The sequence below is a fragment of the Cynocephalus volans genome, chromosome 6 (assembly GCF_027409185.1).
Source record: "Cynocephalus volans isolate mCynVol1 chromosome 6, mCynVol1.pri, whole genome shotgun sequence".
In the NCBI taxonomy this organism is placed as follows: Eukaryota; Metazoa; Chordata; class Mammalia; order Dermoptera; family Cynocephalidae; genus Cynocephalus; species Cynocephalus volans.
The window spans coordinates 67,525,020-67,597,108 of NC_084465.1; positions in this window are offsets into that span (position 1 = coordinate 67,525,020).

Below are 72,089 nucleotides of genomic sequence, written 5' to 3' on the forward strand. Positions count from 1 at the left end.
TAAAACGTAATGTATTGTGTGAATCTGGGAAGGTAGTTTCCATCTGTAGGTGCGTCACTTCTGACAAACTCTCTGGAGTGCAAGTTAACTCTTTGGCCATAAGGGATGTATTGATGAATGAATTTAGAAGCACTGGAAAAAAGACACCTAAGGATCCCTCTTGCTCTATATTTATAGACAATTATACACTTTTGTCTCTACCTCTCATAACAGGGAAGGTCATTTCATGTTTGAAAGAGACACTGGTAACCTATACTTACATGCTCCTACTTAGGAAATAATAAGGCTTGGTAACGCCTTATCTATCCGCCTCATCTACCTGGTTCCTGTTTGAGATCTCTTTCACATGTGAGTATTCCAAGATATGAGAAAAGCTAGATAGCTTTCAACAATAACTTGGGATATGTATTATTCTTTAGTAGTTTTGTTCTGAAATAATTTTTATTTTATAGAATAATTGCAAAAATAGAACAGAGAATTCCCATACACTCCTCATCTAGTTTCCCCTAATTTTAACATTTCACATAATCACAGTACATTTATTAAAACTAAGAAATTAACATTGGCACAATACTATTAATTAAACTACAGACTTCATTTGGATTTCCCAGGTTATTTCATTAATCAAATTTTCTGTTTGGGGATCCAGTTGCATTCAGAGGCTATGCATTTTTACTTTTCCCTTTTTCTCTTCAAATAATAATGCAAATGGACATAACATTACTATTTTTAAGTGTTTTGATCTTTCAAGATTATCTTCTTTTAATAGCTCCATATTCTTTTTAAAATATAGTTTTAAAGTCTTGCATTAAGTTGGCTGACTGCTTTAGATCAATAAGAATTTTGCTGTATGAAATTTTAAGCTTGAGTATAACAGGAAGATGGGTTAAAAACTACAACCATTTCAAGGCAGCATATGATCTATTTATTCCCTTCTAGCAAAATCCTTTTCACCTAGGAAATTATTTACTGATAGGGTAGATTTGGTTTATTACAGAAAATCTCTGAATAATTTTTGTTAAAATATTTTCCAGCCCACTTACAACTCAAACTTGTACTCTCTTCTGGCACAGATAAATTTCAAGGTGCTTGGAGGCAAGGACTGTTCTTCCTCATTTTGGTATCCTAAACATTGCCTTAAACTTGATAAATATTTGTTGAATTAATGAACATATAAAATTTCCTAGAATCTTTAGGCTGGAATGAATTTGATAACTTGACATTTTCAGGTTAATTAGACTCCAGAGCCTTTACCTCTGACTGCCTTTGGGATGTTTTGGTGTAGATAATGTCAAAGAGGTTGAGAGGTGATGTGTTATAGATGCTTCATGGAAATGTCATGAACCCTTGTAGAATACTGCCAGAAAACTTGCCAAGTTTTAAGTGTCTAAGTTTTCTTTTCTGAGAGAAATAACAAGAGCCCTTATCTTCTCATGAATGTGTGATCAACATATTATAGATAAATGTGTCCATAGTACAAGGACAAATATCAAATGAAGTATTAGATGTATCCTGCTTAGATGTAAGCAATTTCCCAGTAATGAAGGTGTCATTCAAAAAGCAATCATTCTAGGGCTCTAGATACTGACATGTAAAGTGGAGTAGGGCAGAAATGTGCCCAGTGATCACCCTAATGGTCTCAGCATGCTACGGTCTTGCCACAATGTCAAAGTTAAGTCTCCATGGCCTGGGAATTTTGTCATCTTCCTGTCTGAGTTCTGGGACCCTTACTGATAAACTAGTCCATACATGTTTGTATGACCTCTTCATATTACATGCAGTTAATTGTTTACTCAGTCTCAGGAATTTCACTATAACAGCACAAAACAGACTAAGACAGCCTCATCTGTCCTAGATTTTCCGAAACACTGAGAAGAGAGCCATGGGGGAGGGACCATGATTAAACATTTGCTGTGTGAAAGATTGGAGTGTTGGTCATGATCTTGCAACTTTAGGCTGTGCAAATAGCCAGTGCCCTCTACCCTATTAGTGGATGTTCACAGGGAGATTCTGCCTGGGATTAATTAGTAAGAGGTGAGTGAACCAGTTTACCCATAATAGGATCCTAACAATCATTCTTGAATTGACTGTGTTTGTATGATAGAATTTGTAGAATTGGACATAGTTTAGAACAGGGTGAACAAACTTTTCTGTAAAGGGCTCAATAATAAGTATTTTCAGCATTGTAGATCTCAGTCTATATTACTCAACTCTATTCCTGTAGCTTGAAAGCAGACATAGATACTATATAAACAACTGGGTATGGCTGTGTTCCAATAAAACTTTATTTATAAAAACAGGTGGGGAGGGGGATTGCATTTGGCCCTTGGGCTGTAGTTTGCCAAATTGGTTTAAAGTCACAAAATTTTGTGGGTCCTTTCTAAGGCAAACCCACATTTGGAACAAACTTATAAAGATTTAGACTCCTTAAAATTACATCCATGCTACTCAGGACTTGTGGCATTGTTCTACATTAACTGCTTTCAGGATCTTAATGTCTCAGAATGAGACAAAGGTCAGATATTTGAAGATGGTCTGCTAACATACAACTAGCATATTGAATATGAGGGGAGGGGTCTATTGTGCCTCAGGACATAACTAACTCTATAGGAATTATTTCAATTATAGGCAGATGATTTATGATAATGATTAATTTAAATAATCATTGTATTTGATTCACACGGTGGTGTGAAAAGTCAAACCTCAATTTAGTGAGAAATATTTGAGTAATGAGTTTCTGTCTTACAAAATTTTTGATGAATATGGGGTTAGTTGGATACTCATTTATGTCACATTTCTCACCTTACTGGAAAAAATGTTTGTCCCCTGTCTTAGTGGTTTGCCTCAGGAGGCACACGCATGAATCTGTCACACTGTCTTTGCTTACTTGCATTCCATTCTTTCCTTGCTTCATCATTACATACTTATTCTGTGAGGAGGAGGAGGAGGAAAAGACTAAGATGCATATGTAAATCAGCCACCTTTAAGTGCAGTAATTAAAAATGGTAGTTATATATTTAATATGGTTGCATAACCTGTGCTTTCTTTTCAGATGCTGTGAAATGCTTGGGTTGGGTATAATTGGACTTCCTCATGAACATTCCAGTGCCTTTTAGGCAACTACTATTAGTAGGTAATTATTTGATGGTTTCTATTCATCAATCTGGTCAGGTTTAACTTGAAGTCACTTGCTCTTGTGCTCTGTCTCATAACAGTTGGCATTTGGTATCAATTGCTGAAATGTCTTTTTTTCCTCTGGCAGCAACTGAAATTAATTTGGTTTTCTTCCTGCTGCCTTACCCTTGTGGAACATTAATTCTTCTCAGTTCTTGACATGTTAGGTGCTTGATGCATGACTTGTGCTCAAAGTCTTCCTCCAGTGGGGCAGCCAACCTAATCTCCCATGAAGAAAATGACCCAGCAGGTAACCCAGGATGTTGCCGCAGCAGATACTGAACCCAAACCCAGGTTGGCTGGTCCTTTGCCCTTTTCTCACTACTCCATCTGCCCATTTGGGGTGAGACTCTCAAAGGGGCTTCTGTGTAAACTGCAACTTACATTAAGAGGTTATACACTGTGGTAAGAAAAGGAGAGGCTCTGGTAGACCCGATTTCACATTTGACTCCACCCATTATTTGTGTGACCTGAGAAAAGTCATTTAATCTCTCTGTACCTAAGTGAATTAATCTGTTAAACAAAAAACCTGGATCAACTGCACAGATAATCATGGACATTAAGAGACTATATTACACACACACATTCATGCATATATATCACCTGCCACGTGCTGGACACATAGTAAGTTAGCAGGTGCTTCATAAATTTCTGCTTTGAAGGGAATGTCTTACTTGCAGCCTCAAACCCAAATGAATGGCTTTGATTTTTGGAAGGATGTTCTTTTAAAGTTCTCCTCACTTAAATGAGCTGGCTAAGTGAAAGGACAACCTTCTCAGGGCCCTGTGGGCCTGTCACTAACCATGATTTACGGCTTGTGACAGCAAGTACTCCCATTTGAAACCACAGCTTGCTGAGGCTAGGTCGGTTTCTGAGGCTTTTGTGTAAAGGGCTTTGTGTAATGCTAATAAACACAAAAATGTCTTCTCTATAAACATGTTCCACAGGGACCCCTGAGGCTATAGTGCTGATGAGTTTATTTTTTTAATGAAAAATAAGATGAACTGCAAGCACCCAATTAGGCAGGCTTAGTCAGATGACCAGAAGCGTTCAGGTCTGGACACAATAGAAGAGGTTTTAAGGGGCTCAAGTATGAGAAACCATAATGAGGAAAACACTGAACTTGCTTTTATTCTTAGCAGCAGCTTTGTTTGCCTCTCTCTAGTCTCAGGGCTGTGCTGCTGGGACTGAACTCATTTCCCTAAAACTATTTTTGTTTCTCACTTGTAATGCTCTTCGAATGGATTCTGAAATGCAGGCATCTTAATCCCTGTGAGTCCAAAGGGTTTGACAACACAATGAACAGCAGTGAGTGATTTCCAACCACCACCCAGATGCCTGTTCCTATCGCAAAAGATACCCCAAACCCTAGGATGGTTCTGATCCAGGAGCTTCCTCCTTGAAATGTTAACAAAGAAGGTAAGACTTAGGATGAGATTCCTTTTTGGTACTGCTCTTGCCCATGGGTTATAGTTCCAAGACTACCATGTATGTATTTTTTAAGATCAGTTAGTGGGTGATGGAGTTGCAGGCAGCTGATGGAGCAAAACATCAGACTAAAACTTCTAAGCATAATGAGCTTCCCACCTGCAGAGCCACCCTGATGTGCAGAAATATTCCAAAGTTTCAGAAGCCAGGCTGTTCCAGTTTAATGCCATTAAGATTAGGACTGTATCTCTTCACCAACCCAGCCAGGTCTGAGACACCACAGCAGAGTTGTGATTACATGCGCCCCTTCCTTGTCTTCCTCTAATTGTTCTTCCCCTGCTGGTGTCCCCATCATTGGCATATCCCATTATGGTATATTTTTCTTTTGGTCATTATTAAAAATTAGACATAAAAATGTACTTGCTTACCTCTTCTAATGTGGGTCTCACAACAGATTTATCTTTTTCATTGACTCATCTTCCTTTCCTAGTAGTCTGTTCAGTGTAGATATATTTACTGAGTACTAACACTGGCCATACAGTGGTGTACAAAACAGACATAAACTCTTAGAGCCATAACTAAAAAATAAGATTAATAAGACACTGTACACTCTTGCTACAGATGAGGAATACAGGCTTCGACAAGAATTTGTAGCTGGGGAGATGACGAAGGTGAATGAGTCAGAGAAGCTTTCCGAAGGAAGTGTCTTTTGGACCAAGACCTGAATGACGAATAAGTGAAAGCAAGAGGAAGATCATTCTGGGCAACAGGAACAGCTTGTGCAAAGATCCTGAACAAAAGGAATTTGATATATTGGAAGAACTTGGTATACTGAAAGCAAGAATTTGGTATATTGAAAGCAAGAGAGTGTGGCCAGAGAGCCAGGGAAGAATAAGAGATGACACTGGCAGGGTGGGCCATGGCCACATCAAGTAGCACCAAAGATAGTGGGTTTTTGTCTTCAAACCAATGATATACCATTGAAAGCTTAATAAGAATAGAGATATGATCAGATTTGTTTGTAAAAGATTAATGTAACTGCAGTATATAGAACTGATTAAAGAAAGGGTGTGGGGACATTTTAAGTATGTCCACTAATTCTTTAATACTTTTTGCTTCAAGAGATGGGGCATAATTATTCTTCTCTTGAGTGTGGAATGGTCTCAGTGGCTCACTTCTAATGAAGAGCATATGATGAAGTGACAGTGTGTAACATGTGAGAACTGTGTCAAAACAGACAATATGGCCTCTACCACACTCACTTTAATAATTTGCTCTAGAGGAAGCCAGCTGCTCAGTCATGAGGAACTAAGACCTTCTGGCAAGAAACTGGGAACAGCCACGGAAGGGAGCCAGCTGTGGAGCAAATCCTGCAGCTGCTGTCAAGACTTCAGGTGATGGTAGCCCCATAACATCTTGACAGACTCCAAGTCAGAACCAGCCAACTGAATGGCTCCTGGCCTCTTGTCTCTCAGAAATTATGAGATAACAAATATTTGTTATTTTAAGAAACTAAATGTTGGTGTGATTTGTTATGCAGCAATAAATAATATGAGGAAAAACAGAAATATTAGAAGAAGGTTTCTACAGTCTTCCAAGTAGGTGATGATGTCTCAACTTAAAGCTGTTGCTATTCATGTATAACTTCACTTCCTCTTCCTAAGAATATACCATGGGGATTAAAACATCACCACTGGAGCTGAAGGCCTGCCTAGGGGCCCCACCCTACCACCCAGAAACAGCTAGACAGGCCACTTCACTGCAGGCCTGCCCAGTGGCTCCACCCACCACACAAGAAGTGGCTAGATGGGCCCCTTCAGTGAAGCCCTGCCCAGTGGCCTTCCCCACTTATTGAGAAACAGCTCAGCAGCTCTGCCCTTGGCAGTCCAGCTCCCAAATCACAGAAGAAAGCACAACTTCACAGCTGCCACCATCACTAGCACCAGGCCCCAGAGCACTGCCACTGCTGCTGCCCCTCTCCCCATACAGCAGTCCATCCCACTCCCCTCCTACACCCAGCTCAGGCACCACCAGCTCCACCTCGCCCAGATTCAGGTGTTCCTGACTTTTACCAGGCAGGAAGAAAGAGGGAGAAGCAAGGATCCAGGAGAAGTCTCTGCTTGCAGGAAAGAGGAAAGAGAAACCCTGCCCAGGGTCATCCATTCAAGCTGAGGAACTTCAGCACACACCAGTGCACTTATCAGTGTCACAGGATACTAGCTGGGTGCAAGCAAGGTTGCCCAGGGTCACCCACCTCAGCCAAGGAGCGACAGGGCACCCAGGTGCTTCTCTCAAGAGCTCAGGATCTTGCCCACAATCTCAATGACCTAATAGAATGTCATTAACTTCAGGAAGAAACCACTGAATGCCCCAGTGCCTAGGCCATGCAGGCATTCACATGCAACTTCAACATTGAATACAGCCGAAGTAACCATATGGAGACTATGCTACTGCATCTACCCAGAACCAAAACTAAAACATCATACCCCATGATCAAAACACAACACATCTGTGGGAGGGAGTATCTCTCCTCAAAAACTACTCCAGAGTAATAGAAGAAGAAACTGCTCTACCAGGTGACCAGACATGGACATAGGTATACTAGAAATATGAAAAAATAAGAAAATGTGAAAATGTGTCATTACCAAAGGAATACAATAATTTTCAAGGACCAGACCCCACATCAGGAAACCCTTGAAATGTCTGAAAAAGAATTCTGAGCAACAATGTTAAGGAAATTCAATGAGATACAAAAAAAAATACCACCACTGGAAAGTAGTAGGTGCGGCTTTGAACCCAGGCTTTCCTGCTTAGTTATAGGTGACCTTACCATGCCTTTCTATCCCAAGGATTTTTTTGTTCATATGATGGAGCTAATAATATTACTTCCCTTTTAGATTACATGAGGAAATGCATGTAAAGTCCACAGGGGTTGGAACATCATAACCGCCAGTTTTTGTTATTATAATTTAGTATCTACCATATAGATGGTAATCTCACCCCAAATCTTGTTCTTTGCCACGAGACTAATCTCCATTAAACACCAATATGTCACTGTCCTTATCAAATTGCATTCACAAATTCCCACTACTTTCGAAATAAACTTTCAATTCTTTGGCCATGCATTAAAAGTTCTCTACCTCGGGCCGGCCCGTGGCTCACTCGGGAGAGTGCGGTGCTGATAACACCAAGGCCCCGGGTTCGGATCCCATATACGGATGGCCGGTTCGCTCACTGGCTGAGTGTGGTGCTAACAACACCAAGTCAAGGGTTAAGATCCCCTTACCGGTCATCTTTTAAAAAATAAATAAATAAATAAATAAAAATAAAAGTTCTCTACCTTAAAGGACCATCTTTCTACCTGTGTGAACCTCTGCTTCCATGCAAATTCATCTTCTCCTCAATTAGTTTATTTTTGGTGGTTTGTGATGTTTGTTTAATTTCTATTACCCTCAGTTTGCTCATCTGTGTATTGTGCATAATAATAAATACCTACCCCTTCTCACTGTCCAGGGAAAGCATAATACAAGTTTAGTTGTTGCACGGTGAGAAACTCAGTCTACTTACAAGAGCACGAGCACTTCCTGCATGCACATACATAAGATGAAATAGCCACCAGAAGCATCTCTCTAGAGGTTTTACCAGCTGTAAGCAGCTATTTTGTGCCTCAAGTCTTGGCTGGTTTTAACTCACTTTCGGGATATCAAGCCCATCATCCTCACCTCTTGCTTCTCAGCAGAAGTGTGAGATGCGATTAATTAATTACATGCTCAGTCATGTTTTATTGCTTATTTGATCTCAGGCAGCCTCTTGCCATTAGAACAATCCAGAGCACTACTGTTATACCTTTCAACACAAAGACGATGAAGAAAAAAACGACTTCACACGTTGAGGTAATAGTGCCTCTACTGACATACAGAGATGACCTCAAATCTTCAAACTGGTTTGGATCTCACTAGCCAAAGAAGCCTGAGAAATGAGGATGTTTGACCTACACATAATACATCCTAGGTCTGTAATTTTAAACAGTGCATATGTATGGTTATTTCTCATTTACATAGCCCTCCCAGATTGGCTCAATAGTAGGAGTGCATGATTTTCCACTCTTTATGCTTCTAACTAAGGCTATTCCTCCTGGTAAAACACCTTTCGGAGGCCAGCAGCAGTACCTGAAACATTATATATGGGGGAGGGGGGTCTCTTCATCTCCTCTTCAAGCCTCCTTTAAGAGAGAGAGAAGCTGCCCAACAGAGAGGCTATTTAATTTCCCAAGATTCAGCCCAGAGTGTTTCAAACTCTTAATTTTTTCTTGTTTGAGTTAGCACCAACACACAATCATTTTAGTTCTGCTAAAGTATGGCTGTGATTTTGCGATACGGTATATAATAAAGATTTTGTAGAAATCTTTGCAACTTTTTTTATGTTCATGTTTCCAATAGCCACACCCCAATTTCTCAGCATAATTTTGCATATAAACATAATTACCAGTAGCAAGAGAGTAATTTAATAATTTCATTGCTCTATCTTATTATCTTCAGTCTTCTCATATCTATCCAAATATGATTGTCACAAGTTCCTTATATAATATTTTAGATATAGTTGATATTTCAATGGCCTCTGAACAAAAATCTTATGTATCAATGTAGTTGAGATGCAATCTCAGTTCCAGCAATTAAACAAAATTTTAAACTTTTTATTGAAATAGATAAACAGAAAAGTACACAAAACACACCTACATCCAGCTTTTATTTTCAATTGGTTATTTCTTTGTGAATCATCAGAAAGTTTAAAAAAACAAACAAACAATAATGCTAGCTTTCCCTTAAAAGGGTATGTAATTTGAAAAATGCTAATTGTGCTATTATGTATTGATTTTCTTCTTAATCAGATTTTAATTCCCTTAATGCATTCTAGTCTAGTCGTGATTATTACTGATAGAGATGTTACATTTTGCATGTTTTTATGGGTGTGTGCCTACATGTGCATGTTTGTGTTGAGATGGGGATGGGACTGACTTGATTTGGCCTGTAGGATCACCAAATCTACGAAATGAGATAATTTTAAATATTTATGCTGGAAAAACCCCCAAACTCCAGGCCTTTGTTCCTAGTTCTTGACATAGTATTTGAAAAAATGGATTCCCTTCAGAATTCATATATTGAATATAGAGATTCTAAGTTGAATGTGAGAAGTTACAGCCAGAAGTTAGCTCTGAGACCTCATTTTACACATAAAGAAACCAAGCCTATGTATTTGAGTGAGTGGCCTGAGGTCACGCACTAATTAGAGGCTCACCCAGAGCTTTCCCACTCCTCCATCATTTATTCTTTACATGAAACACAAATGTCCTGTTACGGCTGTTCGCTCTGCAGCAAACAGTGAGAACCAGAGCTCTTGCTGGCCATCACGGAAAGAGAAATTACATCCACCCACAGGAGAACATCTCAGAAACTTCCCTTCTGTCAGCAAGTCAACATTCACACTACTTACAGGGCCCTGGATGGGTCTACCCTTTAGAAAGATAAATGCTGTGGAGAAAATAACAGAAGAAATACTGCAAAACAGTTAGTTTGACTACATATTTTAAATAGCCTGTAAGCTATTTTGGTGTGACAATCAATGTGACAATTTTGAATTTAGGTTGGAACAAAATTGGTTTTCTATTTTGATTATTAATGAAATCAGAAAACTCTGATTACAGGCATTAATTATGCACTGGATATGCTAAGGTAACAAGTGAACACAGATTATTTATTTCCATTCCCAGTTTAGGTACCTCAAGCCTAGGACTCCACAAGAAAAATACAAGTATATATATTTAGGATCTTCTTCCCCACTCCATATGACATTCTGCCCACCTGGTTGTGCTGTTTACCACACACAGATATAAAAAGTCCCCCCCCCCCCAAAAAAAACAACAGAAAAGTAATGGGTTCTTTCAGATTAATTCTCATGTGCACAAAGCACATACTCAAGTGGGGAGGATTTTAAGTTAGGAAATATACAGCAACTGAAGTAGATGTTTCTTGAAACATCTAAACAAGTCTGAGTCATCATCACCATGATGGAAGTTCCACCTGTTACCATATTTCTGAGCAATTTCCTCATCTAAATGCTTCAACAGTAGAAGCCAGAGTCATTTGCTAAAATGTTTGCATTTTCTTACAAATATATTCTACCGGTGATGTTTCTAAACAGACGTTGCTCTTTTATTCTTATCTAAATGGTTCTCTTGCATTCATGCCTTTATTTCCAGATGCCTAAGATTGTTTGGGGAATTAGGTAAAATATAGAACAGAGGAGAGGGATTTCTCTATAAATTGCCAAGATACAGGGGATTATTACATTATGTATATTATAACAGGGGATAACCCCTTCTGTTACTGGATGAGTAAGAGGATACATGAGTTGGGCAGTGGGAGGATTCTCTCCTGTGACTGAATCTGGTTGGAGGTAGTGATCAGAAATGTTTAAGGGAAGTACTTAATTTCCAGTTGGCATACTAGACATTATTGTCTCAAAGAAATTATGGTGATATATTCTAAGTAAACTTTTGGTACGATAAACTTGCCAAGGTCAACATTGGCAAAGTCAACATTGTTTATATGGGACAATGGGTTCTGTATTTTTAAAAACTCAATTACATGGAAGCTTTTAGGAATAATGATCACCTAGGCTTATTTTGGTCTGTTAGTTTTTATTTTCTAACAATCATTCACTGTGATGATTGAAGTCGGTTGACTGTTCTCAAATAAGATTTTAATTAAATTGATAAATCCTCAGGAAAATCTATGAAATGCTTATAAAGTTGCCCCTGAGTTTTTTCTCTGTCAAAAGTCTAGCAGTAAGTGGTAATTTAAAAATAACTCTCAAGATTTTGCTTGTGTTGCTTGAAGACCACATGAGCAAATTTATGGTTTCAGCCATGATGAACAACTAGTATTGGACTTACCCTCCCACTTCAAATAACTATAAAACTTGCAGTAAACATATGAAATAACTATTTGCAGTCATGAGACTGGAACCACGGCAGAGCTACAATCTTTGGGACAGAGGCAGCACATAAGGTGAGCCCCACAATCACTATGTATTCACTGGAGACAATTTCTGGGCTGTGATGCAAGGAGATGAAGACAAGCAAGAAGTGGTATAAGAAATGACAAGCAGTTTTTGTAATTTTGAACATGTTTTATTAAGCAATATGCCCTTCATTTAAAAACAGCGTTCTACTTGGAAATTATGACCTGACAACTCATGAGCAAACCAAAATATTTGCTTTCCCTATGGTGGTATAATATCTTAACAAGTACTTCATAAACTAAGTCTTTCCTTCTTTCACTTTTCAACTTTGACTTGAAGAACTCTAGATCTAATTGTCAGGTGGAAGCATTGTAGTACACACCTTTTGTTATTGAATAAAACCGAATGTTTTCTTAATTCCAGTGTGCATGGAGAATTTATTGCCTTCAAATCAAGGATTAACTTAAGGGACAACATGTGAGTGTAATATGAGCAGTAGGAGGAGGAGACAAAGGACATCCAAAGATTAGTAAATGAATTGGCCAGTTGAAATGGATGCAGAGCCATGTCTACAAAGTGAAGATTTTATGGTCACGCAATTGAGGTGGTGTGAGTTTTCTCATTATCTATTAGCCCAAAGATTCAGCTCTGACTTGATACCACTTTTAGGTTGGGATAGTAAGATTAAATCAGGAGCACAGGAAGCAGGCTTCACCCTTGGGTTACACATGCCCTCCTAATCTTCTAGAGATACTAAAAACCCAGAGTGAAGCATGTTTCACCTTCTGGAGTGTCATCTTTCTTGAAGTTTTGAAGAACTAATCATTCCTTTTACCTTCAGTCCCACACAGATATATTTTAAAAATGCAAAATATATATGAACTTAAAGATAAAACAGAAGGCTTAAGAAAGGGAGTGTCTTTGGTGCATATCCCTGACATCTCACAGGGGTCTGTGTTTATTCTTTCCCTGCTATCAGAGACGAAATGTTTGAAAAGTAAGAGCACATGCTGTCACATCAGGCTGGGATTCAAACTCCTCTCAGCCTCTCACTAACAATTTCACTTTGGGAGAGTTCCCTGAACTCTAAGATTTACTCATATTTAAAAGGAGGACACTATGATAAGAGTTTGGACATGTTGTTCCTCCCATAACTCATATGGAAATCTGATCCCTAATGTGGCAGTGTTGGAAGCTGTTTGAGTCATGAGGCAGATCCCTCATGAATGAATTAAAACTCTCCTTGGAGGGTGGGGGTACTGAGTGAGTTCTCTCTCTATTAGTTCCCCCAAGAGCTGGTTGTTTAAAAGACCCTGGCACCTCCCTCTCTCTCTCTCTTGCTTCCTCTCACTATGTCATCTGCTTGTACCCGCCGGCTGCCTGCTATTTTCAGCCTGAGGCCTGTGCCAGATGCAACTGCCCAGAATTGTAAGCCAAATAAACCTCTGTTCTTTATAAATTACCCAGTCTTGGGTATTCTGTTACAACAACACAAAATGGACTAATGCACACTAATATTTAGCTCAAGTGTTGCTACAAATTAAAGAGAATTTGGTGATGAAAACCTTCTTGTCCATGCTTGGCTAGATGGTACCTTTTTTTCTCTAGTCCTACCTCCTAAAATTCTATCAGATCATTTAGGTGTAAGTTAAAAAAGAGGAAGAATAGGAGACTGTAGTGTTTTATTACAGATGTGCACTCAAATTTCCTGCTCGGAAATTAACTGCTTTGCTAGTTCTTCCATGGTGATGGCGTCATAAAGGTAGTGGAAGAGTCTGTGCTGAGACCGCAGAGCTTGTCCCCTACGTGACTCCTACTGCTGTGGATTGATTGAATTGTGTCCCCCAGAGTTCATATATTAGAAGCTTAATTCCCACTGTAACTGTTGAGGGTGGGAAATCCTATTGTGGTAGTTGAAAGGTGAGGTCTTGAAGAAGTGATTAGATAGGAGGACCATGCCATAGTGAATGGATTAATAATGATGGTCAGGGGCATAGTTCTGAGGGCTTTAAAAGGAGATCACATGAGAGTCTCTCTCTTTCTGATCCACTTTCTGCCATGTGAAACCCCTGCATTGCTGTAAAGCCACTACCAAAGAAGACCTTCACCAGATGTGTTTCGCTGAACTTTGGACTTCCCATCCTCTGAAAGCCTAAGTAATAACTTTTGTTTTCTTACACATTACCCAGTTGTATGTATTCTGTGATAAGCAACAGAAATGGACTAATACGCCTGCCTAGCAAACCAGGACTGGAAAGAGCCTTAGATTGCTTCTGTTTTCTCAACTGGGTAAAGGCAATGTTAAATAGGAAGGCTATCCCAAAGCACTAACTTGAGTAATGCTACAAACAATAGGGCAAGCAGGTGCATGAGGAGGCCTGGTCAGGAGCTCCTATGAATTCTGGTGGAGCACAGCGTTAGGGGACAAGTAGGAGGACTGCAGGAGGATTTCTGGAAGTATGCAGAGAGAGTTGGGGTCAGGGGCTTAGCTGCTATTGTGTTGCCTGGGGCTGCCTGGTATCTGAGGGTAGCTATAATGTGGGAGTGAAGTGGGACAAAGTGATGGTGACAGGCAAGTGATCTTGAGAGCAGTGGTAATGGGACCTTCTTCCACCCAGGTGGTTCAAAGACAAGGAGTGCTTGCAAGTGGGAAGTTTGTAATTTGGGGACTAAAGAGTGGTTTGTTTAATGATACCTGCATTTACACTATTTTTGCATATATGAAATTCCTCTATCAATGATTATGTATTGTGTGCAAAATACACCAAGGACACCAAAACAATGCAAGAACCTAAGATTATTATTTATTCAACATACTTAACATGTACCAGGCATTGGGAATATAAAATGAAAAGCCCAGTGTCTATTCCTAGGAATATACATTCTTTCTAAGACTACACGTAATCATTTACTTCAAAAAAGCATATGTGAAATTCATATTCTAAGTTTCATTTTTATTAATGGAAAAGCACATGTCAACTTTTTGTTGTTGTTTTGTTGTTTCCCGATTTCTCAAAGGCCCAAGGACACCTCTGGTACTGAAAAGTAAATAAATAAAGCATGTGTGTGTGTGTGTGTATCTTTGGCTGATTCTAAACTTTTAGAATTAGAATTTATGCTCTTAAGTGTCAAAAAGCTGCATTTTCATAGACTCCCAGTGTGATCTTATATAATTAAAAATTGAGAACTATAGCCAACTCTCTCTTTCCTAACATCATAACATCCTCCCTTATCGTTAAGATAGAAGACACCAAGGACTTTAAAATCAAAAACAGAAAAGATTATATCTGCCATGAAATTTCCAAATACAGTCTTTCTAAGTATGTGTTGGTGCATAAACTGATTTGTTTTGACTGATTTTATCTGTAGGGTCAATCCAAGAAATAGTCATGTCAATCAAAAAGTCATTTCCTTTTGTTTGTGTTTTAACATTCACCAGCCTGGGGCTTGTCACAGACAAAGGTTACCTGATGACATTCCTGTGGCAGGCGGTTGGGTGACTTCAGTAGAAGCCACACTGGAGACATCCATCAAAGCAGAACTTTTTGGTGGGTAGGTCAGCACTTAATGAAAGTGTCAATGGCCTTCACAGAGGAGATTATCTCGATTCCTTTGAACTCTCTTGATAAATTTCACACCTTCTCTTGATAAATGGCCATTCTTAATTTTAAGCAAGCTAAGGTAAACAAGTCTAAGAGGACCAAGTGAACTTTTTGGTGGGATAGGAAAGATACAGAAGCCTTCTTCCCTGGCTTTTTGAAAAAAAGCAAAGAGAACCTGGAAAATACTGGGGTTTTCAAGTGGCTCCTATGATCCCAGAGGTGCTAATCCAGCTCTCCCACTCACCATGTCATTTTGGGCAATTTATTCAGTGTGACACAGTTTTCTCATCTGTAGAAGGGAGAGAATAATAATAACTAACATTTACTGAGTGCCTGTTATGTGCCAGGTCCCCTCCTGAGCATCTGACGCATGCTCACAACATCTCTACAATGGAGATGATATTATGCCTATTAAACAGACGATGAGACTGGGGGACAGAGGCCAGCTTCACAGAGTTTTTGACAGCAGTAACTATGATAATATTTGAAATGCTAAGCACAGAGCCTGATACTTATAAACACTAAAGAAAGATTAGCATTAATTTACATTTATTAAATAAGCCTCATTTTTCCTTGGTAAGCCCTTTCCAGTCATCATTCCAGAATTCACAGCCTCTTTGGTCTGGACCCTTGGCCAGATAGTTAATTAAGAAGTATTGGCTGAATGCATACATGGTGCTCACTCCTCACACTTCAGAAGAAGAATGTATTGAGCATCGAAAGTTAGTTTCAGGAGATAACACTCTTTATTCCCTCAGTATGCCAGTCTGATTCATTAAACTGGGCAGGACCGGAAAGCACACACACCCAAGAAGAGGTTTTATCTGAAACTCATCAGGCATTTTAATTACTTGCAAGGGATACATAGTAGGTGCTTTGGCTAGTGTTGATGAGCTTCGGGTGATTGGTCCAAATGTGAGCTCCAATGGTTGGCCACCCTCAGAGGAGTGGGGCCAAAGGCAGTGTGGCAGGGGAAAGTAGCAACATGTCCATCAGGTCCTGGGGAGAGGAGATGCAGCTGGAGCTGAATCCTGGTCTCTTTCTGTCACCTACAAGTTATGTGATCTTAGGAAAGCCACTTTAAGTGCTTAAACTAGAAGTGCCTCATAGGGCTATTTTGAGAAAGTGAACAAGAGAACCTGTGGAAAGCTCCTAGCACACTGGCTGCCACACCACAGATGCCCAGACAATAAAACTGAAGTACGATGATTCATTTTATTATTCAGACCAGCTACCAATAATAATGTTTTAGACACCCTAGATAAAATAAAAAGTCTAATCCTATGGCCAGACAGCCAGTACAGGAAGAGATTGCAAAGGTATGAATGAACTCTGGTCAGGCAAGTGTGTGAGCAAGTAGTGTATAGAAACAACTGGTTGGAGAGGTCTTAGTTATTCATTCTTTCCTTCATTGAACCAATATGTATTGAGAGTTTTGAAAAGTACAAAGCAGTGACTGGGTCTATAGACAAGCCCTATTATCAGTTTTCTTTGAAAACTTGGGCTCACAGATGCAATTCCTGTTAGCAGCCTTGGCAGAGAATGTCTCTCTGAGCACTTACACAGAGAAAGAAATTCCGTCAGAGTAGGAAGAGGATGGAAGCTGTGGTCTCAAAAGTAATGGGAACATGTCCTCGGCCTCCTGAAATCTCCTAGGGATGTGGGCAAGACCTCACCAGGTGTGCCTGCTTGATATTTCTAGAGCGGCCAGACTCTAGGAACAAAGATTCCCAGGTTCAGCAATGGTGCTGTTCCCCAAGCCTGCCACAAAATGGCAAAATTGCTAGGCCTAAATGAGCCTATACAGTGCAGTTCTCGGTGATAATTATGTGAACTGAAAACCTAAGATGACTTTCTGATACCTCCAGGCTTTGTGGACTTGATCCTCTCCTACAGTCAAGGACCCTCTGAACATAATGGGGAGAGGAGACTCTTGGATTGCCTACGATCAGATTCCCTGCCAACTTGCTGGGATGTGGAATGAACAAAAGATATATACTACTTGCACACCTGCGTATAAAGCAAGATTTGTATTTGCCATGTATGTTAGCCAGACAGTTGTTGGGATTCCTTGTTAAAATCAGAGGGAGACATTGAAGATAAACCAAAGCTGTACTATTTGGGGTTCCCTCTACCATCGGGTCTCATCTGACAGCAGGGAGCTATGTGCTTCTGCTTTAAATCCAGGTAGTAGAACCCAGTTTGTACCCCTAACACAGTGGCTTCCAAACTTCCACATGCATCAGAATCACCTGGAGGGCTTGTTAAAACACAGGGCGCTGGGCTCCACTCCCAGAGTTCCCAGAGTTTCTGATCAGTAAGTCTAATGCTGCCAGAAAATTTGTCTTTCTTAGAGTTCCCAGGTGATGCTGATGCTGTTGGTCCAAGGACTCCACTTTGATAAGATAACCACAGCTATTAAAGACAATCTTACAGGGAGTTGGTTTAAATTTTCATTCAATCTAATTTTTAGTGAAAATTCCTTTCTTATGTGGCATGAATTTGCATTCTTGTTTTATAACACTGGTCCCCTACATCCACCCTCCGCACTCTCCACTAAGCACAATTATGCAAGCTCATTTCCTGAAATTTCTGCTTTTACTTCCCAATTTACACTGAGGGTGGGTGACAGCTCTAGATAAAACTATGACACTTTTCTTTCTCTTTTTAATGCTTAAAGTTTTTTTTTAATCTGCTTATGTTTTTTTTTTTTTTTCTTTCTGAGACAATGTAATCTTTTTTTTTTTCAAGTTAAACGAACAAATACAGTTCAAATAGATGTATGTGCTGTTTGGAAGTAGGCTACACTTTTTTTTGCCATCCATTCTCTCTATGTGTGCTAACAGCAGGCTTTTTCTTTTTTGGGACTATCCCTCGACCACCAGAAATTGTATATGCAGCAGCCTAGGTGGGACTGTCAATCAAGGTGCCATGGTCTCAGCTAACAAAAAGTGAGCACTTACCCTACTGTAGACGAGATGAATGGAACCCCCCCAAAATTTGCAAATTGTGCTGTTAAAGGGAACTCTGAACTTGTCACTTTAGTAGCCTTAAGTATTATACATGGAACTTGAGAGTTCCAGGTTACTGAGCAAGGCAGGAAAGCAGAGACTGGAATTCGTGAGATACATATTCCAATTATTTTTTTTTTCTTCAAATACATCCTACCCAAGTCTCTTATCAGAGTTGATTTTTAAAAGCTATTTCATGTGACAAATTGTATCCAATTTTTTCTTGCACCCTATAGATATTCTTTCATGGACTGATGAACAGAGTATAAAATCTGTTATAGAAATTAAATAGTACAGTGGTTAGAAGCATGGGCTTTGCTGACAGAGATACCTCAGTTCAGATTTCAACTCTGTCCCTTCATAAATAAAGGGTGACCTCAGGCAAGTTAATGTTTCCTCTTTGAGTCTCAATTTTTTTCACCTGCGTAACAGAGATAATGCCTTCCTTTTGGATTGTTGCGAGGGCTAATATAGAAGATATGAGTAATAATAAGCATTATAAATAGGAGCTATTATTGTTTCCTAAAAGCGATTCTGTTTCCAAATGTTTTAGCCCTTTCTGCAATCCTATAGTTTTAGAATTGGAAATAAAAAGCTGTATGGAAAATTAGAGAAAAATTTTAATTTGCAATAAAATTTGCATATTAGGAAAAAGTGCTGTTTTCAAACCATGTGATTTTCACTTGTTATGATAAAGTAGGTTTGTTTGCTTAGTGTTTGCTCTTACTTCAGTGATGTTTGCCTGAATCAGCATTAGCTAACACATTCACACAATTTAAGTAAATATCAGCGGGCTGGAGAGGACTTTTCTCTAACGACGTAGATCATGCTGGAATGCTGGTTTAACACCAACATGCAAGAAATAATATGGATAACATCTCTTGCTACTAACACATGATATTCATGGCATAAAAGTATTTGCAGCTTAGATAAGACAAATCTAGAGATTGTATATACATATGTATATATTCACTATATTCTAATTTGTGCCCATTTTATCCACTTTTACCTTTTAAACGCAGTTCATAGTGTTCTACTTCCTTCTCAGGCTTTAGTTTCATATTTATGTGAACCTAAATCATTCTGCTCAGATGGGATATCGAAAACAAAGCAACTTTGGCTAACTTAAGACAAAACTAGGCACAGGGTGGGTGGGAGGAGGGCAAAAAAAATGAAATGGGTGGGGTATGGGGTAGCTCACCAGGTTAAAGATGGTAGATGACCAGGGCAGGAGGGAACAAGAAGCAGAAGAGCTCAGGCATCCTGATTAGTTGGCAGACTCTGCCCAGAGCTACCATTGCTTTTCCATCTGAGTCATTCTGCTGAAGAGAGAAGGGTCCATTCATCTCGTCTACAGTAGGGTAAGTGCTCACTTTTTGTTAGCTGAGACCAGGGTACCTTGATTGACAGTCCCACCTAGGCTGCTGCATACAATTTCTGGTGGTCGAGGGATAGTCCCAAAAAAGAAAAAGCCTACTGTTAGCACACATAGAGAGAGAATGAATGGCAAAAAAAAGTGTAGCCTACTTCCAAACAGCACATACATGTATTTGAACTGTACTTGTTCATTTAACTTGAAAAAAAAAGATTCCATTGTCTTAGAAAGACAGCAAACAGCATTTTAAAAATATAAGTCTAGTCTTCAACTTATCCAAATTCATAGGCTACCATGCTACACACATTGAATTAGCTAAGAATTAATATGTAATGTAAATATTTAGGAGGGCAAGATAAAACTCATTAAATGAAATAATATTCATTTGAAAGTTTAATTTATTCATACCTAATGCAATGGCTATTTTGGTGTCCACTTTTAATAGCAGCAGCAGCAGCAATAAAAACTTTGACAATACTATTAATTTATTGAAGGCTATAGCTAGTAAATATTTAATACAGTCCCAAACATTTTAATATCCTTGCCGTTAACATTTTACCTAATAGTTTTCTCTCACATAATCAACTTAATATTTTAATGCTTAATATTTTAATTGGTTTTCAATTTGGAGAAATGGAATAGGAATTTAAGATTTACATATAAAATTATATCTACAAGCTAAAGAAAAAGTTTAAAACATGTAAACCCCTCAGGAAATGGAAAATTACTCTATTCTAAAATGTATGCCATAAATTTTCTATTAAATGAACATTGAATCACAGATGTTTCTTCTTTCAGATCTTTCATATTCAACAATTATGTCTGTCCTTAATATCTTTCGGCATTAGATTTAATTGACCCTGTTTCTGTCAATTAGAAGTACTTGTATTATTTATGGATTTCATATGAATTTTCTTTATCAGGTTTGTAGAGCTTCAGGCCACTTGCCTATTCATCATTTTCTTTACCAAATCTTCATCTTAAAATGTAGGGGTTTTTGAAATAATTTTTAATACAACAAACATCTCTTCTTGGGAGATGCTGTTAATGGGGGAGGCTATGTATGTGTGGGGACAGGGGGATATGGGAAACCTCTATACTTTCCTCTCAATTTTGCTGTGAACTTAGAACTGCTCTAAAAAAAAAAGACTTTATTTTTTTAAAAAATCTATTTAAGCCCTATATTCTCTTTTTTTTTTTTTTTTTTTTTTTTTTTTTTTTTGGCAGCTTGCCAGTATGGGGATCCAAAACTGTGACCCTGGTATTATGAGGCTAAGCCATAATCAACCAAGCTAACTGGACAGTCCTAAACCTTATATTTTAATGTAGGTGACAAAAATTTTCTGTAAAAGAGCAGACAGTAAATATTTTAAGCTTGTGGACCACATAGTCTCTCTATCACTTCTTCTTGACCATCTTCTCTTTTTTCATAACCTTTAAAAATGTAAAATCTATTCTTAGCTAAAGGGCTATACAAAAACAGGCTGCAGGCTATATTTGGCCCCTGGCCTTAGTTTGCCTCCTCCTGGAATACATCATTACATTTGATTAAATATTATAAAGACAAAAGCTATAAAACATATGCATAAGTTTAAATAATAATTTAGAAGTGAACTACCGTAATAACCATCATTTAATTCTAGAAGTAGAATGTAGCAGTGAATACCTCAAAATCTCCCACTGTGCAACTTCTGGAATTAATAGCATCTTTGGACATTGTCCTTCATTCATTAATTAAAAACAAATGTTTTAATTTTTTCAGGGAAAATTCTCTATAGTAGAATTCCTGTATAATTTAGTCAGCTTGTCAAAAGATATTTATTGAAAATGTTTTATGTTATAAGCACTGTTCTAGGTTCCCAAGGAGCTAACATTCTAGATAAATAATGCACACACAGAAAAAAATTCACAAATTTAATACTGGTTGCAGGTAAAAAAAAAAAATGATGGTAGTTTGAAGATAATATTATAAGGTTTGGGATTTTTTTTTTTTTAATAGTGCCATGGGACTTACTGATGGATTGAATGTGAGGTACATAGGAAAGAAAGAAATCAAGGATGATTCAGAGTTTGACCTCAGCCATCTAATATGATGAGAAATATTTTGAGAGGAGTAGATTTTATAACAAACTCAATAATTATATTTTAACCATATTATATTTCATGTTTATTAGACACCACAATGGAAATTTAAGTAGACAGTTGGATGTTTAGGTCCAAAGCTTCAGAGAAGCTTGAATAGTGGTACCGTTTATAGCCACAGAGCTAGATGAAATCTACCAGGTAAAAAGTACACAGCAGGAATAGATGAAGAAGAGATGAGGACCCAGGAGTTATCCCTGAAGTAATTCAACAACTAACAGCTTCATGGAAGAGGACAGGTCACAGGAGACAGGCAAAATATGCTAAGTCACACCAGGTAAAAGTCTAGATGGGTGTGGACTCTTGGAAACTTAGAGAATAAAGAAAAGAATGGCCAGCCAAGAAGACAAAAAGGGAAAGTTGTCAACCAAGATTTTAAAAAAAAAACAGAAACAAAAATCTCTGAGAGGTTGAGCCAACAGTGGAGTGGTAAGGACAAAAACCAAAAACCTAGTTGGAATAAGCTTAGAAAAATGGCAGACACACCCTTTAAAGGAGTTCACAGTGAAGGGAACAGAGAAATAAGGTTTTAGCTGGGGGCACATGTGAGTCAACAGGAACTTTTTTTCTAAATCAGTAATATTAAATGAGCTTGTGTATAATTTCAAAACAAAAAAAGATCCCTAGGTATGTCTTAGTGATATCATGCTAACTCTGTACCAGTTACCTAATGCTGCATAAGAAAGTACTACAAAACTTACTAGCATACAGCAAACACTTATCACGCTCATAGATTTTGCGGGTTGGAAATTTGTATAGGGCATATTGAGGAGAGTTTGTCTATACTCTCCAACAGGGATTGGCAAACTTGTACAGGGCCAGATAGTTAATATTCTAGGTTCCACAGGCCCAATGGTCACTGTTGCAATCACTCAATTCCACCATTGTAGCATATACACCACCACTGTGATACATAAAAGAATGTGGCTGTGTTCCAGTAAAACTTTGCTTATGAACATAGATAGTGGGCTGGATTTGGTCTGAAGCCTCATCTGGAAGACTTGAAGACTGGGGAGACATGACAGCTGGGGCTGGAATGCTACAGCTCCTCAGGTTTCTCTTTCTATTTCAGAGTGATCTCTCCACATTGTCACTCAAGCATGTTTTCTTCAAGTTAGTCACACTTTTTAAATGGCAGCTGAGGGCTTGAAAATGAGTGACCCAAGAGGAAATGACGGAGTCTTCATGGCCTTTTCTAACCTAGGTATTGAAATCATTCAGCATCACATCTGCCATATTCTATGTGCTGAAGTAGTCACAAAGATCCACTCACACCCAAGGGGAGGAAAAGGAAGAAAAATGTAATATAAATTCTTTATATCACATTTATATACAAGAATTTATAAACATGTTCTAAAAAGACCATACTGTCTTTGAAATGAGCAAAAAGCCAAGAGACTATTTGTATCAGTAGGGAATTTTTAAGTTTCATAATAATTAGGGTGATTACAAAATTTTGATTGAAAAAGGAAAATTGTGGTCACACTATTGTTTTTTAAAGTTTTTCCAGAAGGTACTGAAGAGTGAAAAAGGCCCCTAACAAAATCCACCTATGATTGAGCTTAATTGCCTTCAGAATATTTTACTAAAAAGAGGAAATACATTATTTACCTCCTTATCTTTTAAAAGTATAGACTTAATTTTATATTTTGTGGTTTTTAGTTTGTCCACTAAAGCATGAAAATGAATATCTGATTCTTAAAAATATAAATAAATCTATTGAGCATCAGTGGTAGGATTAATAATAACCCCAAAAGATGTCCATATCCTGGAACCCATGGATGTTACCATATTATTCTGGGTTCTCCAGAGAAACAGAACCAATAGGATAAACATATACACACACATTTATATACACATCTATACATACACACACGCACACACATGCACACATAAAAATAGAAATTTTTTTATAAGAAATCGGTTCACGTGGCTATGGAAGCTCTGAAGTCCCACCATCTGTAGTTGGCAATGTAGAAACCCAGGAATGCTAATGGTATAGTTTCGGTCCAAGTCTGAAGGCCTGAGAACCAGGAGAGTCAATGGTATTAGCACCAGTCTGAGTCTGAAAGCAGGAGAAGACCAACGTCTTGCTTGAAGACAATTAAGTAGAGAGAACGAATTCTCCCTTACTGAGCCTTTTTTTCTGTTCAGGCCCTCCACTGATTAGACGAAACCCACCCACATTGTAGAGGGCAATCTGCTTATTCAACCTACCAATTCAAACGTAATCTCATCCAGAAACACTCTCATAGACATATTCAAAATATGTTTGACCAAATATCTGGGTACCCCATGGCCCAGTTAAGTTGACGTATAAAATAAACCATGATGGTTACCTTATACGGCAAAAGAGACTTTGTGGATCAGATTAAGTTAAGGATCTTGAGATAGGGAAGTTATCCTGAATTATCCAGATGGGCCCTAAATGTAATCACAAAGGTCCTTAAAAAGAGAGAGGAAGCGGAGAGTTTGATTATAGAAGAGGAAGTAGGAGATGTAACTATGGAAGCAAGAGGTTAGACTAATGCAAGGAAGGGGTCACAAGCCAAGATTGCAGGTGACCTCTAGAAACTAGAAAAGCCAAGGATAAGGGATTCTTCCCTCAGAGTTGGTCCTAAGAAGGACATATAGAAGGCGAAGTCCTCTAGGGTATCCTCATTAATTGAAAACCAAGTTTCAACTCCTTCTTAAAGAGAAATATGTTAAATACCAAACTCCTGACTTTAATGCTTTAATACTTTTTGCATAGGTAGCTAATAAAGCTAAAGATCAAAGGCACTTTACTGAATTTTTGTTTACATCCCATTTACACTCACTGTCTTCTAGAAGCAACACAGCAGAATGCTCAAGAGCATGTATTTTGGAACAGAAATACCTGGGTTTGAATCCTAGATTTGCCATTAATTAGATTTGTGACTTTGGACAAAAATAATTAATTTCTGTATGCCTCAACTCTCTAATCTGCAAAATAGAGATGATGACAACTATCTATCTTATCATAATCTCACAAGAATTGAATGAGTTCATAATTGTAAAGCACTAACAGTGTCAGCCTACAGTACGGGCAATATAAATGTTTGTTGAGTAAAAGTATTGAAAACTTCTTTACGACCCTGGAGTTCCTAAGAAAGCACATTCATGCTCTGTAAATTGCTTAACTTTTTCAGGTGACAACAGTTTCCTGCTTGATATTTTCCTCACGCACTTTCCAAGAGTCCCCATGACAAATTTCCACTTACCAGTCAACAGATGCAGACAGAGCTCCATCTGTGAAAGCCTGGTGAACCCATATGTTGTAAATGAATGTCAGTAATGACAACAGCAGTAAGAGTTTCACAACCTGTGAGTGAGGAGAAAGTTCACCAGTGTGATCGGAAATGAGGTACTCCTTCCATTTCTAAATCACTTCAACCCTTTCAGATTGAAATAAGTGCTTGGGGATGTGAATCACAGCTATTGCCTCAGGGTGGAGAGGTGAAAAACATACTGGCTTTGCCAGTTTCATAGTCAGAGCTGCATTCAAATTCTGACCCAGTCCTTACTATCTACATAACAGGAAAGTTAATCAAACTTTCTTAATCTCATACAAAATTCATAGTATCTTCTAATTCTGTTTTTTCGTGAACTTTTTGAAGTACCCTGTTGGGAAAATATAGGAAAATGGTCAGGGCCCCTCAGATGTTCAGAATCTTGCTGAGCATTAGATGTAAATAGGCACATGCGCTCAGGTGTTCCTTGGTTATTGTCTAATGTAATTGTGCATGTGCACCCAGGTGTCCTGGGTTATGGACTTAAATATAAAGGATGAGTGGCTCTGATCCACAGTGCCCCTCACCTCTGGGATGTCCCCGGGGGGGCCATGGAGAGGCCACTACGGCTGCTGGAGGCTGCTGCTGCTAGTGCCCCCGGGACCCTCCATAAGGCCACCGCCACCGCTGGACCTGTAAGCTACTGGACCTGTAAGCTGCTGCTGCTGAGGACTGAGCTCGTGTCATCTTCCAACAGCTCCCAGAATCTTTCCCAATTACCTAGCATGGACCTGCGTGTGAGGGGTCTGGCGACCCAGTCTGTACAATGGGTTTGATGGGTCTGACCCCTAGCTCTCACAATATAAGTGGAAACTTAGTATAACTAAAATAATGAAACATTTTGGCTTTGGTTATGATTTTCCTAGCTTTACATACCCTCATATATATATATATATATATATATATATAATATATATATACATAGAGAGAGAGAGAGACCTCCCAATAATTTAGAATATCAAACTTATCTTTGGCTAAGTAGCAAACAGACTATAGATTGGGTGTTCAGAAGTCGGAGCCCCTAGGGATCAGCTACACCTGTGAAATGAAAGTAGTGCTACCCCAAGCCTGTCTTTTGTGAGCTTTTATTGGTCAAGTTTTTGCCCTTTCTTTTATTTTGCCTTTTAGAAATTGGTAACACTTAGACATTTCCTTGGGCAAATCTGGCACAAATAAAAGGGAGAGGATATAAATATTTTCCAGTCTCTCAAATGAAAGCAGATGTAAGAGTAACACATAAAAGAATGGTGGCTAGTTAAAGAGTCCTTTCTAGTAACAAGGTCCAGGCACCGATCTCAGAAGATTCACTGCATGCTGCCCTCACCACTGACCCAAAGGTGGAACTGATTCTGCAAACAGCTCAAATCAGTCATGCTCTTCACTTCCTGTATGGCCCTCCCACACTCCCCACTAATAATCCCACAGCCAAATCAGTCAGTTTTCGGGTCCTGGGTTTATTTCACTCCAAGAGAAAGTGATGCTTGAGAGAACATGCCATTTATTTGCCTTTTAAATTTCAGCTTCTTCCTAAATAAGATGCCTCTTAGAAAGATTTTCACAGTATCAGGTTAGTTACCTAAACACTCTGTGACTTCACCCTCCTGTAAAAGAGCAGGGAAGAGAGTTGGATTAGGATGACTCACTATGGCACATGCTATTTTTTTTTATTTAGTTTATATATTCAATGACCAATATGTAGAGAAACTACGTCATTTGCTCAAGAAGACATGGGTAATCACTAGAAATCAACATTAGATTTAAGCTCTTCTAATCCTCAGTACAACATGTTGGAAAAGATACTTTGTCTTTACTCACAACAGAGGCATGTGTCTGGCTTTGTCTAACTTTACCTCCTTACAGATTCAGGACCTATAACTGTTGTTCTCTCTCATCTGCTGTGCTGCTGATAAAGCCTTCCCCATCAGCAGCCACATTTGCTAAATAAAGCTAATACTCTTCTTTCTTAAAAAAAAAAAAAAAAAAAAAAGACAGAAAGAAAGAAAGAGAAGAGAGAGTTCAATCAAAGGATTTGAAGGAACGGAGAGATCCAGAGATACAAAGTCATTCTGAAATTTCTTTAGTCGTGTCCGTGTCCTGCAGCTTTGCTCTGAAGAGTGTTATCCACCTGAAATAAATGCCTGATGGGCATGTATGTACAGAACATATTTGGCTAATTCATGGATGGTGTATTAGTTTCCTGAGTTTGCTATAACAAATTAAACTTGGTGGCTTAAAAGAACAGAAGTTTATTCCCTCACAGTTCTGGAGTCCTGGTATTTCTGGGCTGAAATCAAGGTGTTAACAACACCTCTGCAGGCTCCAGGGGCAAATGTATTCCGTGCCTTTTAAAGCTGCTGGTAGATACCAACATACCTTGGCTTGTGCTCATATCACTCCAAACTCCTTCTCCATGGTCGTATTGTCTTCTCTTCTCTGGTATTTGCCTCCCTCTTATAAGGATAGATGTGATTGCATTTAGGGTCCACCAGGATAATGCAGGATAGTCTCCCCATTTCAAGATCCTTAACCACATTCTCAAAGTCTTTTTTGCCAATAAGGTAACATTCGTGGGTTCCAGGTTTTAGGATGTGAATATCTTTGGGGGGCCATTATTCAGCCTACTATCTGTGGGTACCTAGCTATCCATTAAGTGAGACTATGGTACAGAGAAAGTCTCTTCCTGCTTTTGCTCCATTCGTTTTGCACTTATTTACTGTGCTCTGATCTTTCAGAGACCTTTATTAGATTTTTGTCTTTGCCATATCTCTCAAAAATGTATTATGATTTTTTCTTACAGCTTGTCATTTACTAGTGTTTTTTCTAAGTGTTTGGCTGTCTTGGTCAGTGCTCTGAGGTGATCAAAATCATTGCGGAGCTAAATGGAAAATCAGAAGAAGAATCAAGAGATGTGTGTTTTACATGTTAAGAGAATTGTGTTGTTCTTTAGGCCTATTTTTTAGAGTTGGAAGTATTCTGCTAACAGAGAATCCAGTACTCTTATTCCCAGCCACATAATCAGATAAAATGGCTGGATGCTTTAATAACCACGATCGATTCACTGACAGATGGATCTGTGCTCTATGACAACTTTTCAGTATTACAGACTTTATCAAATAAAAAGGCTTCTCCTTATTCTGTGTACAGAAAAAGAGAATGACGACGGGGATGATAGCCAGAAACCCTGTGGCAGGAAAATAAACAGGAATGTGCCCTTTCATGCCTTCTGAGAACTCCTGTGCTAGAAATAGCCTCTTCAAGGTGTCTTGCCTAATTTTCTGATTCCAGCTGATATCTAGGCATACAAGGCAACTTTGTGCTGGGGCCAGAGGGCACCTCACGTTGTTATGAATGAAGCATAAAGTTTAAAAGACAAGCTATGCAGACAGGTCAAGGACGTTGGACTGAGAACCATTGGGAGACCAGAGGTGTAACCACTTCTGAGACTGGTCACCTAAGCAGCATGACTTGGTTCTATCCCCAAAGCGACCTCTGGCCCAGTTTAGTCTGTGTTCCCCAATTTGTGACTGACTTTTTCTGCCTAACAAGCAAGTTCCATTCCACTGCTCCATAGGAAACTATAGCAAATCATCCTATTCACTGCTACTTGGCTCATGCTGTAAAAACTTAGATAGGCTGTTTGAACTTCTAAGTCCTTGTCAAAAGTGGCTGCAAGTTCATTCAGTGTAGAAAAAGAATAGACAAGGACTTTAGTTAATATTTCTTCAGATGCTAGAAAATAAACAGAGAAATTATTTTGGATATATCTACCATGCCCTCTAAACATGACTGTTGATATCTTTCCTACATAAATGGTATCTAACCTTTTCTTGAAGGGTAAATATGTAATCATATTCTCTTTTCTCCAGCTCAAAGATAACCATATTTTTCTCTGATTATAAGTAATTTATATTTAATATTCTTCCAAGAGAACTTTAAGAATTACAAATGGTAAGGTACTGCTATTTTTTTATTTTGTAACATGGCAAAGCATCAAAACAGGGAGAAGAAAGGTTGAATATTAACTCTGAAAAGAAGGTTTTAATATACAGCAAAAAGCATCTGAGAATGAATAGAAGCCCTGATTAACTGGATGACCACAAGGCTTATCTGAGCATCTATGTCCTAATCAGTTAAACATAAAATAATATCTAACTTGCTACATTGTGAAGATAACCACTATTTGTAAACTGGAAAATACATGTTAGATGCTATTACCCACATGGCTGAGTTATAATGGAGAAATGTTCTTCAGCTGCATGATGATCTTCCTGTGAAAGAATAAACCAGATAATATTTACATTCAGGTTCTAGCTTTCCCTTAACTATTTTGGCTCCTTTAACAAATCAAATGTGGCAGCAGTTGTGACTGAATTAGTCTAACTGTTCAGATACCTGCACTTCTGTTTAGTTGTCCTGGTCTCTTTTTCAAGGCCAAGTGCTACAATCATTTATCCTCATCAGTATTGGCTGCTATTACTGAGCACTCACCAAACCTGCAGCAAGCAGCCAGTCAGCAACCCTCAGAGAGTGGCTCCAAGGTCAGCATCCTAAACCTACCATGCCAGGAATGTATTCCTAGACCCCAGCTCTCAGAGGGTGGAAGGATAAAAGATGCCAAGGACTGGAAATGCGAGGCTTCAGCCCTGTAGCATCTCTACACTTTGCTTTATCCCCCAAAGGGATAAGAAACGTTGTTACTGCTGGTTGACAGTAGTAACAATGACCACTCCTCTCCCACATTGTGTCCAGTGCAGGTTTTACACAATGTATATGGCCTTACTGGCTATTGAAAAACTAGCATTCTACTGTAATGGTTTGTAAACAACTGCTTCCCAGAGCACAGAGTAGCACTTACCGCCAGGTGTCAACCCCAGACTTCCCCAGTAACTTCTTCATTTCCAACAATAAGGTTAGCCTGACACACTAGGAGGGCTCCAGACCTTTCAGGTGATTTGGTGATTTGAACACACCCCCTAGCTGTGTTTTCTTTAGCTTTCAGGATAAAAAGGAAAATATAATGATTTTCATTTAAAAATGTTTAATTTCTACTCAAGAATAAATATTGATCAAGTTAGGCATTATTCTAGTGCTAGTAAATTTGGGGATGTCCATTTTGTGAACATCACAGGAGAAGACTTTGGCTCAGTCCACCTGTAACCAAAAAAACGTTCACAGGTATTTTATTGATCTGCTGTCCTCTCATGATTATGCTAACCTCCTGTCATTATGATAAACTATGTTCATTAACCGATGAGGTCAGAGGGGCAGCTTCTATTAGGTGCTTAACTCCTTCAACCATGAAATCATACTTTATGTGACTTTAGTTTTTGAAACGTTCAGGTAATTTATAATTTACATAGGATATAAAATGGAAAGAGACAGGAACCTTAAAAGCTATTTTACAGGGAAATCAGAAAAGTTTTTTGCCTGTCCTCATATTTCCCTCTTAACTTTCTTGTAGTATTGGAGAGTCAGATTTCTGCACAATTAATACTCCTTATCACTCTATTACATGTCAGATGACACATTGTAAATTCACCTCTGGTAAGATTTGTATAAAGAAGCTAATTAATATATAGTTAAATGAAATTCTAGTAAAATACAAATTAAATAGGTTTTCTATCCACAAACAACAGGGTCACAGCCATGACTTAGTGAAACCCACACATAGGGAAGAAGAGCTCTGTCACAGTGAGTGTTTGTTGACCTCACAATGAGTCATCGATTTTCTTTTTGTTCTAAGATTGGAAAAATCCCAGGAAAAGAAACATTTTAGAAAGCTACAGTAAACAACTAGACCCAGTCTGAAATCCTCAGAGGTAACATCATATTTAAAATCTTTGGGTGGTTATATAGAGGTATATGCATGTGTGTGTGTGTGAGAGAGAGAGAGAGAGAGAGAGAGAGGACTGGAGGAGAGAAAAAGAGAAATTGTAACAGAGGACAGCATGTGCACTAAATGATGCTCCTTCAGATAAGCCCAGCTTCTTGAGTGTCTGTGATGTAGGGGCCGTAGGAAGGCTTCCTCTCTACCCTCTGATGGTTCTCTGAAAAGCAACTGACCAGAGACATATTAATAGGAGAAAAGGCATACAGATTTACTTAATGTGTATAGCACAAGGGAATCACAGCAGAATGATTGCCTAATAACCCAGGGGGGTACGGATGTTTATATACCCTTCTTCATAGGGGAAGGGGAGGTAAGGGGGGTAGGAGGTAAATGATTTTCAGGGAAAATGAATTAGCGCAGAGAACAATGGTCTGGAACAAAGAACGTGTGAGCTGAGGTGGAGGTGGTAGGATGGTAAGGGGCAGAAGATCACTATGAGCAAAGGTGGTCTTATTACACAGACAAAGTCCCCCAGGTAATCTCTTGAAGCTGTCCTCAGAAGAGTAGATGAAAAGTCAGTCTCTTCTCTCTGTGGTGGCTAATAGTTCCTGGTAGTTTGATGAGATTCCTCAGGCAGGGATCTTAGGACAATTGTATTTTTTTTGGAAAGAAGCCTTCATAGTCAGATAAAGAAATTTTAGACAGAGTCCTTGCCAGTGCTTCAGGAAAGCGAATCAGAGACACGAGGAGGCAGGGAGTGGTCAGGGAGAGACCTTGAGACTTCTTCTTTAGTTCAGCATGTCAAAGCACTACATTGCATGGTATCTTTTTCTGAGCCCCAACAACGATCAAGGATTGAAAGCAGTGTATTTTAACACCTTGCACTTTAGTCAAGAACTTATGAAACAGCTCTGATTAGTCACATTTCTTTCTATCTGATCACTTTGGGTGTGTCTTCATAACATAGACAATTTTCAACTGTCTGCCCAGCGTTCTTTTTCTCAGAGTACACCATTCTTTTGCTTTATAGTTGACATAGCACTTTCTTACCCTCTGTTGCATATGAACCTCATAGTAACCAGTAGGTCTGTTTGGCCTGTTGATAAAGCCACTGGTAGGCACAGATAGCTTTTGAGCTCCTGTCCTAATGGGACTGTTGAGCTTATCCTGTAGCTCAGGGACACAGCAAAACAAAGAGAAGCAGCTATCTTTCTGGGGTTTTGCTTATGACAGCATCCTTGGCTGATTGGATTACTATTAGCAGCCTGCTGATTCAGGCATATAACATCATTGTCAAAAGCCTCTCAAAATGAGAGGTGGTATAAAATTCTTCCTTTGGAGCCAGAACATGGCTATTGCAGTAGAGTTAAAGAACAGATACATTTACTGCCTCAAAGCACCATTGTAGTGGGACCCAGAAAATGGTCACAGTAAAACTGAGTTATGCCATAGACCTTTCCAAAATACTCTAAGCAGTGAAGGCTTAGTTACCTCCATTATAACCAGTGTGACTGCTCTCCTCACAGAAGACTATAAAAATTAAATAATCATCAAGAATTTGCAAAAACAAGCTCATGGCAAGCATCTAGCATCTGTGTCAGACATAAATGTTCTTTTTCTGGTAGAAAAATGGAAAGATAGCATATTTTATTGGATTCTTATGACTGCTGAGAGCCTGACCAGTTGTGATGGCTGGCTACCATTAACCAAATCACAAATTCTCACAACTGGCAGTAGGTACCTCAGAAAGCATCTGGTTCAAATAACTTACATTGCAGATAAGAAAATGGAGGTCCTGATATATTAAATTACTTGCCTGGGGTGATACAGCTTGTTTATGGCAGTGTCAGCACTAGAAGTCCAGGTTTTGTGATGCGTAACTCATTTCTTTCCCAGAAGTGCAGATGGACCACTGAACTGAAATTGGTATCTAGGAGAAGGATGGGGAAGATGTCACCCTGAGTCTTGAGTAATTGGTAGGGACCCCTGATTGACTGGTAGGGAATCCGGGAGTATGTGTTAAGAAGGATTTTGAAGTCATATTCAGGCTTATCAAAAAAGAGCACCCACGGTCAAATATAATTTCTATTATGGATAAAAAAAAATAAAGAAGAGAAGCCAGATGTCACATGTTCCTGATCTTGGAGCACTCAATTTTCTAACAGTCATTATCAGGTGTGTTTGAGCTATAGATGATGGTTGTGGGAATTGATTTTATGAGATATATTAATAAGAGGGGACTGTAAAGAATAAATATGTACTTACAGATGGTGATCAAATATTGTCAAGTCAACAAGTGCCTTTTATTTGCCTGTGCTGAGAACCATGAGGATTATAGAGTAGAAGACAGACCCTTATTTCCCAGTAGCTTTACACTATAATGAAGTAGAGGGAAAATCATTGTATTAGTCCATTTCTGTTGTTTATAACAAAGTACTTAGAACTGGGTAATTTATAAGAAAACAAAATTTATTACAGTTTTGGAGGCTGGGAAGTCCAAAGTCCAAGAACATATGTGGTGAAGGCCTTGGTGGTAGCAACAGTGACCTAGGAGTCTCACATTGCAAGATGACGGAAGCAGAAAGAGACTAACCTCTTCATTCACTCTCCTTTAAAGCCCTCCAACCCACGCCCCTGGCCACCATTTGTAATCCATTCAGTACGGCATGGTCCTACAATCTAATCACCTCTTCAAGGTCCTACCTTGCAATTATCATAATAGGATTTCCCACCCTCTTAACAGTCACAGTGGGGATTAAGTTTTGGGGGGACATTCAACCCATGCAATCTTCTTGACATCAACATGTTATTATGGTCATTTTTATAAAAACATAGTGCTTTAAATTTTCAAAGTGCTTTCAATGTATTTTCTTATTTGTTATACAGTGGGCAAAGGAGTACATGATCAATCAAGTACTAAATTTTGCAACAGCTACTATAGATGTTTTAGGGGAAAAAAAACCTTTGAAGAGGAGAGAGGGAAGAAGGGAAGTTTGTTTCATAAAAAAATTCCTCTAAAGGTAAAGGCAATACATAATACTTTAAAAGATCTTTTATTGAACGTTTCTTTCAGATATTCAGATGGAAGCTTCTCTGTCAATAAAAAGTGACTAAATGGAATAGATAAATGTATTGTTTACATTTCATTTTTCAAAAAATCGCTTTGAAATTCTCATCATATTTCCTGATCAGTTGCTTAGCAGTCTAGGCTGTGGAGTGGCACAGTGCCTTTAGAGTTGTTGGCGTGCCTAAATGAGAAGCCAGAGTTCAGCTCAAGCTGTCCAAGTATTATCTGAATCATTCCGAATGTCCGCTACCAGTTCTCTGTGCTGCTGATGTCTGTCTTTTATTCAGTGAACAGAGAAAAAAGAAACTCAATAGGATCTACACTTCATGTCAATTGAATGAGAAAACTTCTGAAAAGCATACAGACACTAAAATACACCACAGAATGTAGTTCGCCGAGAGTTCTTATCACTGTGATCTCCATGGCCAAGAACTCCACAAAAAATGGAACTTTAGTTGTCAGTACCTCCTTATATGGATCCGCTGAATTCATGCTTTTCAAGGTATTGTCCCCAAGAATCCCGAACATAACCACCTGGAGTGCTTTGCTCCTAAAAATGCCAAAATTAAATTGACTGAACCAGAACTTCTGAAGGTGGTTTCTGATAACATAATATACTCCTAGGTGATTCATGTGTTCACTGAAGTCTGAGACCATTACACCAATTTCTTCATGGATCAAACCGATATAGTTTGAGAGATACCAAAGATACTAGCCAGGGCTCTGGTCTCCCCTAATAATATGGTAAATCAGAAAAAGACCAGTTTTCTGTGTGTTCCAAGCACATGGATGTGAGAATGAGTATCAGCTGACTAACAGAAAACCTTAAGTATTATGTTTATTCTGCAGCAAGTCATGATTAGCATATCACAGTTTTACAACACCAACAACCATCACAGCTTTCTCTCTCTCTCTCTCTCTTTTTTTTTTTAACTCTGGCTTCTAAACTTTCTCTCAATTCCTACATTATATTTCACTATATTCTTAGATATAGATAATTAGACAGACAAATAGATAGATACACAAAACCATCACCAATAACAAGACTTACCTGGCAACCCAAAAGCTGCTCATTAGCTTTGTTTTGTGGGGGTTCACTTGATTTGCCCACTGCTTTCAAAGATACACAGTCATATCCTGAATACCCTGAATTGTAGGCCTGCTGCTTTTCTCACATCTTTCTTCATTTTTCCTCTTCCTTGTAACTTTATTATTTTTTTTTCACTTTTTATACAGACATGTTTCTGGATGTAATGGGTCTCTCTAATATCTCTTGCTGATTAGTCTCATAGAAAATACCTCCTTCCCTTCTCATAAAAAGTCAGAAGTCAAGGGGCTGACCAGTTAGCTCTGTTGGTTTGAGCACAGCCTTGTAGCACCAAGCTCAAGGGGTCAGTTCCCTGTACCAGCCAGTAGCCAAAAAAAAAAAAAAAAAAAGTCAGAAGTCAAGAGTCTTGCTGACAAAAAAATAAGCAGACGCTTACTGTTCCTGATTTTACCAGCCAGAGGTTGTGACAATCTGGCCGGACTGGCCACTCAGATGCACTAAATGATAATGTCAAGCAAGCCTGGCAGGAAACAATTGTAAGATAGAAGTGATGTCTACTGAATCAGGCATGAGCCAGGCCAGAGGACACAGTAGGCTTGCATCTTACCAGGGGGTAGCCCAAATCCCCATGGTCCACCAGTGTGGCACCCACACTTTGTCCCTCAGCTTACATAAAGCTTTAGTCACATAAAGGATTCCTTACGACCAGCAACCAGAGGAGGAAAAAGCTGGAGTCTGATTTATAGATGAGTCTGCTCAATATCTGTGTGAAAGATGACAATGAACTACTTTATTCTATATGAGCTTCACTCATATAACCCTCAAAATAGTGGTGAAGGAAAATCCTACCAATGTGCAAACCTTTGGGTGGTGCACCTGGTCATCCACTTTATTTGGAAAGAAAAATGGCCTAAGAGAAGTATATGTCTGGACTGAGGAGCAACAGCAAATGGTTTGACTGATTAGTCAGGGCCTAGCACAGAAACGAGAAGATGGTAGAGACAAGGCAGTATGAAGAATAGGCACATAGACAGATTTAGGGACATTGAGCATAAGTTGTGCAGATCTTTTTGTTGAAAATAATGTCTACTGCAGGACATCCTGCATAAAAGAAGCACTAATAACAAAGCAGAAAGAGTACCCAGGCTAGTTGCCATAGCCAGCCTCTGCCACTGACTCCTCCAGTGTTGACACATGGGCATATGAGCAGACTGACCATGGTGGCAGAGATGGAAACTATGCATATATAAGTCCAACATCATGAGTTCATACTCACCAAGGCATATCTAGCTACTGCTGAATGTCCAACATGCCAACAATAGAGACCAATGCTGGGTTCCCAGTATAGTATCATACTTTGAAAAGAACTAACAGCTATGATACCAAGTTGACTATATTGGACCCCATCCTTCTGGGAAGGGGAATTGATTCATCTTACCTGGAATTGACTAATATTGTGAGTATGAGATTGACTTTACTGCTTGTATAACCTCAGGCAATGCTACTATCATATAAGACCCTGAGTAACATAGTATTGAATCAAGGAACCAACACTTTAGCAAGGAGGTGTATTAGTTAGGGATCTCCGGAAGAGTGCATGGGTGTATGTATATACACATATATATGAACTTTTATAGTATCATGTGTGTGTGTGTGTGTGTGTGTGTGTGTGTTTGTATAAGGGTACTTCAAAGAGCTTATGGAAAAATTTGTATTATCTTTTAATTCTATTTTTCCATGAACTTTTGGAAGCATCTTCATATATATATAAAGAAAGAGAGTTATTATAAGGAATTGGCTCATGCAATTATTGGAGACTGGTCAGTCCAAAACCTGCAGAGCCAATGTCTCCATTCAAGTCCAACGGCCAAAAGTCACTATAGAACCAGGAAGAACCAATATTCTAGTTTGAAAGCCACCAGCCCAGAGAATTCTCTCTACTCGGGAGATTCATCTGTTTGCTCTATTCAGGTCTTCAACTGATTGGATGAGACCCACCCACATTAGAGAGGGCAATTTATTCAGTCTACCAATTTAAATGTTAATCTCCTTTCTGGTCAAGATGGTGGACTAGATGGTTCCTAGCATCACTCTTTCCCACAAATCAACCAATTTGCAACTATTAAAAAGCAGCAATAGGAGGCCTGAGATCTGCACCAAAACAGGCAGGAGCCGTGCACCATGGGACCAAAGTCCAGACTAGTGCCTGCCACACAGAGAGGCTGAGAGTCACCAGGCCCACATACCCTGAGTCAGCTGCACCAGAACAGGCAGGCACTGTGGGACCTCCAGCCCAGGTCAGTCCCTGTTGCCCTGAGAGGCCCGAGAGCTGCTGGACCAACAGATCCCAAGCCATCCATGCCAGAACAGGCACATGCCATGGGACCCCCAGCACAGGCTAGTTCCCCCTACCCAGAATTGGCAGTGCCTTCAGGATCCAGGCCAGACATCAGGGTGGAACGAGTGGACCGTGATAACCCCCAGCCACAATCACTAAACACCAAAGGAAAGATACCAGAAATACAAAAAATCAAGAAAGTACATCACCACCAAAGGAAAATAATAACTCTCAAGCTCTACATCATATAGAACAGGACTGACAACGAATTTAGAGCAACAATTCTAAGTAAAATAAATGAGATACAGGAAAACTCAGACAAAACAATGAAATGAGAAAAATACACAGGAGCTGAAAGAAGAAATGTACAAAGAAATCAATGCAGTGAAAAAGAATGTAGCAGAGCTTCTTGGGCTGAAGGATTCATTCAGCAAAATAAAAAACACAACAGAGAGCCTAACCAGCAGGCTAGAACAAGCAGAAGAGAGAATTTCTGACCTTGAAGACAAGCTGTTTGAACTAACACAGGCAGACCAGAAAAAAGAAAAAAGAATTTTGAAAATTGATAAAAATCTAAGAGAGATAATAGACAACTTTAAGTGCTCAAATATCCAAATCATGGGTATTCCAGAAGGGAAGGAAAAAGGAAATGGCATTGAGAACATATTCAATGAAATAATAGCAGAAAACTTCCCAGGTATAGGGAAAGTCACAGATCTTCAGATTCAGGAGGTCCAAAGATCCCCAAACTTATTCAACCCAAAAAGGTCCTCTCCAAGACATGTTGTAGTCAAATTGGTAAAACTAAAAGACAAAGAGAGAATCTTAAAAGCTGAAAGAAAGAAGGAGGAAGTCACCTACAAGGGAGCCCCAATCAGACTAACATCAGACTTTTCATTCGAAACCCTAAAAGCCAGGAAAGAACAGGATGATATATTCAAAATACTAATGGACAAAAATTGCCATCCCAGAATACTTTACCCAGCAAGGCTATCCTTCCAAAATCAAGGACAAACAGTATATTTCTCAGACAAACAAAAACTGTGGGAGTTCACTACCACACAGCCAGCCTTACAAGAAATTCTCAAAGAAGTACTGGGTTTGATACCTAAAAAACAACCATCACTGCCATGAATACTCAAGAAAGAACAAAACCTACCAGTAAAACAAAAATGCTAACAATAAAGAAAAAAAATAGTTTATCTACCACCCCAAGAAACCAACAAATACAGAAGACAAACAGAAAATCAGAAAGAAAGGAACTAAAGATACTTAAGACATCTAAACAAAAATCAATAAAATGCTAGGAGTAAATCAACACCTTTCAATAATAACTCTAAATGTAAAGGGATTAAATTCCCCACTCAAAAGACACAGACTGACTGACTGGATTAAAAAGATGGACCCAACAATATGCTGTGTTCAAGAGACTCACCTCACCTGTAAAGACACACATAGACTAAGAGTGAAAGGGTGGAAAAAGATGTACCATGCTGAAATGAAAAACAAGCTGGAGTAGCTATTCTTATATCAGATAAAATAGCCTTTAAAGTGAAACCATAAAAAGAGATAAAGAAGGCCACTATATAATGATGAAAGGATCTATCCATCAAGAAGATGTAACAATCATAAATATATACACACACAATGTCAGGACAGCCAGATTTTATAAAGCAAACACTATTAAATCTAAAGAATAAGATAGACACTAACACAATAGTAGTGGGGACCTGAACACCCAACTCTCAATATTGGACAGATCATGCAGGCAAAAAATCAACAGAGAAACACAAGATCCAAACAACACTTTAGACCAATTGGACTTGGAAGATATCTACAGAACGTTCCATCCAACAACCTCAGAATATGCATTCTTCTCATCAGCACATGGAACATTTGCCAGGATAGATCACATGTTAGGTCACAAATAAAGTCTCAACAAATTCAAAAAAACTGGAATTATTCCACGTATTTTTTTCTGATCAAAATGGATTAAAATTAGAAATCAATTACAAACAAAACTCTGGAAACTATACAAACACATGGAAATTAAACAACATTCTACTTAATGACATATGGATCCAAGAAGAAATTAAACAGAAAATCAGAAAAATTCTCGAAACTAATGAATATAATGACGCATCATATCAAAACCTGTGGGATGCTGCAAAAACAGTACTAAAGGGGAAATTTATCACATTAAATGCTTATTTCAGAAGAATGGAAAGATGGCAAATAAACAACCTAACACTTTGCCTTAAAGATCTAGAAAAACAAGAACAATCCAAACCCAAGGGTAGTAAACAGAAAGAAATAAAGATCAGAGCAGAACTAAAATAAATAGAAACATGAAAAATGATACAATCGATGAAACAAAAAATTGATTTTTTGAAAAGATAAATAAAATTGACAAGACTTTAGCAAGACTAACTAAGAAAAGAAGAGAGAAGACACAAATAACAAAAATTAGAAATAAAAAAGGTGATATTACAACTGATACCTCAGAAATACAAGGAATCATTAGAGACTACTATAAACAACTATATGCCAACAAATTTGAAAATCTGGAGGAAATGGATAAATTTCTCCAAACTACCAAAACCGAACCAAGAAGATATAAAAAATCTGAACAGACCAATAACAATAACAGAGATTGAAGCCGTTATCAGAAGGCTCCCAACAAAGAAAAGCCCAGGACCAGATAGGTTCACTGCAGAGTTATACCAAACCTTCAAAGAAGAATTGATACCAACTCTCTACAAACTATTCCAAAAGATTAAAAGAGAGGCCATTCTCCCAAACTCATTCTATGAGACAAACATCACCCTGATACCAAAATGAGAGAAAGACACATAAAAAATCGAAAACTACAAGCCAACATCCTTGATGAATATAGATGCAAAAATCTTCAATAAAGCTTTAGCTAACAGAATACAGCAATGCATACACAAAATTATAAAACGTGATCAAGTGAGATTCATCCCAGGGATGCAAGGTTGGTTCTACATACACAAATCAATAAATGTGATACACCATGTCAATAAAAGCAAAGACAAAAACCATATGATCATCTCTATAGATGCTCAGAAAGCATTTGACAAAATTCAACATTCGTTCATGATAAAGACTCTCTACAAGTTAAGTATAGATGGAAAGCATCTCAACACAATTAAAGCCATCTATGATAAGCCTACTGCCAATATTATCCTGAATGGGGAAAAGCTGAAAGCTTTTCCCTTAAGAACAGGAACTAGAAAAGGATGCCCACTCTCACCACTCCTATTCAGCATAGCATTGAAAGTACTAGCCAGAGCAATCAGGGAAGAAAAGGAAATAAAGGGCATCTTGATTGGAAAATATGAAGTCAAATTGTTCCTGTTTGCAGATGTTATGATCCTATATACTGAACAGACTAAAGCTTCTCCAAAAATCTCTTAGAGTTGATAAATGATTTCAGCAAAATCACAGTATACAAAATCAACACACAAAATTCAGTAGCATTTCTATACTCCAGTGATGAACTAGCAGAAAAAGAAAGCAAGAAAGCTAGCCCATTTACAATAGTCACCAAAAAAATAAAATACTTAGGAAAAAGTTAACCAGGGATGCGAAAAATCTCTACAAAGAGAACTACAAACCACCATTGAGGGAAATTAAAGAGGACACAAGAAGATGGAAAGTTAACCCAGGCTCTTGGATTGGAAGAATTAACATTGTGAAAATGTCCATATTACCAAAGTGATCTACAGATTCAGTGCAATCCCCATCAAAATTCCAATGACATTTTTCTCAGAAATGGAAAAAACTATCCAGACATTTATATGGAATAACAAAAGAGCATGCATAGCCAAAGCAATCCCAAGCAAAAAAATAAAGCTGGAGGCATAACACTACCTGACTTTAAACTATATTACAAAGCTATAATAACCAAAATAGCATGGGGCTGGCATTAAAACAGACACACAGATCAATGGAATAGAATACAGAATCCAGAAATCAACCCATATACCTACAGCCATCTGATCTTTGACAAAGGCACCACATCTACACATTGGGGAAGAGACTGTCTCTTCAACAAATGGTGCTGGAAAAATTGGATATTCATCTGTAAGAGAATGAAACTAGACCCATACCTCTCACCATATACCCAAATCAACTCAAAATGGATTAAAGAATTAAATATACACCCTGAAACAATAAAACTTATTAAAGAAAACATAAGAGAAGCACTTCAGGAAGTAGGACTGGGCACAGACTTCATGAATATGACCCCAAAAGCACGAGCAATCAAAGGAAAAATAAACAAATGGGATTATATCAAACTAAAAAGCTTCTGCACAGCAAAAGAAACAACCGAGTTAAAAGACAGCCAACAGAGTTGGAGAATATATTCACAAAATAGACATCTGACAAAGGATTAATATCCAGAATATACAAGGAACTCAAACAACTTTACAGTAAAAAACAAATAAACCAATTAAACGGGCAAAGGAGCTGAATAGGCATTTCTCAAAGGAAGATATATGAATGGCCAACAGACATGTGAAAAAATCCTCAACATCACTCTGCTTCTGGGAAACACAAATCAAGACCACTTCGAGAATCCATCTCACTCCAGTCAGGATGGCTAATATCCAAAAGACTGAAAATGAGAAGTGATGGAGAGGTTGTGGAGAAAAAGGAACTCTCATACACTGTTGCTAGGACTGCAAAATGATGTAGCATTTATGGAGAATGGTACAGAGGTTCCTCAAATAATTACAGATAGATCTACCATATGACCCAACTATTCCACTGTTGGGAATATACCCAGAGGAATGGAAATCATCATGCCAAAGGGATACCTGTACTCCCATGTTTATTGCAGGACTATTTACAATAGCCAAGAATTAGAACCAGCCCAAATGTCCGTCATCAGATGAGTGTATACGGAAAATGTGGTACATCTACACAATGGAATTTTACTGTGCTGTAAAAAAGAATGAAATACTACCATTCACAACAATAGGGATGGACTTAGAGAAAATTATATTAAGTGAAAGAAGTCAGGCACAGAAAAAGAAATACCACATGTTCTCACTTACTTGTGGGAGCTAAAAATAAATAAATAAATAAACACAAAAACAAATAAATGGTTGTGGGGAAGAAGACACACCAATCACAACAATTCCTTGAACTTTTTAAGACAAGTGTACAGATATGATGGGGGGGGAGAGGAAGGGGAGAAGAGGAATGGGTAAAGCGTTATAAAAATCAACTACAATGTATACTGATAAGTTAAAATTAAAAATAAATATAAATAAATTAAATTAAGTTAAATTAAATAAATGTTAATCACATCCAAAAACACCTTCAGAGAAACAACCAGAATAATTTTTAACCAAACATCTGGGTATCCCATGTCCCAGTCAAGTTGACACATAAACTATCATAGAGAGTGTAGCAGAGGGCATATGAGCATGGGATTCACATACACATAGAAACTGCCAGCTGGATAGAGTGATTGATGATCTTTTGACAGCATAGATGAGGCACTAGTTTGAAGATGGCACCTTGTGAGGATAGAGTACACCTTAAATCAATGATTTTTTAAAATTATACATATTTGTGGGAATAAAGAACCCAGAAATCAACCCAGATACTTATACTTACAGCCAACTGATCTTTGACAAAGGCACCAAGAACATACACTAGGGAAAGGACAGCTTCTTCAGTAAATGATGCTGGGAAGACTGGACATCCACGTGTAGAAGAATGAAACTAGACCCATACCTCTCACCATATACCAAAATCAACTCAAAATGGATTAAGTATAAGACCTGAAACTGTAAAACTCCTAGAAGAAAACCTTAGGGGAAACACTTTAGGATGCAGGACTGGACAAAGACTTTATGATAAGACCCCCAAAACACAAACAACAAAAGAAAAAAATAAACAAATGTGATTACATCAAACTAGAAAGCTTCTGCACAGCAAAGGAAACAATCAACAGAGTGAAAAAAAACCTAGATATGGGAGAAAATATTTGCAAACTATACATTCAGTGAGGGATTAATATCCAGAATATTCAAGGAACTCAAACAACTTCACAGTAAAAAAACAAATAATCCAATTTGAAAAATGGGCAAAAGAGCTCAGTAGACATTTTTCAAAGGAAGATATACAAATGGTCAACAGGTATATGAAAAAATGTTAAATCAATGATTTTTATATGGTGCTGTGTTTCCAAAAGGTGAACCATGTGTGTGCAGAGACAAATGGTAGAAGAGAAGTCACTTGATCCCAGGGACCCACTTGAACTTGTGCTTCCCATCTCTGTAACTCTAGACATATTCGGTTTAGAGGTGCTGGTTCCTATAGAAGTAATGTGTCCACCAGGGGATGTAGAAATTTCTGAGTCCTATTAACCTCTAAATTATGATTGCCACCTGGTCACTTCAGACTCCTTGTACCAAAAAAACTGGCAAGCTGGGGAAGGAATTATTATCCCTGCGGAAGTAATTGACCCTGGTAATCAGGTGGAGGTAGGTCTTTTACTGGGGCCAGAAGCCCTACTTGGAGGCAGGCAAGAATACATTTGACAATCCAGAAACCCACTGGAGCATCTCTTGGTACTGACTTCTCCAATTTAGATGGCAAATGAATAAGAGAAATAGCCACAATCTGAACAGGTACAGTGAGCAGGGGTTCAGACCCTTTTTGATGACAGTCTGAGTTGCCTCAATAATTAAGCCATCCACACAGGAAGAAGAATACTGCATGTCCTCACTCATAAGTGGGAGCTGGAAGGAAGGAAGGAAGGAAGGGAGGGAAGGAAGGAAAGAAAGAAAGGAGAAAAAGAGAGTAAGAAAGAAAGAATCACAATAATGCATTGAACTTTCAAAAAAAAACCCAGAACTGTGGTTATTAGAGGTGGGAAAGAGGGAGGGGGAGAGAGTTAGCAAGAAATTAATTAAGGGTCACAAAGACTGATTATGTTTTGTAAACATGAGTATACTAATTATCCTGATTTGATCACCACATACCATACACATGTATTGGTATTCAATTCTGAACCCCACAAATATGCATAATCAATTGTTTCAATAAAAAAAAGTGTCAGAAAAAACAAATAATTAAGCCATGCAAACCAGAAAAGGTGGCAGCCCCAGATGGGTTTGTGGAAGCAGCAAGTAATGAATATTAGTTGAGTTTCTTAAACTGCAGAAACAAGGGCTACAGTTTATTCCAGTAATCATCTTCTTTTACGTTTCCCCAGTTAAAAGAAAGACTATCCAGAATCCCGGAGGAGCTGTTCCCTGATGAGGTAAATATTTTATATGAGCAAGTGAATCTGTACAGCACAGGGGTGGGCTATAGTGAATGCTGTGGTGTGAAGACTGTATTGTCCCTTCAAGACTGGGAAGCTTATTTATTTCCCCATCTGTCAGGACTGTTGCCTACTGTCAGCTCATAGCTGAACTGCTTACCAGAATTTGCCTTGGCCAAGAGTCCTGTGTCACTCACGTATATGCCTCCTATCCCCCACAGCAGCTCTCCCCCAGCCTTTGGGTCAATCTGGGGCAAAGGGAGGAGAAAGGCCTGGCTCCCTTACCTCAATTCAGGAAAACTCCAAAAGGCCATTCCAGCTGCATAGCTGAGGTTTTGTTGTGACTATATCACAGTTCAGTTTCTTCTTCTGCTTAATCTTGCTTCCTTCACCCCTCAAAGATGTTCTTTGAGATGCTGAGACTCGATAAACTTCCTGCTCACAAATATCTGTCCCAGAATCTTATCCTAAGACAATAGGACATATCAGTGACCCTTCAAAGTGACTGTAATTTACTTTCACATAAAGTCACTTAAAAGCAAAAAGAAAACAAGTTAGCAAGGCTCAGCTTATATGCGCCTGGAGGCTTTGTGACTGTACATTTGCAGTTACTTCATTAGTGCACAACTAATTATGTTAAATCTTTCTCAGATATATGTGGGGCTGCACTGGCAACATAGGTTGATGAAATAACTAAGATGGCTGTCTATACCCGTAATTCATAGAATTCTTATCAAGCCAAATGTGGAAACAGCCTCTAAGTAGACCCCCTCCACCACAATTCAGAGTCTTCAGGGCTTCTCTCTAGGCCATTCTGAACTAAGAATTCTCTTAGCTTCTTCCAAAAGATGGATTTTGGAGCTCTCACTGGGTTCAATTTATGGGTAGAGCAAGATCTCTTGCCAGAGCATTTAGAAATATGGATATGTTTTGCCTCTTTCCTAGGGGCCAATTTATTGGCTCTTTATCAAAATATACAAGATTATTTTAGTTTCAAAAAAGGAGATGGGTAAATCTCACCATGTTCAAAGTTTAACAGATATCTCAAACAGTTTTTCAAATTGACTGCTAATGTAAAGTCACAAATCCTGAAGGCAAATGTAAGCCAAATCTTGCTGACTCTTTTTTCAATACAATAAATCCAAATACCACTATTTTTTTAAATGTCTGGGACAGCTGGTGATATTTCAAGAGGAAAATTGGAAAGATTATTATTATTTATTTATTTTTTTTTTTACCTTTAGGAAAGAGCGAATATTTCATACACCAAGTGGTTCCAAATCCCATTGAGGTCAAGAGGCTGGGTTTCCTGAGATTTCTAGTGGGCACCGTACTCGGCATAATAAACTTCCTCTCCTGTCTCATTCCCTCCACCTAAATAGCCACATGCCCTCTAACCAGCCCTTGAGATGGACCTCAGTGTTGAATGATGGATAATAGTCATTTTCACCAATTCACTTTAGGAACTATGTTTAGTTTCCAAGTACCAAAGTAACAGGAACTGCTCTCTTAGGAAAACAGTAAAAATACAATCAAAACAGTTTAAATTTCAAAGGTCAAATTCATAATTCTATGCTGCAGCCTCGCTCTCTCCCCACAGGCAATGTGGTATTACATACGGCATCAAGGGCCGCATTCACAGGTGACAATCAGTCATAGGCTGTCAGAGCCGGGAATCGCCTTGGAGAATATCCATTGCTCTGCCTTTCTTTTATGGATGAGACAAAAGGCTCCAGGGAAGTGATAGGAGAATGGAGAGGAAAAGAGACACCAAGTCCTTAAGTTTGGCCTTAGTCATGTGGTGACCAGCCTCGGTATTAAAAGCATCCCCATCTGCAGTGACTTCCCGCATTTCCTTCTCTGGGGCTCCACCTCTAGGCCGCATTCCCACCCCACCCTGCCTGCCCTCAGCCTTGCCACCTCTCTTAGCAAGCTGACCTAGGGCTTAAGATGTTAAGTAGAAGCCCTCTCGGGGAAGCTAACGCATTTGTTATGATCTTTTGCATCAGCAAAATGGATGAGAGCAAGACCCTGCTGATGGTGGCTGGGCCCCGAGAGAGAGGCCGGAAGCCGATTGTTAATCACCTTGCCTGCAGATCCCAGCAACCGATGCCCTCCTCCTGTGCGGGACTGAAAGGTCCCATCTTTGTTTTCTTACCTAAACCCAAGCACTGTGTAATGTCTTGGTTTACCTACTCTCACCTCTCATATAATACTTCCTGTCCTTCCTAAGGCTTCCTAAAATTTCAGCCTCTACCCCAACCCCACATCCTCTCTGCTCCTCTTACCTTTTCAACTATACTCTTTTCTCTGCAACAAAGGTCATGTTTCTTTTCTTAGTTCAGAGAGGTTTTATACAAAAGTCTCTTGTAATCCTGGACAGAGATCTGGGGTCTGGGGGTGGGAGACTAGGATCTGTTCTAAATAGCGGATTTGGAAGTGGGGGTCCCTGGAAGACTGAGACTTCTGTTACAAAGATCAAATCACAAGAGGTCTTTAATAATCAAAGACCCTTTACTTATCTTTCCAGTGCTGCAAATCTTAAACCCTTTAAAGCCGTGATTTTGTCACATTTCTGTCAGGCATTTTTTTACGGGGCAAACAATGAGATGTAGCAAATAACCAAATAAATAGATTGCATATGTTTGCCTTGTAACATAGACTTTGTCACGTGCAAAAAACAGACTATTTGGTGTTGGTGTTTGCTTAATAAAGGAGCTGCTGCCAGTGGTCAGTGTCATACCAGATTAATTTAGGAGGGATAGGTGAAGAAGCTGTGCTGTAAAGGCACAACCAATAGTAGGGAATAGCATGGATGAAAAGTAGGGGCTTTGGAGGCAAAAAGTCCCCAACACCAAACCTGATTCAGCTACAACTTTCATAACTTTACATGAATGCTATAATCTCACTAAACCTCAGATTTTTTATCTGCAAAATGTTTTAACGAAACTTAATGGGTTTGATGTTAGTATTCAATAAGATTACTTTATACTTATATACATACATACATATACACACACACACACATATACGTGTGTGTGTGTGTGTGTGTGTGTGTGTGTGATGCCTGGTCTTTGATAAGATAAACTGTCAATAAATAAATGTTAACAAGTATTTTTAGAGGTTTAAGTTAGCATACACAATGGAAGTATATTGACAACCTAAAAACCATACTTCAACATAAACTCTTAAGACCTTATTGCATCCTTTTCCTATAAAAATCAATGCCAAGTAAAAAATTAAAATCTTAGTTGTTTTTTCTTTTATTCTCACATCTTCTGAAAGGCCTCCTAAATTGTGTAAACAATTTAGAAGAGAAGAGCTGAAGTCCAGAAACTCACAGACTAGATAATTAGGAAGTGAATAATTGAGAGTCAACTGAAATGAATATAAATTTTTAAAATGACATCACAGGTTGAGACAACATCTATTAGTCAGATAATAATAGCATTCACTAAGGCATTTGATTTCCACTAAAGTTTAAAAAGAAGGCAGGCAGATGTTCTCATTTTATAGAAGAGAAACCTAAGGCCTGATCAGACTCTGTGATTTGTCCAAAGTAAAAATGCTTGTTAATAATAGGGCAAGATAATAGGGCAGTAACTCAGATTTTTGTAGTAAACTTTTTCTGAGCTAAAACTTATCTATGATTACCCCAAGGTAATCAATATCCTGACTTTTACCACCACTGATCAGTTTTACATATTTCTTAAATTTATACAAATTGATATAAATATTCTGTTTTATGTTTGGTTTCTTTTGCTCATCAGTATGTCTTTGAGATTCATCCATCCTGCTGCATGTACCAATCATTTCTGCTAATTTACTTCTGAATAATTCTCCATTTTATAAGACACTGCAATTTGTTTCTACGTACTTTTATTGGAAACATTTGTGTTCTTTGCTTTCTGGGGCTGTTGTATACATCACTATACATCTATTTTGGTATATTATGAACTCCATTTCTATATTAGGGGTGCAGTTGGTGGCTAATAAGGTATATATAAAGAAGCCAGATCTTTTGATTCTGGGATTAACCTCAACCTATAAAGATCCTGAGCATGACTGGACATTTTTTCTGATATACACAGCAATGGAATGGCAAGATTGGGGTGCTGAGGGGCTAAAATAGACTGAAAGCATTTTGGATGCTATTGGTTTTAATCAGTGTTGCACTAGAAGGGCTATGGAAAGAATGTTCAACAGAGATCCTGGAAACTCCTTTCAAATACTGGTCTGTTGCTTACTAAGTATGTCATCTTCAGCAAGTCTTAGAGCCTTTGCAATTGTTATTTTCTCTTTCCAAATTGCTCGTCCTCTTCCTTTTGTCCTGAATAGCTCCCACCCATCCTTCAGGACTCAGGTTAATTCTCACTTCTTCAGCACAGCCTTTTCTGACATCCCCAATCCAGATGCAGTTTCACTGTTACTTGTCTCACAGAAACACACACTTTTCCTTAAAAAAAAAAAACTTATCTCAATCATAAGTTTATAAGTGATAATTTTGGTAAGTATTGTTTTATTATCTACATCATTAGATAGCAAGTTCTTTGAGGGCAAAGATGTGTCTTTCTTGTTTATTATATGTTTTGGGAGTCCTGAGACCACCTTCAGGTTTGGTCATTTGCTTAGAGGATTCCCAGGACTCAGCATATATTTGTATTTACAGTTATGATTGTTAGAGTGAAAGGCTACTAAGCACCGTCAGCAAAGGGAAAAGATACATGGGCAAAGTTCAAGGAAAACCAAGCCCATGCTTCCAAGGGTCCTCTCCCCGTGGGGCCACACAGAATGCACTTAATCTCTCCAACAAAGAGTTGTGACAACATGTGTGAAATGTTACCAACCGGAAAAAACTTATTAGAGACTCATTGTCCAAGGTTTTTACTGGAGGCTAGTCATATAAGCAAACTGCCTAACACATAACTAAATCTCAAACTCCCAGAAGGAAAGCAGGTGTTTAGCATGCACCAAATTGTTTGTATAAATAGTTTAGGCACAGGGAGCTGCTCTGATCAGTTCTAGGAATGGAGAAAACCGTCCCCAAATTCATGTTCCCAGATGCCAGGACACCAATTTCATGGATGGTTCTCAAAATAAGGGCTTAGTTCAGAAAAATGTCAGGAGGTATTGGCTAACATATTTAAATTATTTTTTTTCTTTTTGGTGTTTCTTTAATTGCAGGAATTCCAGAGCTTTCATCATACATAAATTTCCAAGATGTGGAGAGAGAGAGTACATAGTGTTTCCCGAATTCTTTGACCATAACATACTTTTTATCCCCTCTCATTTTTTTTTTTTTTTAGACATTGATTTTCTGTGAAGAGCGTAGTGACTGATTCCAGCCCCTTTTCTCAGGTCAGTCACCTTCCCACCTCAGTATTCTGCTGTCAATGTTTAGGTCAAGAAAGTCCAAAAACCAGATGTTTTAGGTTGCATATAACATATTACAGCTATGGTTGTTCAGCCTATTAATTGTTTTACTTCCTTCTGAGCCACTTGTACCCATGATCATAACTGCATAACACACATCAGTGATTCTGAATCACAGAGAGTGAAAAAATAAAGGGGTTAAGGATATATTTTCACTGATAACAAGACAGTATTTATTCCGTATCCCACCTTATATGACCCAATTTTTGTTCCTTAGCAGAATTTTGCAGAGGTAATTTAGTTTTGCAAAGGTAACTTAATTGAAACTCATTAGCATGTTACTGACCATACAGCACCAATGGTGTAGAACAGAAGTAATTAACCACTGTTCCAGGTGATAACCTACATTCAGCTCCTTTTCTACTTTCTTCACAGCTTCTGGGGTTGAGACTACTGAGGTGAAGTCTATATCAAAGAGGTCATAAATAAAACCATTGCTTTGGATAATTAATATATAGTGCTATGATTTTTTTTCAGACCAAGACTTAATTTTTGATAAAACGCTATGTATATTCATACAGAAACTCATTTAGAAAAATTGTTTTCATATAAACTCTAGAGGAACAATGTTATTTTTCTTCCTGGGCTTAATTGAACAATTTTAATACAAAGCCAATTAAGTAAAATTTAGTCCAAGCTTCTCTGCAAAGCAATAGCTCATTGAGTTTAGCTAGATGTACACTTAATGAAAAACCATACTTTTTCCATAGGTGGAAGAACTGAGACAATGGTTGTTTGTCAAATAATTCAGATCATATATTTAGACTCCTCAGCCACCTTTAAAAAGATTAGTAAATTAACTGGCATCAGATCTCAACCATGAGCAATTAACGCAAACAACAATGCTCAAAGATTGGCAAATTTTCTTCTAATTCAGAAGATAGGGACAAAAGCTTTATATTTTTATAATGAGGATAAAAAGAACTATCTCAAAAATGACACTTGGCTAGTGCAGTTTGGTAGAGAATGTCCTTGTGATCTTTAAGACTAGTCTGTTCTATAGCCAGAGCTGTCAGCAATTCCCAGCCAAAAAGTGTGGCTAGCTCAGTGCATGGCTCCATCCATACCAGAGGACAAACATCTGAGTACCTTTGTTGCACTACCATTCTATGCCAAGGAAATCCTGCTTAGTAGCAAACTTTCATTCCTTGGGAGAAGTATGATAAACTCAATGAGGTAATACAAAGGAAATGAGTCAAAACAAAGTCCTGGGATTCCAGCATTCTGTGTTCTCCTTTCCTTTGTGCTGCATCATAGGAGTGTACCCACTTATTTTGGTAACTAAAGCTGTTAAATATTATTATTCACTATCATCATCTTACAAGAAAAATGATATTTTTAAGGCAACAAAATTGGAAGTACATCACAACAAGCTGTTTAGCAAAGGAGAAAAGAGTATCATGAAGGAGGTGAAACTATTCCTCATGGCACTGTTGGCAGAATAATGCAGCACAGTGCTTAAACATCATGCAGAGAACCAGCAGCTGCTCCTTACTTGTTTTATCAGAGTCTAGGGAAAAGGAGAAGTACTCTGAAATGGAGAACATACTGGAATTAGTGTGTAGTTAAGAGACTTTCAGACTTTACAATTTCACTGACCAGTAGTGTTTCCAAAAAAAAAAAAAATGGGGTTATAATAGGAGCAACAATTTTTAAGTAAGGATGTTAAGTAAGGATATTATTATTATATATTATTACCATTTTATGTAGGAAAAAAAAGACATTTAATGGCAACAAAAAGGAAAGACATAGTGTCCAAACAAAACACTGTATTTAAACTTAAAAACAAAAATAAAGGCTTTGTGAAAAATATTCTATTGCCTCTGTTGCATTTTTAGAGAGGATGATGAAAACTTTATCAAGGGCCAGGAGTGCTCAGTGGGTATGAGTAAGAACCATTGATGTGGGCGATATTATTTAATGTTATCCTTTTCACCTAGTAGGTGACTTTGGGGTGGGATTTGAGAATCTTTGATTTTGAAAAAGTAATTTTACTTTCTACTTCATCTACCTGCTGCTGTTAACACAATAAATGGTGGTTGATTTCAAGGTTGGTGAAATTTTATTAATATGTACAGAAAATATTTAATGATGTGACTTGGTGTCTTGTAATCCAAATGAAAGAGAAAAAAAGCAAAACAATAAATATCAAGTTCAGGTGGCTGGCTTACATAATCCCTTTAAGAAATGATCCACAAACTTGGAGCATCAGAATTAACTGGTGGTACTTTTTAAAAATGAAAATTATGGAGCCCATCCCAGATCTGCTTAATCAGAATCACTGGAAGTGAGACCTAGGAATCTACATTTTTAACATGTTCTATATGTCATTCTTATGCACACCAAAATTTGAAAACAACTTTTTCGGATGACCACAGATTTACAAGATCATATTGTGTTCTTGGGGCCAAGTTAGGTAATTTTTTAGCTCAGATTTGAAGGATGGGTAGGACTTGAGAATTAAAATTAGAAAGAAAGGGCATCCTAGTTGAAAACAATGCCATGAATGGACACACAGAGTCAGGGAAACAATTTATATTTAGCAAATGGTGAGAAGAGCAGTTTGTTGGAGACAAGGTATAATGCAGAGGAGTAGCAAAGAGAAAAATAGGAAAGCACACACAGGAGTTAGACTGTGAATGTTTGTCCTGCTGGAGAGTATCTCCTTCCTACAACCAAGAAGATAAAGAATGTCCTCTGGGTATAGGTGACCTAGACAAACAGAGCAAACTGTACAGGTCCAAAGACAGAAAAGATTCTTTTGGGGTGGGTGGGGGGTGGGAGGGGAGGTTTCTGTAGAGCATGCACTGCTTTATTTTGAATTCTCTATTTACTCATTAATATTCAGCTTTGATCCAGAAATTTAGGAAGAAGCCCTGATGATCTAATTTTGTTCACAGAATTAATAAATGAGCTTTGTTGGTGTGTCTGCATTCTAGCATCCTCTGATAAAGCAGCGTTAATTGGCTGCTGTGGTGGATAAAGATAAGCACACAAAGACTGTGATGTAGTTTCCCTCCCTTTTTATAATTAACTTTTGAATCCGTTGTGCGTTTTAGGGTCTAAAATGGGAGACAGTGAAGGTCTGATCATCAATCCCATTTAATAACACCAATGGATAGTGGATCTTGCTGTTCTATTTTACTTTTCTTTTTTTAACTTCTGATCCTATCAGACTCTAAATGTTCATGCTTTTTCACACTTCAGCTCCTGATTCAGGGATGTGTGTAGACTCTGTCATTGGGTGCACAGGTTAAACCTCCATTGACTGGCTTGGTGGGAGGTCTGTCCACTGTGAGAACAATCCAGTTCTGGGTCACAGGCTACAGACTGTTGTCCTGGTGGCAGCACCCTAGAGCCACACACTAATGGTTTCTTCCTCTCAGCCACTTCTTGCATCGTGTTTTATTCTGCCAGACTGCCGCCACTGCTTATGGCACACGACCCTAAATCAGTCTGAGAATAGTTGTTTATGCTCAAATGCTGGCCTGTATCAGAAATATAAAAAAGCAAACAACAACAACAACAAAACGCTGAACTGAGCACAGGTCGTGGGCCGAGTGTGGAATAACCCGTGGTCACATGCTGCAGAACACAGCAACCTATACATGCATCCACCTGTAAGCAACTCTTGGACACTTTTGGAAGGGAGTCGTGGTCATGAGAGATTACATTACTGACCTTTCCCCTATATAGGATCCTAGATATTCAGCATAGGAATCTTTAGCCACAGGCAACCCAGTATATAAAAACAACATATGATATGCTTAAAAAGAGAGACAATTCATCTATCCCCACATGATGAAGTCTGGATTTGGGAAGCTTAACCATGAGAGACTGAACTCTAATCTGTTGTGGAGAAGTGGGACCTGTCTGATCTGAACCATAAATAGTGTTATAGGATATGATTTAAGTTCAAATTTTGCAGTGTCAAATTCAAATTTATCAACAAAATATATAAACTCTACAGGATGAAAAATCTGTGTGAAGCTCAACCAATAGACCATAGAGAGCACAAATTGAATATCCAAGCCTGAATGCAGCTGTAATTTCATAGCTTCAGAACCTTATCCCCCAAACAAAAAAAAGTGGGATTAAGCGAGTTGCCATGTAGCTGGAGTGACCTCTCATCACTGCCAAGGATTCTTAGCCAGTTTTATTGCAGTGCTAGGTTCTCAGGATCCACTGCTGCGAGGACAGACCAGTGACCCCAGCTCTCTTGTGCCTGGGCACTGGGCCTCCATAGCTTCTACACACAACCCAGTAACTGCACCACACAGGGCCCAGGTCAGAGCCCACAGGCAAAGTGCTTTTCCCGCTTTCTCACTGCAGTCACACTGCAAATTTCAGAGTCTTCCCTGCTACTAGTGCTGTCAAGTTGGAAACAATTGATGAATGATTTGAAGCCATTTCCAAGAAGCGTGATGCAGCTTGTCATTCTGGCTCTATACCCAAACTGTTATTTGTAAAAGCTACTTTAGCCTCCTAATTCTTTCCATATTTTCTCTGCCCAGAACCCAACAATCAACTGCAGCCATCTCTGTCTCCCAATGTATTTACATAACATCTCCCACCAGAAGTGAAACTCCTCCATTTTCACCATCTGGTGTGAGGGAAGCGTGAGTTTTAAATAGAGTGGGCAGAGGCCTCCCCAATAGAGAGGTTTCTTCCTTGGTATTGGTGTATTTTCTTGTCCAGGAACGCCCTTGCCAGGCAGGTCATTTCTGCTCCTCTCTCTCTACACAAGGTGAAGCCTGAATGGCTCAAGGGAAAGGCGGTGGTATTCAAAGTCCAGCAGACGGGAATGAGTCGTGTGACTGTGGGAACATTGTTAAACCTTGCTGCGCTTCAGTTTTCTCCTCTGTAAGACTGGGTACGAGAAATACTTAATGCAGTGCTTGGCACAGAGTAGTTATTCCAGTGGTAGCTATTAACCTCCTCATTATTGAGAGATATACGTATGGATATATGTGTGTGTGTGTGTGTGTGTGTGTGTGTGTATGTATCTCAATAAAGAGGTTAATACACACACACACACACATACACACACACACACACACACACACATATCCAGGTGGCCAACCCCACATTTTAATGATTTTTTCAGTTTCTAAGACACTTTGAAAATATTTTGTCAGAGAAATGACAAACTCAGATTATTAGTACTACAAATGATGTGAAGGGGTGTGTGTGCGTGTGTCTGTGTGTGTGTGTGTGTGTGTGTGTGTGTGTGTGCGTGCACGTGCACACAAAATGGGTTCTAACAGTGATATACTGGTAAACCTGTCCTCTGGGAAAAGAAATGGTTTGTAGTGTTTGCTGATTTCTATGGTGTAAGTATTCCCACTGTGGTTGAGTTCTGTCTATCAATGTGACATCACTACACACAGAATTGGGAAGAGATTAGCATAACTGGCTCTTGGGAGGAGGTACAAGCCAACTCTAACATAGCCCTGGTTCTAGAACAACTCTGCTATTTATAAAACATGTGTTGTGTGAACCAACCTTTACTGCCTTGGTCTCTTTTTCTCATCTATGCAATAAAGACCAGATTAAAGATTCTCAATCTGGATGTTAATAAAATGAGTGAGTGTGTGTGTGTGTGTGTGTGTGTGTGTGTGTGTGTGTGTGTGTGTGTGTTCTTGGCTCAGAAAAACTTGGGAAACTTTGGATTAAAGAAAATTAAATAGGTTTCTTTACAGTACGACTTCTTAGAGACTTTAATATTGTGACTCTGTAAGAGAAAGCTTACATTTATTTATTTATTTATTCATTATTTATTTATTTAGCTTTTCCTAAACATTTTTTAATGGCACAGCTATTAACATAACCAGAACTCTGTGTTTGATGATATTCTCACAGCTCTAAAATTCAACTTTAGAAAAAAGAAAAAAGGAGACCTCAGAAAAGAGACCCTCACCCCCACATCCACCTCCCAACTCTATGCCTAACTTTTTTTTCTTTTTTAAAAATTTTATTAGTTATGCATATCCATGGGGTACAAAAGTGACCATCACCACTTCTGTCCGAGATGTGATGGCCAGATCAATACTATCAGCATGCCCATTACCACAAATTGAGATTATTCCCCTGTCCCCACCTAATTAATCCATGACCTCCCTTTCCCTCCTCCCCACCCCACTCTGCAACCCTAGGTTTGCTCTCTCCCTCTGCAAGTCCAATGCACAACTGTGGTCTTTTCTTTCCTTCTTTCTTTCTCTCTCTCACCCTCTGCAAGTCCAATGCACCACACCACTGTGGTCTTTTCTTTTCACTCATACCCATCTAGTGGATTTTAAATGCCACAGCCTTTCCCTTGGGCCATTCAGGCTTCACCTTGTGTAGAAAAAGAGGAGCAGAAATGATCCGCCTGGCAAGGGCGTTCCTGGACAAGAAAATACACCAGCACCAAAAGTAGCTTCCACTTTCGAGTGTGGACATGTGGTATTTTTCTCTGTGTGCCAGGCTTATTTCCCTCTACATAATTTTCTCTAAACTTGTCCATGTTGCTGCGAATGGCAGAATTTCATTCTTTTTAGGCAAAGTACTTTTCCATTGTGCATATATACCACATTTTCTTTATCCAGTTGTCTGTCAATGGACATTTAGGTTGGTTCCATATGTTGGCTATTGTGAACAGAGCTGCAATGAACATGGGAGTGCAGGTATCCCTTTGACAGGATGATATCCATTTCATTGGGTATGTACCCAGAGGTGGGATTGCTGGATTGAAAGGCAGTCAGTCCTGTCTGTAGTTGTTTGAGAAACCTCCATACTGTTTTCCATAGTCGTTGTACTAATTTACAGTCCCACCAACAGCAGTAGTGTTCCCTTCTCTCCACATCCTCCCCAACATTTGTTATTCACTGTCTTTTTGATTATAGCCAGTCTAACCGGGATGAGGTGATATCTCAGTGTGGTTTTAATTTGCATTTCCCTGTTGATTAGTGATGTTGAGCATTTTTTTAAATACCTGTTGGTCATTTGTATGTCTTCCTTTGAAAAATGTCTATTCAGCTCATTTACCCATTTTTTAATTGCGTTATTTGTTTCTTTACTGTGTAATCGCTTGAGTTCTTTATATATTATGGATATTAATCCCTTGTTGGATGTATAGTTTGCAAATATTTTTTCCCACTCTGTAGGTTGTCATTTTGCTCTGTTGATTTGTTTCCTTTTCTGTGCAGAAGCTTTTTAGTTTGACATAGTCCCATTTATTTTTTCTTTTGTTGTGTGTTCTTTTGAGTACTTATTGATAAAGTCTGTGCCCAGTCCTAGTTCTTGAAGTGTTTCCCATGTGTTTTCTCTTAGTGGTTTTACAGTTTCAGGTCTTATACTTAAGACTTTAATCCATTTTTTGATTTTGGTATATAGTGAGAGATGCAGGTCTAATTTCTTTCTTCTGCACATGGATGTCCAATTTTCCCAGCACCACTTTTGAAGAGGCAGTCTTTTCCCCAATGTATGTTTTTGTTGCCTTTGTCAAATATCAATTGGCTGTAAGTCTGCGGGGTTAATTTCTAGGTTCACTTTTTAAGTTAATGGAGCTAGCCTTTGTTAAGTGCTTACTAAATGCTGCATGTGAAACTCAGCTATGCCAAGGTATTCTCATTTAAAGCTAACGACTATCCCCCAAAATAAGGATTATCTCCTATCAATGTCCAGATTAAAAATCTGAGCCTCACTGGATAACTTAGCCAAAGTCACAGTTTTCTTGAAGTGAAGGAGGCAACTAATATTGCTAAACATTGCTTTTCCCAGTAAGCCTATTTAGAAACCAAAATGAAATCTATGTTACATACGCAGAACTGTAATTGATCCTGTAAGTGGAGAGGGATTTTAGCAATAGTGACACCTTGTGGCTATGTCTGCCGTGTTTTAGTAGCCAGAGAGGCTAAAAAGGCTCCTTTCCCAGGCAAGTCACCCACTGAGAGCAGTGGAAGCTTCAGCAATGTGAAGAGAATTCTGAGAATTTTGTGGGATCATCATTTTGTCATTTCAGAAATAACCTGAGATGAAAGAGTCAGAGCTGTCTTTTCTCTTCTTCCCTTTTTTCTTCTCCCCAGTTATTTTCTTTGATGCCTATGATAAACTAAAAAGCAAATAACTTTGCATTTATGTCCTTCTCCACCTGTATCCAAAACAAAATAGCATATTTGAAATGCATGTAAAATTCTTTGATGTTATAAAAAACACTAATGGACCTCAATTTCCATGGGACTTTCGGATTCCGGGAGGCCCTCTGTATATTCTTTTCATGTGTTTTCAGAGAGATTTCAGATGCTGCTTAATGAGATAAAAAAGACACATTTTTCCAAAGCAGCCAAAGTGCATTTAGGTTCTTAGAAGATAACAGGGCTGTTGTCAAGTCATTTGAAGAGACAGCTAGCTGGACCGACTTCTTACAAAGGAACGAGGGAAAAATAGGAAAGACCAAACTGGACAATGCCATGAAGAAAGTGGAAGTGAAAGAAAAAAAAAAAAAAAAAAAAAGACCTTTACTGGCCTTTAATATAAAATCAAGGCCATACACTGGATCCTCAGACTTCACAAGGAGCCAAAACTTTGTTAAAAGTTCTACTTGTGATTCAAGAATGAAGAGCTGAAGATGTACGTGAACTTGTTGCAGATTTTCCGGGGTTAAGGAGTTAGAAAGAAGAGAGGTTTAAATTGTGCAGAGGCGCTGTGACTCAGAAGGCAAGATAAAGAAGGGGAAAATGAGTGTTTGTCATTTCCATTTATGTCGTGCTGCAACCACATCAACTCTCGGAGCTTCTGTTACTGCCAGCCACAGAAAAGGGAAACACCTATAGGGAGGCGGCAGAGTCACACAAAAGACCAAATCTAAAGCACTTCGCTGCATGGAAAAATTCAACTTAGCTTGGTGACTCGGTAACTGCTCCTGTGCCTTTTCCCCTTAGTCTACAGGGAACAGGGATGGTGATGGGAACTCAGAGGGAAACAGGAAACAGCACACAAAGGAGAGGGAGGAAGGTTAGAAATAAAAGCAAGGCAAGGAAGCCAGCAGGCAAGGATTTGTGAGCAATGTCAGAGTCAAGAAACCAACTAAACTATTTGCACTATCAAGTCAGTCTTATTTTCAACTTCCCATAGAGAAAGCTGTCCTCAAAATACCTGAATGGGGGCCAGCCCTGTGGCTCACTCGGGAGAGTACAGCACTGGTAGCGCCGAGGCCGCGGGTTTGGATCCTACATAGGGATGGCCGGTTTGCTCACTGGCTGAGCGTGGTGCAGACAGCACTGTGCCAAGGGTTGCGATCCCCTTACTGGGAAAAAAAAAAAAAAAAAAAAATTCCTGGATGAATTTTGGAGGAAGGCAGGGATGGGGTAACAAGCACAGGAAGTTGGGCAGGGATCTGAGCTGTTGCTCATATGCTTTCTTCCAACTAGAATGTTCTCTCTCAACCCTTATCTCTGATTCAACATCCTTCTTGTCTCCCTAGCTGCACCTCTAGTGTGAATCCATTTCAGATTCACACCAGTGGATACCCTTCGGAATAATGGCTTAGCAAACACCAGCAGAGCACCCACTGTTTACCAGACGTGCACCAGGGACTGGGATACAGAGAGGGTGAAGTGAGGACCCAACCATTTAGGGAGTTCACTGGGAATGCCCTGACTCCCCCTCCCATAATACATTGCTGCATCTCTCCTGCTGTGCCTCAACTGTCATAGGGCAGAAACGATGTTTTAATCTTTGCATCTCTCTCTGTACTATCCCAGGGCCACCAAACACAGTAGATGCCTCCTAAATGGTCATGTATTTGAATTTTGAATATCTGACTGACTGTGAGGATAGGACCTATAGCTGTTGCTTTCATTCCCAAAATGCCACACTCCAGCCTCCTGAGATTGAGGCAATATTTTTCTGACTGGCTTCTGGCTGGGGAGGGCCAAGGTTCAACCAGCAAGAGATTTAGGAGGAGGGGGCCAGTGGGGAAAGTGTCCTCAGGAAAATGGGAGTGAGTGGATATAATCAAGTTGGTCAGGAGGCAAAACAGAAGGAAAAGTGTACCAGACCGTGCCACGGCGGGGGTCCTGCCTGCCTGTGAGCTTGATCTGAACAGTCCTTTATTCTCTCTCTCCCTGAGCCCACTGCTCATGCCCTAACCCCTCTGGACAGCTCTTCTTGGTGCTATTGCAAGTGCTAAAAACTGTCTTCTGAAGACTAATTTGTTCATATCAAATGTGTAGGGCTATGAACAAGGCAATACATGATAACTTAATCAACACATTCTCAGATAAGATGGCCCTACTTTGAACAAACAAAAAAGTCTTCATAATTCATCCTCAGGAAATGAAGTTCCTTCTAACAAACAACCGAGTTATCTGTCAGAAGCTGCCACCGCGCTGCTCCTTCATCAGCAGGAACGGGTGGGAGATGCCCTGCGTGGATGAAGAGCAGCAGCCAGGCCAGCCAGCCGCTAGATCCCTGACATCTGCCCACAGCACAATATCTACCCGTTCATGCTTCTCTGACCCCAATTTCAAATCCAGTCTTCTCGCTTCTCTTTTCTCTCATCAGGAAAAACACAAACCAATAAAGGTATTTTATTTTATTATTTTTTTTAAAAGGCATTTCAGAGATTGGGAGTGGAGAGACAGGGAACAGCAAAAGACTCTGAACTCTAGCCACTTTCTGCTGTGCCTCCAAGGGCTGCAAAGGCCATCCTCATTTAGGCCTTTCAGGGTAGGCCATCTCCCTAAGGAGAGCAAACTTATGAAAGGGGTCCGGAAACGTGTGCTTGGTTATCTCCAGCTACTCGAAGAACTTGGAGCCGACTCTGCCTTGACATTGACTTCTCCAGCTGTTTGCTCCATGATTGACTGAGTACAGATATGGTTATTCCCTTCCCCCTCCCAAGACCCTCAGAAGCATTGCCTGTAGTTGACAGAATATTTTGTACTATTTCAATTTAATGATATTTTCAAGCTATAGCTATATAGATTTTCCTTTTTTTTTTTTTTTTTTTCAGAAGTTCTGTAAGGCTATTTCTATGTCTCTTATTCATTTTTTTGTTTTATAAATTCTTTCTATAAATTCTAAATATTCACACTAGGAAAATGTGAAACCTAAGTAATAATATAAAGGGGGAGATAAAACTCTCAAAATCTCACCACTAGTTACTAAGCTACTCATGTTTCTGTAATCACACTTTGTGGCATCCATTTTTTCTCTCTCTCCCTTTCTCTCTCAGAATATACCAGAATGAACATACCTACTTTATCCAATCTCGGTCTCCTAAGGATTTTCTAAAATGCACCATATCAAGACAGAAGAATTCAGTATTGAGCACCAGGCAGTTTTAGGGCCCCTTCACTCCTGAGGTCTCCACCACGCATCGGGCTGATGGACAAGCCTCTCCTCAGTACCAGTACCATTTAGGAATTTCTTTCCCTCCTTAGCCTCCCTTCCCACTGGCCTCTTAATGCCATGAACAAGTTGTCAGGAAACAAAACTACTGCGACTGAACAAAGTGACAGGAGCATAAAGTACTAGAACATCTCAAAGTTTATCGAAAATCTTGCCTCATGTATGGAAAGTGCAATCCATTTTCCTTCCCAGCGAATACGTGACCAAGGGATTTCTTTCTCAAATATTCACTTTCAGATAAGGCGGAGTGAGACAGAGATCTATAAGCATTTGATTTGGAACGGCTTCTTTGAAGGTTACTTTGGTGGAATTGCCTACTTTCAAGCTATGACAGTCCTTTATCAGAGCACAATGAATGTAAATGACAGGTAGTCATTGGCAGAGAGAAATTTGCAGTCATCGGAAAAGGAAGAAATGTGCAGAGATACACTGAAAGAGCAGGCTGGGTAATAGTGGAGATTCTTCTTCTCCAGTTATCTCTAAAAAGGAGTTCGATATATTCGGGATCTGAATTTGTTCAGCCCTTTTTATCAGAGTTTTTATATTATCAAGGAAGGAGAGTAATAGAATGAGTCCTCGACTGACAGCATTCCTGTCCTTTGGGTTATTCGTGTGTATGTTTTACTAATAGCAGCTAGAATAATAATCTGGGGAGGGGATATAGGAATGAAGTTAAATTTAATAATTTAAGTAAAAGGTTTTTGTGGTATCAGCCTAGGTTTCCCCATATACTTTTTGAGTGCCCTTACCAAGTTGACTGGTCTGATCTCATTTACATAACGGTAATAAAATTAGTTCTTATCTGATAGGGGTATAATAAAGATAAAATGAGGTAATGAAAGTAAATACCTTGTGCTTAATTAAAGCATAATAAATGTTAGTTCTGTTCTAGAAGCTCTGCCAAGAACTAAAGGCAGAAACTTAGCTAATCCAACCTCTCTCCCACCCTCTTCAGCTCAAAGTATTGCTTTTTAGGCCAATGAGACTTAAATATGTAGCAAGTACAAACTGTGGTGCGCAAACTTGAGTGTGCAGGAACTGTTTTTCTTACATCATCCTTGAAAGCAGTAAGGAATTTTGTATCAGTTATTACAGTCTCTTCTCCTTGGTTGTGCTAAAATATCAAAGATTTACATGGTACCTGGGAATGGGAAAGGGCTGCTGGTGTCCAGTACATCCTGGCTGCTACTGACTGCTCGTATTTTTGCCTATTGTGGTCCCTTGAAGTTCCTGACTCACTGTGTCCCTACCACACAGGTAAGAGAATCTTAGCTAATGCTGGAAACCAGGGTGCCGAGGTTCCCTTCCTGAGATATCCACTGGCTCAGGGTGATGAGCCCTGTCTCTAACCCTTGCACCCTGTCAAGCGTTCCCTCTCCCCTCCTCCTCCAGAGCCCTAGCAAAAATCCAGCTGATTAAAGCTTTTCAAAAGATTAAACTGCTTGGGCTTCTTCTGCCTTTTATCCTACTCAAATTCTGGCTGCAAGGACTGCCAGAAACCGCAAAACTTAGTAACATGCTTCAAAAAAGGGGAAGCAGGGAAATCATACACAGGGCAAGGACAAAGCAATATTTCAATTAATTATCCTGCCACATAGACAGGAGACCATCAGTTTTCTTTAGTTCCGGGCTAGTCAAATGGGAAATTTCTTCCTGCTGCAGCCAGCCTTGAAAAAATATCTTCTACAAAATGAAGCATGAGAATTTCTTGTGAATGTAATTATTTAGCCACCTTGATGCCTCATGGGCCTGCTGTCTTATCCATGGACTCCCCGTACACGGGAGCCTTTCTCTGCTCACTCTTCCCTATTTGCCTCCATCTTCTATAAGGGCTGTTTCTCAGCTGTCAAGGCCTGAAGCAAGTGCCACCTCCTCCATGAAGTCCTTTGTGATTTCCACACCTTCCTCTTCTGTTCTTATACACCACATCCTTCTCCTGCAGCACTGTACTTATACCACTATTGAGCACTCATTCCTTCTGCACCTTGGACTAGTAGTTTTTCTGATTCTGCTTCCACAAGATCATAAGCATCTTGGAAAAAAAGATAGTGACAAATTTTTCCTGAAAAGAAATTGAGTCAATTTCAATTAGACAAAGTAAAGATGTAAGAGAGAAAATGGGCTGCAATGTAAGTCTAGTAATTTCTTTTACATTTCAAAGACAAAAAACTAAAGGGTTTTTGTTTCATTTATGTTTTTGTTTTATTTGGTATAGGATAATTATTTTTTAATCCTGGTAGCGTATGAAAATAACCCACATAATTTTCTGAAAGTAGCAGTGCCCGAGCTCTACCCTGTGAATTCTGATGTAACTGGTCTGGAGTCAAAACATTGGTGTGTTTTAAATGCTTCCAAGGTGATCCTGACATACAGCCAAGGTTGAGAAGACATTAGTATAGAAATGAATCGCTTTTTCCTGCAGTTGATTAGTGTTTCTTTATTATGTTTCTCATTTTCATATATCCTCAGTTTCCTAATTTATTTATCATTCTTTTGTATTGTGTGCATTTTTATGAGCCACCGCAAAATTATTTGGGAAAAATCAAGCCACTAAAACAATGAACCAGCAATTAATCCTGGCTTCCCTTTATACTGTTTCCATCAAGATTAAAGAAGATGTTATAAAATTATAAGAATATAAAAAGAATATTCCTTGTATCCCTTCCCCCCAGCCCATACCTCAAATGCTTTATTTTAGCTAAAAGAAACAACAAAAAGAGATTTTAAAATAGCAGGTTTCATCAAAACTTCAAAAAGTTTGGGCAGGTTATAAAACTTGCCTAGTTTTCCCAGCTCTCTGTTAGTCTAAAATTCTGAGGCCAGAACTTATCATTTTATTGACTGAGCTCTTTAAGAAAAAGGGAAAATCTACTCAGGATTGGATTATTGAAATAGCAAAGCCACAATTCTTTTAGGACATGAAATTGTGAAATTGAACCATATAAAACTGAATCATATGATTTAACCTATATATTTGGTCAGAACTCCCTTCAATGTAGCTAAGTAAATATTAAAATAATCTACTATAATTTTATCTTAATTAAATATGAGCAGTCGTATTAAGCAATTGAGGAACTATAAAATCTTTCTAGTATAATTAGAAAAATTACATAAAATCTTCCATAATTGATCAGATTTAATTCCATAGTACCAAAACTTACTACAATAATTAAATAAGGTCATAGATGAGGAGACTTCCTTTTAAGCATCTTGAAACAATAATGAATATAAAAGATTACAGTCTTGACATAGCAAAAGCAACAAATGCATTTATTAAAACTTCGAAGGGCACAAATACTCCAGTTGTTGCAGTTTATATATTTAAATTCAGTCTCTTTTCTACCTAGGTTTTGCAGAACTTCTAATACCTGAATTTTTGGCTTCCTTCCTGGCTGCTCTTGGGCATTACCCTAAAAAACTACCAGATAATAAATCTTTTGAAAAGTTAGTAAGCTATGTTTTTCAGAACAAAACAAAACAAAAAAGGGACTGTTTTCCCACCAGACAGCTCTTAGGGATGTAAGAGCCAACTTGATTATATTTCAGGCATGCTGGCAAATTATGAGCTTGCTAGAACTGTCACACTGTCTTTGTGTTATGGTCCCTCCATTTATAAAATAGAAATGAGGGCATCTTCTACTTTTCTCTAGCTGATATGGAAGTTATAAGATATTAAACTCTATTCTCTCTGGTGAAGAAAGAAGGTAAGAGTTGTCTGTAGCCATTAATCTATACAGTAGAAACCTCACTAATACTTCAATTTACATACATTAGAAATTAATAGAGATTTTTAGAGCTTGTTAAAAGCTTCCTGAACTATGTGACAATTTTTTTCTTATTTATGTAAGACATTACTTTTTAAATTACAGTAACAAATTCAAGGATAAATTCATTTTCCCTCATGTGTTCCATCACATAACTGCTGGGATACAGCAAATTTCTATTTCCCTCAATTGCTTTTTTTCTTAATTGGCCTCTCTGGATAATTCCACAGGATAAAAAGAAAATAGTCTCTGGGATTAGTAATACTGAGCAGGTGTGAAACATACCATTGAAAAGCTAGTTAAACCTCAAAGGTGGATGATCCAACTATAAATTAAATGAGAGAAACACAGCCTCATCAGTGTCCATATGTTGGCCAACTGGGAATGCTCTTATCAGAGCAATCTTTATAAATGTAACAAGCCTGTTTCAATGCTACCCACAGCATGAGGCTGATTTCTATTTTGCATTGTAATAGATTATACAGCTTCAATTTTCAATGGCCATGCCCTAACATATTGGGTCTCTCAGGAGACACAGCGGTGGCATTGCCAAGGAGAAGCAGAGGGCTAGGCAATATCATGCAATACTTAAAATGTTTTTCTTGACTACCAGCAAACTGATTACCAAATAGGATGCTTCATCACTTCCAGCTATCAGAAACAACAGCATATTCTATTACAAAGCCTGTTACAGAATGACCGTCTATATGTCTAGTTTCTGAAAGATATTGGTGTTCACATATTGATTATAAGATAAAATATCTATCCTGTTACATATGAAAATTATGGCTGCACAGCTTTGCTTTTTACCATGAGAAATAGGGTAGGGAAGAATGGAGCATCAGGGAAACAAATGCAGCACTGCACCATAGGAGATCACGATAATACCTGCTAACATTATGTCACCTTTGCCAGACTGGTCTCCAAGTAGTCACTGTACTAAGCTAGAAACTAGGATGATCAACAATTCTGGTTTGTCTAAGACTGAGTAGTTTCCTGGGAAGTCAGAACTTTCTGCACTAAGATTAAGAAAGTCCCAGACAAACCAAAACTAGTTGTTAAGCTACCAAAAACTTTTCACTTACCATCAGTGCACACTTTGATCTGAAATAGCGTAAAACTACTTATCAACTACCTGAAACAACTGACAATTCTGCTGGAATGCTCTTGTGGGAAAATGGGGAAAAAAAGGTGAAGTATTGTCAGGTTTTTCAAGATTACCTAACCATTATATCTTGGCAAAGAATTTCTTGACTGTTTTCTAAATGTCTGTATTCATGTTTGGGCACCATGATCTCTGAGATGACTTGGCAATATGATCTCATTTCACATGGAAGGGTATTGAGTTGGGTTTGACTAATCTCAACCTAGATGAAATTGTTGATGGTGCAATTTTAGAGGAATTTTAAACTAGATGCCACAGACTCGAAAACTGTACTGCAGCACACTATGATATTCCAATAAGATTTTCACTTTGGAGGCCAAGAGGCAAGGTCACCCATTATAAGTACTGAATACCTTGGAGGGAGTGGGAATTCCCATGGTCAATCACCCTGGAAAGTGGCAGCTCCAGGACAGAAAATAAAATTAGAGGGGAAATGTCAAATCGGAAGCAGAACTCTCTTGAATGGGAAACAGCCAGGATTTAGGCAGGAAGGCATGTTACAAGGTACCCTGAAGGAGGATATGTTCTGAGTGGTACCACATTTAGAACTAGCCCAGGATGTCTATCTTCTGTAACCCCATCTTTCGTAAAATCTTGTAAAATATCTGCAGGTTGGTCTCGGCTGTACTATGAAAAGAGTGTACTATGAAAGAATGCTGGGACTTGTTCTCACAATTGGGATGAAAGGTTAAAGCAGTGCTTCTTGACTTTTTAAAAATTTTTTCATTATCAACCCTCTAGGAGCCTTGTTAGACACTTTTACCCCTGTTTGCCTCACCCCATGAAATTTTAATATCACAGATAAACCATATACCTGTTAATGTAGTATGTGCATTTCTGTGCTTTCTACGTAAAAAGAGTAAGACATTTTCACCCTCCCCAGCCAAGAACTAATTTTCACCCCCATGGATGTGATAGCACTCCCACTGAGAATGTATAGATTAGAGAGAAGGAATAATAGCTTGAGAGACATTGCATTCTCGGAATATCAGGAGGTGACCTGTCACGGAGCAAGTAGCACTTGCCTCACTGAGCAGAGTAGAGAACAGAAGACAGATGAGACAGATCAGGCTATCTTGCCTCAGTTTGTAAGGTACACAAACATTTCCAGGCGGAACTCGGTGAGACACTGAATTCCCTGTAGTTGAATATGATGACAGTTCTAAGCCATCATAATGTGGTTATTAAGGAAAATGTAATCTCATTTTGTAGTTACAGGCTAGTAAGGCAGGAAGCATTTGCTTTACAAAAGTAAATAGAACATATTTCTGACAAAAATTGATTTTAAAAAGATGAGGCTTAAAGCTCTCGGTGAGGTTGGAACATCATATACACTCAACGGTACCAATAATAAGGTATGTATGATGAAATGCAGACAGAACATAATGATTAGGTGATTAGTGCCTGAGAAAACAAAGATAAAAGTTGAAATTACTGACCAATAGCAATGCTGAATAATGCTTTAATGGCTAGGGCTGAACTGGTAATGGATAATCAGAGACAGTAGTATAAGAATCAAAATGCCACAACTAAGATTTGTGTATTACAAACTCTATCTGCCTTCAGTCTTTTGCATTGGAGACTGTTACCTGCTCTGCGGGAAATAGCATGTTGCATAATGGAAATGGATTTTGGTCAGGAGATCTGAATTGTGTTTCGGGCTGTGCTACCCTGGGCTCCTGGTTCTTTACTTGCTGGCTATAAATTCTCCAATATTTAAAGTGAGGGGGCTAAAGTAGGTGGTCTTCCACCTCTTACATTATTTGAAAATATAAAATTACATACTTTGCTTTCCTTACTCAAGCAGCTAATATTTGATGAGCACTCCAACGGTCAGCCATTAAGTGCTTATTAAGTATCTCCTACTTTTCACATTGGACTAAGTACTGAGACAGGGCTGGATTAACATAATTCATTCAATGTGATCTCCTTTACCTACTCACAAATACCTGTAATTTATTGTGTGCAAACTTAGAGGTAAGCCTTTAAAAACGAGTAACCCAGGGAGCAGTAACGCAGTGACTTAAATTTATGCCAAGATGTAAATATCAGATCCTTTCCTGAGAGTAGTGTTTGGCAAAGAGAAAGTGTAGAAAGACCAGGAGGCTCAAAACACCTGGCCTGGAAACAACAGGACATGTGAATAAGAAAGCAATTACCTGGGAAGGCAAGGCTGTTGCTGCTGATGGTATCCCTGACTTAATGCATTTGGATATATCCTGAGCACCCCAAAATGCTAATGTGACTTAATGCTTTGGGCTTGAGTTTTATTAAATTTAAAAAACTTACCTAAGAATAGGCTTGAACTCTTAGCCACTATTTTAACTTGGAAAAAATAAAAAATTGACAGGAGTTGGCTTCAATTGTTTGAAACATGGAGCAGAGTCTATGATTGACATGACTTTTGGGGGAAAATGGTATATATCCAAACTGATAAAGTTTTTAATATAATATTCTTTCACGTGTCTTATCACTTCAAGCTTTTTTGTTCTCATATGACTCTAGTGAAAGTTGTGTAGTTAGAACAGAGGAAAGGAGTTCACATCTGAAACCGAAAGTACCAAATAATTAGAATAATTATTTTTGACTTAGAGTATTTTTATTGGTAAATACACCACTGGTCAGACCTGAATTAAAAACACAAACAAAAGCCTGGTTTATTTTGTTACAATAAAAGCAAAAAAGCATTACTACCCAGCTCTTGCAAAACTCCAGCAAATGTCACTATGAGGAAAATACTTTTCTCTACGGAATGAAGATCATCTTTTATAACATCCTCTCACCATGCACTGTGACCTGCAGCCACACAGAACTGCTTGCTGGTCCTTCCAGCCATGCCCTGGGCTCTCATGGCGCGGGATACATCTCTTAGCACTGCTTACTACCATTAGTCACTTAACTACGTGTTTCCCAATGGACTGGGAGCTCCCCAAGGGCAGGGACCATAATTATTCATCTTAGTCTTCCCAGCACCTGGTAGAACATCTGCATAATATATGTGCTCTATTAGTGTTAATTGAATGAGAGTAAACTACTTTTATTTTCAGGAGCCTTCTAATTATGTAAAGCACTATAGCTATAATGAATACCAGAATCCTAAATGTAACGTAACAGTGTATCTCTGTGTTTTATAAATTTTTTTTAAAAAAAGAATTTTAATGAACTACATATTTGTTAATTAAATAAATATAAAATTTCCTTAAATTACTACAGATTTTTCATACCTTCTTTTATGGGAATATGTAGGAAAATGGGGCCTCCTGTTACTTTTTATTTGTCCTGTCGGGTTTTAATTAGCATTGTTAGCATAGAACAGAACATGCAAACATAGGAAACATCTAGATGACTGCGGCTTTCATTTTTTATTGCCATATTTGGAGGCATTTATAGATACAGATTTTGGCATCTAAATATTTATTTACAAAATGTCAACAGACAGAAAAAAGTGTAAATAGAAATGCTAATAATTTTAATGAGTGCTAGCTCTGAAATCCAGGATTAAATGGGTCTCAAATACTATAAATAAATACTTATTCTTCTGGACCAATGCTTATCTGGAACCAACATCAAACACAGAGCTCTGACAAACTTTCTTAGGACATTTTCCTGAGCAATGGAAAAAAGATGAATATAATGAAGGACAAATACTAACACTATGATTTCTTTCATCTCCCTTCACCTGTACAATTCTATATAATTTGTTATCTGCTGTAATATCGATGGATAAATTACACATGATAATATGTACTAATGAACTATGATATATTTTTGAATTGTTGATAATGCTAGCTAAATTGTTAGATAAGGAAACAACAAGCTTGGAGTGTCAGATCATTTCACAGATCTCAAAAAGTTCAGGTTGAAATGAAGAATCCATTCAATTATTTTGGAATCTGTTGATAATAAAGACTCAATCCATTTCTGAATATTAAAGGATTTTTAATGAAGTTGTAATCCCCTTTGTTTCAAATGTGTTTATAATTTACAGCTCTACTTTCATGAACACTTGAAATGGTTTACTTATGAGACTGTTAAATATAAAGTCAGTGAGAAGAGATACACAATCATGTAGTGCAGTGGTTCTCAACTGGTGGCAATTTTGCCCTCCAGGGAACATTTGGCAATGTCTGAAGACACTTCTGATTTTCACAACTGTGACTGAGGGAGCTGGGTGGGTGGATTGCTACAGTTACATAGCAGATAGAGGCCAGGGAGACTGCAAAATGTCCCATAGTGCACAGGACACCTACTCCCCCTCTTCTAACAAAGAATACTATGGCCCAAAACATCAATAATGCCAAAATTGAGGAACCGTAATACAGAAAAAGGAACAATAATTCATCCAGAAACAGGTATAGTTAATAGAACTAAACATTAAAATTATCTTTCAGCCTATTGGCTCTCAAGTAACAATTAATAGAATATTACTAATAATAATTTTGCAAATAATATTGTTTTTCATATAGTTTTTTTGTTTTGTTGTTTAGTGTTTTTGGACACTCCACAAAGTCAAAAATTCAAGATTCGTTTGTCAATTGTAAAGATATAGGGAGCCAAATTAAGGTATTTTTAGAGTAGAACGTAGTAAAAATAGTTATGGTTCTCAAGCTTTAGTGTACACAGGATTCACCCAGGGAGTTTGTTTAAGATATAGTTCTAAAACTTCTTGTTAAGAGATTATTATTTAATGGGCATTAGCTCAATGGACCACATTTTGAGAAATATCAATTTAGTGGAATAAATGATTAATGTTATTAACCTTGGACCAGCACTTCCCAAACCTGGGCCATCAAGCATATACCCAACACTAAATAGCCACACTCATAAGTCTCCACAATTTTAACATAATATATTGTCTTTTTTGGAATGTATAACATTGAGCTATAGGTGGTTTCTTCCCGAGACTAGGAGTAGAGGTTTCAAAGCCAGACTAGTCAGACTACCTTTCTGTGTTTCCCAACTGCAACATTTAATATCTATCTGAGTCTCAACATTACCTCACCTCTTTAAGTGTCAGCTTTTTACCTGTAAAATGGGATGACTAATAGAACCTACTTTATACCTTCCTAAGGAATAAATGAAATAATCGAAATAATGTATTTATTATAATGTTTCCAATATAGTAATTACTCTATTAATGCAAGTTATGACAACAAAAGTAACAATTATCCTGTGTCATCCCAGATCAGATGTATATGTGATGTGATGTTCCTTCCTTTCTGACCAAGCATTGTGCTGTTTTCAGAGTGTTGATGAAAATCACTTGGAATCTAGAATTTTATGCAGCTAAAAGATCATTCAGGGGCCGAGCCCGTGGCGCACTTGGTAGAGTGCTGCGCTGGGAGCGCGGCGACACTCCCGCCGCAGGTTCGGATCCTATATAGGACTGACCAGTGCACTCACTGGCTGAGTGCCGGTCACGAAAAAAAAAGGAAAAAAAAAAAAAAAAAAAGATCATTCAAGTGAGAACATGATGGAAGACTTATTAGATATATAAAGACACTCAAAGTTAAAACTGAAAGTATTTTTTCTGAAAGGTATACTAGAGAATATATTCCAGTTAGAGAAAAATGAATCCAGGAGAAGATAAAAGAGTTAATGACATGCAAAAACTAGTAAAACTTATTTTTAATTCCAAATATGTTTTTAATCAATGTATTTAACATTATATTTAACAA